This window comes from Emys orbicularis, chromosome 15, assembly GCF_028017835.1.
Source record: "Emys orbicularis isolate rEmyOrb1 chromosome 15, rEmyOrb1.hap1, whole genome shotgun sequence".
Taxonomy (NCBI): Eukaryota; Metazoa; Chordata; order Testudines; family Emydidae; genus Emys; species Emys orbicularis.
The window spans coordinates 21,838,418-21,902,429 of NC_088697.1; the positions used below are offsets into that span (position 1 = coordinate 21,838,418).

A 64,012-nucleotide genomic window follows, 5' to 3' on the forward strand; every position below is an offset into this window, starting at 1 on the left:
TTCTCAGCCCTGACCATTGTTCAGTGCAGCCAATAGTGGTTTTTTCTTACTAGTAAGATCCCTGGCTAAAGCGTCACTCACTGATATGGCATTGCATTTTTTCTTACTTCTTCTGCTCTTTGCCCAGATTTTAGGATTGAGTACTATGTGGGCTGTATATATACCATCACTCATGAATGTAACATTTCTGTTTTCTTTTCCCCGGAGTCTAACGGCATGAGTGTATGTGAAGTCACATGACATATCCTACTTTCTTCCGTCAACCCTTTGGTTGAGCAACATATGCATGCGAGGTATTTCTTAGCATGAGGGAGTCAGTGGGAGGCTGTTACCAGTGATAATAGCATGACATACTGTCTAATAAAGCACAAAAACCTCTTTCCCCCGTTTGCTGTTTTTCAGTGTGGAGATAGTGTTAATTTTTCCATCACTCCACGGATGACGTTATAGTAAAGCTTTCCTGAATTATTGCTTTGTGCATTCTAGGGAAAGCCTGTGTAGGATGTATGTGCTCAGATCCTGCAAGGCTCCTTCATTGTTCGTGAGATTAACAGAAGGCAGAAAATGCCTGCTTTTTTCCCCCTTTTCTTTTACTAGCTTGTCAGTGACGAACCAAATGCCAGAATTTATGGGAATAAATTATGACTATAATAATTTGCCTTTAAAACGTAAATCAGTGATAGCATCAGTGAGGGACCTTCTGCTTTCTTCCTGGTGCACAGGCAGGTGCTGGCATCAGATCAGCCCAACTAGCCAGCCAGTATAAAATAAAGTTAATTGGACTTGCTGAAAAATCAAATGGGCTCAGCCTCATGCTAATTCCTAAGTCTATAATTTAATATGACATTGGAGACGAAGGACTGGGAAGGTGCTGAATGACTGACTAAACCAATCAGCAGAGCTGTAAATTACACTTCTGAGATTCCCAATGGCAGCTTGAGAGGCTCCGATAAAATCGCAAGGGGTGAATAAAACCTACCATGGAAGCAATTTGTCAAAATTTCCAGGCTCACATCGATTAGAATTTAAGCTTCATTGTTCTTCTCTCTCGCTGTTTAAAAAAATGTCTAGTTTAATAATATCTGAAATGCCAGCTGCACATGGAGAGTTGCCTCTAAACTCATGATTGGTTTAGTGTTGCACTAAAAATTAAACAAATACATTGAGAAAACAGTGGCTGCCTCTGAACATAATGATTATTTTTGTGAAAGACTGAGGTTCAATTCCCAGCACTGTCTCTTGATCCCTAGGCCACTAGAGGCTGAGAAAGTTGTAGACGGAACATCTTGTTGCCAGGAAGAAACAAACCCTTTCTGACTAGTGCAGGAGCAGCAGCGATGGGCTTCAAAAGGAATCCAGTCTAACCCTAAGCTGATGGATGATCAGTGTAATGTGATGACCTTGCGGGAAGGGAAATGGATCTTTTTTAAACTCCTCTCTCTGCTCTGCAATAATTATCACATTGAGTGCTGCAGGATGTATCTGTTTCTCCCAGGCCTCCTAAAGAGCTCTGCCATTTGCAGTTGTTGGCCTGTTTCCTCATCTACTGTAGATAGAAAATACTGTACAGCAGGATTTGGGAAAGAGAACTGAGAAAAAATATGTTCATAAAATTAAGACTTCTGTCATAGAAGCACATCCCTGCATGTGGTAGATAGTAACACCTTTCAGCTGCCTTTCTGTTACAATTGAAATTGATTGCAATGTACTCGGCTATTTAATATCTTGGGTCTCTTTTCTGTCATTATAGCCATGTTACAGAAGATCACCTTGTCTTGTGTGAGTAGAGACATAGCGAACAGATGAATCTATTCAGCCAAGCACTGCTCCTGTAATTAGCTGTCACCATGGAGCACCACAGCAGGGACGAGATGGACTCGAAAGAGGAAAGTCCACAGGTGTGGTCTGAATCGGCTGAGCAGGAACAGAATACTGCTCAGGTGACTAGCAGCTCCTAGAAATTTCTCTAATTATTTCTTAGAGTCAGGGATTGAGTTGGGCTTGCTTGCAGCAGGTCAACAAGCTCATACTTTTTTTCCGGAGCCTGCCATCTTGTGCTCCAGAAGCTAAGCTTGAGAAGAAATCGAAGCCTAGCCACTATGTTTGCAAAGTAAAGCTTGAGCAATTGAACTGAGCGTAAACCAATGCTGTGAAGTCTGTCTGAGTTTGCAGACAGCCTGAAACAATAGCTCTGAGAGATATTAACTATCCCTATTCATTTTGAGGGGTGTGATCTCTGGAGCCTACCAATGGTCATTTAAATGTCAACATTGTCCACAATTTCACTGCTAGTATAAGCACACAGCGCCAGAGAACGACAATCATAAGAAGCTTTGCACAATCTGCTGGTAGTGGCATCAGAAATGGACATAGCTGGGCTTGGAAGCATGGATGGAAGTTTGGGAAAGTACCACAATTTCTTTCTTTCTAATCGGACCTCTGGTTAAAGTGTTGTGGTAGTGCAGTGACCACTACAGCCAAATCCTTCTTTTAAGTGTAAGAATTCATTGAATTAGTCCAACTGATGTCAGTAGGATTAGTCACATGACTAAGACAAGACCATAATACATATGTAGTAGATTCCTACTGCCATTTTTTCATTGTAAGCATAACAGAAAGTCACATCACACATCCACTTTTCTTTAATTTTCTAGCACCAATGTGGATCAGTTCAAAGCATTACTGTCAAGAGTAATATCATATATACAGAATTTTTTTTTAAACCATGGTTATTATTGGGCCTTAGGTTTATAAAAATCTCATTTACTTTACATTGCTTCTGTTTCACTCTTTGTATTCCACTCAGTTTGGACAGCAAAACCAAGATTCATTAGTTTCACATTAGTTTCAAATCAGTTTCATGTTTACTTCTCAAATATTAGTAAGATACTGTTGCTCAGGGTCTCAGCAGTGCAGCGGAATGATTTAAAATACACAATAAAAACAATTATTCAATTTTTGTTTAGCTGAATTTGCACAGGATTGTGAGTAAGGCCTTGAAATCCTGGCCGTCCCAATAACTTGCTCTCTGGACTTTGCAAGAAACTGCATTTGTCTGTACCTCAGCTCCTCCTGCTGTAAAATGGGAATAACAATGCTTACTTCCTCTGGCTACTGCAAAGGGGTGTTGTGAGGATTCATTAGTATTTTCACAGCATCCTGGAAATGAAAGGCACTGTATGCCTGCTATGTATTATTCTCATCATTATTATTAGTTTTAAAATGTCATTTTATTTTCAAGATCTACATTTAGTGCCTAAACTAAGATGCTTATGTTTTTTCTAAGAAAAAATATCCCAAAAGACCAAACAAAATCAATTATTTTATAACAAGTTTTAATAAAATAATATGAATTTTATTTCAAACTCTGTGAAAGTGCAGTACCTGCATATACTCTGGCTAAGATACTTTGGAAATGGATATCTAAAGTTAGGTTCCTAATTCCATATTTAGGTATCTAAATAAATGGCCCAGTTTTCAAAAATTCTGAGCACTTCAGCTCAAAGTTGTCAAGAAGAGAACACTTGCCTACTGGCAACAAGATTGAGAACAACTCATTTCAGACAGGCCAGCATGGACAACAATTTCCAGTCACTACCTGGCTAGATATGAACTGCTGGCCTGGAGGTGCAGTCTCTGTATCCCATTAGCAGCTTTAGGAGCTATCAAATAATTTTTGCAATTATATTTTTTTCCATTCAAATAGCTTTATGCATGTACATCCTACAGGGAAACAATCCCACATATCACATTCCAACATTACAGATATAGTAGTATCACTTGCAGCAGCATCAGTAAGTTAATGAACTATGTTAGCTGTTCAAATAAGAACTAAATAATTACTATCCAAATACAAAACTGAATGAATGAAATAATATAAATCCACAAAATTGTATTAAAATAAATTGAAAAAGTATATAAACAATTAACAAGGCTTGTCCTGTATCATATCGACGACTTTTTGCAAAAAGCAGAAGGGAGAAGAATGATCCAAGAACTAAATGTTAGGAATGGCTGTGTATAAATATTTATGTCTCTAGTTAAAATGCAGAGTAAAAAGGAAAAGGATGTAGTGATTTTTATGTCCAGGATTCTACCTCACTGGCATTTAGATTAGTCCAAATTATACAATGATTTTTGTGTTATGTCCATAACAATTGGCTGTGTAGAATGGACTCAGGAGGTCTTTACATGATGAATATGGCTATTATGAGTGTGTTTGTGGACACTTTCACAGAGACATTTATTTAAGGATATCATCTTCATTTCTTCTCCAGGTGCACTTTGTCCCTGAAGGTGGAACAGTGGCACAAATTGTGTACAGTGATGATCAGGACCGTCCCCCGCAGCAGGTGGTCTACACAGCAGATGGCACCTCTTACACCTCAGTGGACACCTCGGAGCACACGTTGGTTTACATCCATCCTGTGGAGGCTACGCAGGCATGTGTAGTTCCACATCTGTTCCCTTCCTGCCCCCGTGGGCTGTACAGAGTAATAATTTAATTCAGGATTAAAGCCAGCTACCTGCAAAGTTATGTGATTTGTATAATGGCCATCAGCTGTGCATAGCCACCTCTCTCTAACCGTTGGTGAAGAGGGAGTATGTACTGTTCATTCCAATCAACTCTGCATATGTGGTAATCAAGGGATGCTGGGGCTATTAACCACGACGTACTAGCTATTTCACTTCAGTTAGACTGGTCTGTAATTAAATCAAAGGTGTTTGTAATCACTGTAGAAATTCTGCCTGCACTATATTCCATAAAATGCTAAAAGCTGTAGGCTGTGAATACTTAGAAGAGGGAAGAGGTGCTGCTTAATCCATGCTTTTCTTAGAAACAGTCTCCTTATTTTGCACAGCACAGTTCTGGTAATTAATAATAATAATAATAGGTTCTGCACTTGTATAGCACTTTTTGTCATAGGATCTGAAAGCATTGGCTCTAACCCAGTAATCCTTATTTAGGCAAAACAATTGATTTGAGAGGCCTGATTTTTGTCCTGCATAATTATTAGATTAAATAAATATCTAATTGCTGTTCCTGATAGCATATATTTTATGTGATGTATATGTATGTATCTATATCTCCATGTGTATATATAATATATTTAATGGGAGAGAAACCTTGTCAAGAGCATTTAATCCCTTTGCTGATATGGCAGCATTCATATTAACATTGTAAAGGAACTGTATTTGGTATATGGGGCAACTCCAGAGTTGCCTTTTGCCCCATTTTCCACCTATGTCATACAGCTCTGATCTAGTATATACAGAGTTTATCATAATATAGTGCATAGGCTGCCAGCAATCTTCAAGTCCCATCCAGTTTGAGAACAAAGTGGTGAGGGATTGAGTTGTTGTGAGAGGAAATGGCTCACGAGTGGAAATCGCCTAGAAAGTTACTAATCACGTACCTCAGAAGGCCCTCAGACTTAGTCTTATTGTTCAAAAGATGCTGTAGTGTGTAAATAGGACACTAACTTACATTTGAGCACACTGCATTATAAAGCACTGATTGAGTTTTTACAGTATTGTGTTTATTCAGCCTGCAGCCAGACCCCTTCAAGGGGTGATATTTTTAAATCTCAGAAGCCAAGCAGAGTTGACCTTGGTCAGTACTCAGTTTTCCTAGGGTTTTCTCTTCCCAGATGCTGTGAGAAGCGGTGATCGTGGTTCACTGGGTGACACTCCTAGTTACCAAAACAATGCTGGAGGTGTCATTTCTCACATGAGATTAAAAACCAACTTCTTGACCTCTTGTAGCCATTAAAGATTGTTTAAATATAGGAGCTGTTTGATACATCTTCTTTTAAGGGGCTAGCTCCCACACTTGCAGAATGATGGAATTAGTAGTCTAACAGTCTTCCATCTCCTACTTCTTTGATCCTGGCTCAATTCCATTTTGGGTAAACATTTTACCTCTCTAAATCCCCCTGTAATTTCAATTGAATCCAATATGTCTAAATTCTTGCCCTAAATTGTTCTGTAGTGTTGCTGTGTACTGTTAAACAGCTGTTGTATTTCATCCTAGAGGTTGTTACCCTTTAGCAATGGAGAAAAATATTATTCCATATATACGATCAGTAAAGTCTGTAAACACATTTTGGGTATCTGAATGAAAGGTGCTATATTAATGTAAAAGTATTATCCTTTTATGGAGCTGCCACTAGTCTATATGGAGGCCACTAGTTTCAGTTTAATTTCTACATACATAGGGTTACTGGTATAAATTGAATACAGCTGCCACTGTAATATGCACTTTAGACTTAAATAAAATAAATAATTCTTACATAGGTTGCTTCTTAGCAGGAGAGTAATTCTCTTTGTGTGATTTGGTAGTAAACTGAGGCCTGATTGATAAGCCTTTTTCGCTTTGTTTAGACTCTGTTTACAGACCCGTCCCAAGTGGCTTATGTCCAGCAGGATGCCACAACACAGCAGGTGAGAAGCATTTTTTTTTCTACTGGATCCTGAATACCACAGTGAAGGAACTCTCAGGGAATGCAAAGGGGCACTGTCATGGATTGTGTATTCTACTGTGGTACTTTGAGTTATGTCCAGAACAAATCGTGTTCTCTTTCAGTCATTCAGTACCAGCTTCTTGGTGATCATGAGCAACCAACCTTACAATAACAAGCCAGTGCTATCTTGAACAATGTGTGTATAAATGAGTAGAAAAATTATAGCAGAATTCAATTTTAAGCTTTAAATGGGTTATATTACTACTACTCTGATTTTTTTTCCTCCTTAATATTATGAAAAATCCCTCAACAGTGTCCCTTTACATGGGAGAATAGATCTGTGTGATTTGTTTTGTTTTGTTACTTCTTTTGGTTTTTAGTGTAGTCACAGGTAGCCAGGGCTTCTAGGTTTCCTTAGACAGGGTCTGATCCAAAGACCATTGAAGTCAATGGAGTCTTTCTGCTGATATCAATGGACTATGGATCCAGTTCTTAATTTGCCAAACATTTCTCAGGTATTTCTTAGGAAAGTAATTGTAAAGGCTAAATAGTTAAATTACTTGGTCCATGTCTGATATGTGTATTCCAGGCTTTCTGCTTGATGTGCTCACCAGTTTAAAATTGACTAGGAGCAGCATGAAATTGAGGACTGTGGTTGTGAAGGCTGGATGATGCAAGATTTTTTTTTCTGGGTGGGTGGGGAAGGATTGTTTTTCATTTTATCTAATATGTATCCAAGGATTGGATAGTTCAAGGAAATGGTAATAAGATATGGATACTTTCACTTCTAGGTTATTGGTTTAAAGTCAGCCCTGGTCATTACTGATTTAAAAATCATGACCATTTGATAGCTGTTTAGTGACCTATATGAAGTGAGATGGTAGATCTCAATCATTTCCATAGTATAAAAGCTACCACTACAATTGATTCTCTCCTGCAACCTTGTTGACAGTCTCAGTAGAGACTCGAAGGAATGAACAGAGACAGAGAACAAGGTCCTTTCTCACTGCTAGAAGGAGACCCTCCAGATCAGGGTTGAGGCACATGGGTAGAATGCGACGGAAGCTCACAGTGCTGTTGTCTGTGCTCCACCTATTCTGTGGATAGAGGATTGCAGTCCGTAGTTGCCATTCTGGCATTTTTAATTAGATTGGATTCACATTTAAAAATAACAAACAACCCCCACCCTTATTATTGTCTGTTTAATCTGTGTTTTTTCAGCAGGCTGTAAATGTATGATCAAACCTAAAACCAGAAACAATGCAAGTTATACACTTAAAACACAGCGAAGATACTGACTCCCATCCCCACACACACGGTATCTCCTGATAATGACAGGATATGCCACGTGGGGACCAAGCGCTTTATTTCTATATCCCCAACCCTCCCACCAAGGTCCTGCCCCTACACCAACATCTTTTAATATCATAACTTTCCCAGGCGAGGACTTCCATTTGTTTGTGAGCCGTTATCATATCATTAGAGCAGCTGCTGCTTCTGCGGGTGTTATACACACACATTTCCTGTGGGACATCTGAACTAATCATAGCAGTTAAAATGATAAAGAAGGCTCCTCCTGTCTTTCAAAAGAACTCGATATGAAAGGGCCATTCCAAGCTTTTTTTAAAGTAATGTTGATTTCTTACAATGCGCATCATGGAGATGAGAGTAACAATGTGTTTGAAGCGTGATATATATATGGAGGTGCTAATAGGATATACGCACAGACACAAGCTTTGTGTGAACTCCTCATTGCTGGCAGGTCTGGAGGCATGCCACTGAATAATGATGCCTATTGCATTGCCATTTGGCATCAGGAAATGTCAATACCAGACAGTTAATTTCAGCTGTCTTCTTGGCTGCATCCTGGTCATTTTCACACTGCTCTCTGCAGCCCTCATTTGAAAGCAATTTTATAAATTAGACCAATTAAAACAACAACAAACTCAAAGGAACTAGGAACTTGAGTATCCATGTATTTTTGGGGTTTGGGTTTTTTTTGTCTGTTCCCTGAGAGAATACTTTGCAGCCTTTTGGGGAATTGCACTAATTTACACCTCTCTAATATACTGGCCAATGCATCCATTCTGTAGTGCCCACTCTAGCCCCTAGTGAAGCCTGGGCTGTTCTAATATTATCTCTTTTAGAGCAGAACTAGAATTAGAAAACATATACCACCTCCATATATATATCTATAAGAGGGACTTTCTCCCTCTCTGTTCTTGACTGCACACCTTTTGTTCTGGTTTTTGATCATCATTTAGTTCTCTCAAGGCCTCTCTATAGATGGACAAGGGTTTGTGTCTCAGTTGAAAGACTGCTTATATAATTATATGCAACACTAGCACCGATGCAGTGTTAAAGATTAAGAAAGGTGAAAGTTCAGACAGCACAGTGATGAACATCATGTAAAATACCTGCATAGATAAGTAGAAAGCAGCACTCAAAAGTCGGGAAACGTCATTCCTGCAATATTAATTCAGCAGTCTTACACATCTAAATTGTTCTATGGGAGAGGTAAATTAATACACTCAATAATATTGTAAATTAAGATGTGTGTTACTATAACAAGGAAAAAAATAATAGAAAAATACTGCATGTGCCGTGTGGCCAACTAAGGAGGGCAGTAGATAATGCTAACTTTTGGAATCCCGAGTTTTGAGTGCTTCATCTCTCAACTTAATCTCATTATTACTAGTTTCTTTAATGTATTGTTCCTTGGTTTGTTAAAGGAAAAGAAACAGAGAAGAAATTAGGGAGCTATAGTCTTTGGTGCAAGGGAAAGGAAAAGGGAGGGAAAAGTGTGTATGTGGGAAGAACAAAAGAAAATACAAAGTCCCTGGTGCATTAGTTCTAGCAGGAACCAGCTAGCTAAAGGGCATTTAAACACACTTGCAGCTAGCATGGTTTTAATCCCAGACTGGAAAGGACCTTAAATTAAAGCTGAAAGCCGGAGATGGAATATTCCAAAGCTGCAAATTTCAGATCTGGATTCAAAACCCTTTCCCTCCAATTCAGGAATGCTTGGGTCCAGGTGCTTGGTTCAGGCCCATCATCTCTACCAAAAACACCTTTAGAACACTGCATTTTTTTTCATCTTGTGAAGAGCTCCAAGAAGCTTTGTATGCAGGGCACTGCCCATGTGTAAGTGACTGATAGAAATGCTGCAGTGCTAAAATGAGTGCCTGTGATTTTAGGTAACTGTGCTCTTGCCTGCTGCTGCTCAGAGCATGAATTCCACCAACCTCTCCGTGCTCGGCAACGTTGCCGAATCCCCACAGCAAATGGCTCTGGAGCAGGGTCCACAAGCAGACAGAGTAAGTTGCCAGGACCCCTTTTCTTTTAACTGTAAAGGTACTCTGATTTCACTGCTCCATGGAAACAGATGATTAAATATGTCTGAGTGATGCAAGAAGCGATGCAAAAAAAAGTTTTAGTGAAGGCTTCTACAGCATTCTACTGTCTTATCATGCAATATGGGGCTTTTTTGAGGGGGCGGGGATATTTGTTTAAAGTATAGTGAAACATGCTCTAGGGACTGTTCTATCTGAAGCAATCACTTTAAAGCAGCGGTTCTCAAACTGTGGGTCGGGACCCCCTTTGAATGGGGTCTCCAGGGCTTCGGCCCTGGGCGGCAGGACTCAGATTTCAGGCCCCCTGCCTGGGACTGAAGCCCTTGAGCTTCAACTTTGGCCCCCTTGCCTGGAGCAGTGGGACTCGGACTTTGCCCCCGCTCCTCCCCCACCTGGGACAGTGGGACTTGGGCAGGCTCAGGCTTCAGTTCCACTTCCTGGGGTCAGGAAGTAATTTTTGTTGTCAGAAGTGGGTTGCGGTGCAATGAAGTTTGAGAACCCCTGCTTTAAAGTATTCTCCCAAGGCTTTGAGTATCAAATTTAGTAATCCCTGCTATTATATGTGACCAGTGTCGGTTGTTCTCTTTTTGGTAGTCTGTTAAGACAGGTTTTACAATATACAGGTCTGTCTCATCTTACGGTGGGGTTACGTTCCGCGATCAGCGCGTAAAGCGAAAACCACGTATAGTCAAAATTACATTGAGTGTAATGGCGGGCAGAATCGCCCGCACTACAGGAACAGTATTTAAATTGTTATTTTTCACTTTTGTTTTGTTTTGTTTTTGTTTTTGCCGACCGCGTAAAGCTGAATTCGCACATGTGAAATGCACGTAAGATGCGACAAACCTGTATAATCTTTCTTGTTCTCTTTCTGAGAGACCTGTTTTGGAGGTTGGATATTTTTGTACAGTGTGGAGAATTTACCTCTGCTTGTTGTGTGGATGAAGAGAAAGAAAATAACAGGAGTACTTGTGGCACCTTAGAGACTAACAAATTTATTAGTTAAATTTGTTAGTCTCTAAGGTGCCACAAGTACTCCTGTTATTTTTGAGGATACAGACTAACACGGCTGCTACTCTGAAACCTGAGAAAGAAAATCTTCATTAAAATTAGAGCTAAAACGAAACACCCGTTAGCTATTAAGAATCAGCCTCGTTGTCTTACGTTGATAGGATTTTAGATCTTAATTATCTACTGCCTTATTGAACTCTGCCTGTGTGTGCGTGTGTGTGTGGTGTGTGTGTGTGTGTGTTTGCATGCGCGCGCGTGAGAGAGAGTGTGTGTGAGAGAGAGAGTGTGAACTCTGCCTCTGTGTGTATGTAAGGGGTTGTTTTCATTTGCTTTCGTGGTAGGAGGGAGAAGATCATATGTCAGAGCATTGAATAATTGCATTTTATAAATCAAAATAAATTAAAATAGACCCAAGGTACTTTCTTCAAGCACGGATAGGGAGTGGGATTTGTTTAGTTGCTAAGACCCTCTGAAGATTCAAAATTCCTCTCATTTGGTGCATCCTCCTGATGTGTCACTGTTTTATGGGGTTGGGTAGATATTTTCACCAAGCGCCTACTTGGCAAGGTCCACAGTACTGTGAACAGTGAAGCATTACAGGGCACATAGCCTCAGCGGTGATATACTCATGATTTCACTCTCCCTCATTTTCTGTTTGGTTACCAAAGGAAACAAAGAGGTGAAGAGTAGATTAGCAATAATCTTGTTTTCTTGCCTTTGTGATAGAGGTGATGATCTAATTGTGAGCTTTGATCCCCTCTGGATAGGAGAGCCATCTAACTTGTGTTGTGAATTCTTTCTTCAGGCATCATTACCAGTGCATAACCAGGTATTACCTCCTATGGAGGCAGTGGATGGTTCTGATCCTTTAGCACCTCTGCAGAACCCAATGGGGAGGATGGAAACGAAAGAGGAAGATGATGACGACGACGAGGATGATGAAGATGAAGACGAAGACGGGGAAGACACCGACTTGGATGAATGGGACCCAGATCCACCTCGACCCTTTGACCCCCATGATCTGTGTAAGCGTAAGAGGAAGCATTTAGTTTACTGCCCTCTTCCCCCTTCCCTGGTTGGTTGTTTTTTTTGGTCAACCATTTGGTAAGTGGAGTCAAAGACCATGCAGGGCTTTAGAGATCATAGCCAACACCTTGGATTGCACCTAGAAGCATATATACTCACACCAGCCTTTATCTGACTTCGATGGTGGGCAGCTGCATTCTCCATTAGCTGGGGCCTCTGAGATGCTTTCAAGGAATGAGTGCACTGTTTGCTTATAAGTAAAACGTGAGGCTTCTCTTCTATGTTTCATTGTAAGATGACAGCCTTCTTAAAGCATAAACAGACCATTAGCTTGAGTGCTGTGGTACCTGCAGCAGTTTCTGGCAAATATTCAGGTCAGAGGCGGTTAAAGGGGGATCATATCTTGTGTGTAAGGGCCTTTCTTTATGCCAGTGCATGGGAATTCATGTCCATTATTCATTTCCTCTCTGACTGTGTTGCAGGGTGTGAAGAGTGTAATAACGCACATCCCTCGGTGTGTCCGAAACATGGACCCTTGCACCCAATCCCAAACCGGCCAGTGCTGACCAGAGCAAGAGCCAGCCTCCCCCTGGTGCTCTATATAGACAGGTTCCTGGGCGGAGTGTTCTCCAAAAGACGCATTCCCAAACGCACACAGTTTGGCCCCGTGGAGGGACCGCTGGTCAGACAAACTGAACTGAAAGACTGCTACATCCATTTAAAGGTAACACTCTGAGTGTGTGTGTGTGTGTGTGTGTGAGAGAGAGAGAGAAAGAGAGACACCTTACACCTACTTGTTTTTCGTGCCCTAGAATCTGTTGTTGTGATTTTATCAGAGGTGTTCTCCCGACACCTTCATCTTACTGCAGTGCAACTGTTACCAACCTGGTACAGCCAGAGAGCTACTTAGTCATCCAAGGTAGTTGCAGGGAGCCACAAAAGAGTCAAGGTGCACATCCTGATACTATTGTGCTGTGACATATCTGTCTCATGACACTGAGTGCTATGATTCACTGTTAGTTGACTAAAGCAGAGTGTCAACACAAACGTTGCAACTCCATCTCAGGACATTTTGCAGCCATTGCATTGTGGCATGCTGTGACTTCAGTTGGCAGAATTTCTTCTTTCTGACTCTTCCTCCCCTGACTTCTAGACGGAAGGGGGATTTTCTCCCTTTTTCAAATCTGTTTGGATGAAAGAGGAGGGATTTGAATGGCTCTGATCTATTTGCTCACTGATTTGCATGCTGGGAGTACTCCTGTATTCAGTGGAGATGAGGCCACAAAGAGCTTTGAGAATCTGTAGAGGCACAGACTGACGACCACTAGTCCACATAACCTAATACATTGGGTCAGGGATTGGCAACCTTTGGCATGCGGCCCATCAGGGAAATCCGCTGGCAGGCTGGGACGGTTTGTTTACCTGCAGCGTCCGCAGGTTCGGCCGATCGCAGCTCCCACTAGCCGCGGTTCACCATTCTAGGCCAATGGGGGCTGCGGGACATCCCTGAACCCACGCTGCTTCCGACAGCCCCCATTGGCCTGGAACGATGAACCGCGGCCAGTGGGAGCTGCTATCGGCCGAACCTGCGGACGCTGCAGATAAACAAACCTTCCCGGCCTGCCAGCGGATTTCCCTGACAGGCCGCAAACCAAAAGTTGCCAATCCCTGCATTAGGTCTTTGCCATCTCCAGTTTCCATGGCCTATTTGCAGAGGTACATCAGGTATAGATGAATGAACATACTTCTTTCACTCACCATCTGAGGGAGGGTCCACTGTCTTTGCATGTCCCTTACAATCATAGATCCCATCTGTGTCTATTTTTAAGCCCCTTCCTAGGTTCCATCTGTTATCGGAGTCCTGTGGGCAAAGTGAAAATCTCAGCTCTGGCTGCATTACCTTCCTCATGGAGAAGCTGTAGTTGTCAGAACAGATTTTTAAGGGCTCAGGTTCCTTTCTATTATGTGACCACTGTGGAATTCGACTATTCTGTGCATTTTGGTTTTTGCCTCAGGTGTCTCTTGAGAAGGGTGACAGAAAAGACAGGGATTTACAAGAGGATCTGTGGTTTGAGCTGTCCAGTGAGGCGCTTTGTAACTGGATGATGTTTGTGCGTCCAGCCCAGAACCACCTGGAGCAGAACCTGGTGGCATACCAGTATGGCCACCATATTTATTATACAACAATTAAGAATGTGGAGCCCAAACAGGAACTGAAGGTAAGAGACTGCAGTGCTCACCCATCATGATTCCCCTTTATAGTGGGAAAGAAGGTAAATTGAAATGTAGAAAATATCCCAAATACCCAACTTAAGATCCCACCTATGCTACAAATTGAAACCCTGTTATCCCTGGACTTGGTTATAACTTTAGTGTAGACCAGGGGTCGGCAACGTTTGGCACGCGGCTCGCCAGGGTAAGCACCCTGGCGGGCCGGGCCAGTTTTATTTACCTGCTGACGCGGCAGGTTCGGCCGATCGTGGCCCCCACTGGCCGCGGTTTGCCGTCCCGGGCCAATGGGGGCGGCGAGAAGCCGCGGCCAGCACATCGCTCGCCCGCGCCGCTTCCCGCCGCCCCCATTGGCCCGGGACGGCGAACCACGGCCAGTGGGGGCCACGATCGGCCGAACCTGCCGCGTCAGCAGATAAATAAAACTGGCCCGGCCCGCAGGGTGCTTACCCTGGCGAGCCGCGTGCCAAACGTTGCCGACCCCTGGTGTAGACAAAGCCTTAAACGTTAGCATTTATTGCTCTTAAATAGTCTGAGCAATTTCTTAACCTTTTCAGCTTGCTAGAGCAGATGGGGGCCTGATCCACAGCCCAGTGAAGTCAGGCGAAAGACTTTCATTGATTTCAATGGGTTTTGGATCAGATCCTAAGTGAGGAAGCTCAAAATAAATGTATACAAATGATCTCTCTCTCATAGTGTACTCCTAGCAGCCATCTTGACTTGTACTCCACTGATTATAACCTAACTAGTACTGCAACAGTGTTATGCTCTGTTTTCCTGTTCCCATTCGTCCCACCCGCACCTGAATATCATTGGCTGCTGGTGTACTAGTGCTCTGTCAACTAATGAGGTCTCTTGCTTCACTCAACTTTCCTGTGACTTTTGAAACTTATACTCCACACATAGAATCTAATTTTTAGGTTTCTGGTTAAGAACATGATGAAGTTACTTTTTGTCCCAGACTGAAAACATTTTAATTAAATTGAGCTTAGTGCGGGATGGTTGGGAGAGGTTGTTTTAATTTCAAACATCCATTTTGAAAACTAATTAGAAGGCTGATTGCTGCTGTCAGGAATTTTCTTGCTGTTATCTGTGTCCTCCTTCTCCCTCTCTCTCTCTCTTGCCTTGTCTACACACAGAAGTTTCAGTAGCTTAACATAAATCTGTTTTAAACCCAAGTAGTGAAATCAGTCCAAAACCCTGTGTAGAGAGACACTTATTTTGAAGTTAGAGTGACATTTTTTGTTTTATCTTAAATCTGTTCCAAATCATTTTAAGCTGAATCAATATAAGCCTGGTTTATATCAGTTTAAGAGTGTCAATATGGCCTTTTGTTCCTGTTTAACTAAACCAAATTGAAATCACACTGTGGATAAACCAGCGCAAATCTGTGTCTGGACAAGCCCTTAATCTTGTTTCATGTATTAGCAGTGCCATTTGGGGGTAAAAATCAGGCTGATAACAGAGAGTTCAAACGTCTCCATAGTATATTTTCCTTTCCCCAATTAGGCATTCATGAAACAGTAAGTTGTGTGTAAGAATGGAGCCAGGAGGGTCATTAAAGCAGAAGCTTACCTTGCTTGACAGACTCATGGACCTTTGTTGTTAATGAGCTGTTAGTTTCCCTTTTCCAGAAAAATTTGTCCTCTCAGTGAGGTGCCTGGGAAATAACAAATACCTGCTAATGACTCCAACAAGAGCGTCATTTAGGCTTGGCTTCTGCCATAGAAATGTACTCGGTCCTCCCAGAAGTGAAATACACAAATGTGTCCCACGTCTTTCACTCTAAAGGCTTTGTCTACACTACAGCTTATGTTGCAGAACTTATGTCACTCAGGGATGTGAATAACCCCCCCTCCCCCCCCCAACACCCCGAGAGACATAAGTTACACCAACATAAGTGCTGGTATGGACAGCGCTATGTCGGCAGGAGAGCTTCTCCCACCAACATAGCTACCGTTGCTCATTGGAGGTGGATTAATCATGTCGATGGGAGAGCACTCTCCTTTCAGCATAGAGCGGCTACACGAGAGATCTTACAGTGGCACAGCTGCGCCGCTGTAAGCTCTCTGGTGTAGACATAGCCTAAAATCCTGTTTAAGGCTCAGCTAAACAAGCCATTTGTAAGTTCAGTCTTTTTAATGAGATGGGTTGGTAACCTCTGAAACAGTACCAGAATCCTAACCTTGACCCTGCCTCTACTGAAATACTTATCCAAGCTGTAGTAATTTTCTGTCTTGCTTACTGCTCTTCCCTCTTCATTAGGCTTCCTAAATCCCTGTTCTCTAAATTACAGGGAGTCCAGGTTTTTCTGTAGGAAGCAGGAGCATGATGCTCCAATCCACTATTACCTTAGACACATTTTAAAACGAATCTCTGCATGCCACGCTGCATATTGTCTGTAAAGAGAAAAACAACCATCTCTTCTGGAAGAATCCCTGCTAAACATGTATTCCATCTTTTAAGATCATATAGTCAAGTCTAGTGAGATTAACCTCATTTCCTTTCCAAGTAGTGGTTACCATGTGTGAGATGAAGATTCATATTAGGAAACAGTACCTGAAAATCAAATGGATACACTTTGTGAGCAGTGCTGTTTTATTCCTCAGCGGGGGCACAATGAACTCAGCAGGCTTTATCGAGGGTGAGAGGAGCAATACAAGTTATTGGGTCAGATGAGAGGACTAAATGCAATGCTTAAGAAAGCCTCCAATGAATTCCCCTCACTTCGGGGTTCATCTAAGAAGATGCCTTTTTGCCTTGTGTGTCTGCTCCAGGTGTGGTATGCGGCCTCCTATGCAGAGTTTGTGAACCAGAAGATCCATGACATATCCGAGGAGGAAAGGAAAGGTAGTTTGGTCTTTTCTCTTTCCTCCTTCTCTGTGGCTGTTGTTTTAAAAAGAGGTGGCTAACGTTATGACCCATTATAATGGTCCCAATCCTTCAGGCAAAAATTCAAATAGGAATCTTACCTATGCCGGAGCTCCAATATGGGGCCCTCCATTTGCTGTTATAACGCTAAAATCAGAATAATTCAGCCTCATGCTTAAGAGCTTCAGATTATTACCAGAGGGTGGGCACAAAATTTCCCCCCATGTATATGGGTATATTACTGGGGGCTGCAAGAGTGGGGGTTGCTTTTCTCTGAAGTGTCAGGTCACTGATGGCGGTGGAGTCCTGTACTCAAAGTACCAATGGTAGGATCCAGTATGATATATCTGTGTTGCAGTTGTTTTTCTGGGAAGTTTTGTTGGACAGTGTAATAAAACCTAACCTATACTAAGGAGAACATCCTCACTTCCCTCCTGTCTTAAATAACTGCTTTAGAGTCTCAAGGAGGTTTAACCACATATACAAAGGAATTGATTTTTGCTGGTCCGATAAGCCAAGCTTAAGTTTCTGGGTATGTTGGACTGTATTTTTGTAATTATTTACTTGAAAGACTTATCTGTTGTTTAGAGAAATGCAGCTTAATGTAGGGAATTTGTTAGGTGGGCAGTGTAAATATTTAATCTCCCTCTGGCCTTCAATATAAACGTTCCTCAATCCCATTCACTACCCTCTGCCTTTTTCTGCAATCAGCTGATGTCAGCCTGTAGATCAGGGGTGCTAAGGGAGAAGCTTGCAAGCCACATAGAGCTATACAGTAGAGTGATTGCAAGACACAGTCTTCAGTATGGAAATGTGGCCCACAGAGACTACTGGGGACAAAAGGACTTGGAGGAAACTTGGGACATTTAATGCTGTCATTGATACTTCCAACTTAATATAGTTCTCCGCGACCAAGAGAAGAACTGGCCATGTTATGAATGCAATCGTCGCTTCATGAGCTCAGAACAGCTCCAACAACACCTCAACTCCCATGATGAGAAGCTGGACTTCTTTAGCAGGTATTTATGATTTTGCAGAAACTGAATTTCCCAACTCCCAGCACTTTATATCCTGTCTATTGATAGCACTAGTGATAGGTGAATCTCAAAAGGTCTGGCTTTATTATTAATTATATAGCACAGTAGCACTCCCTGCGTCCATCACGAGTACAGTAGTAGTTATTTGCAAACTTGTGACTGGGACCCAGTGGAAGTTTAGGAAGTGGTTGAGATCTCCGTGTACCGAAGCTGCAGCGGCACTTGTCGGGAACGGAGAAGACTAGTAAAAGAAAGGGCCTCTGAACCCAGGAGTTTACAGTCCCACTCAGACAAACATGGGACAATGGTTCAGGCAAAAGAATGTAGGGAGATATCACTGGGGAAGTGATTGGCATAGGTGGCTTTGTATAAGAAGTGATTTGAAGGAAAGGAAGGGCACTTGTTATGTGGGATGTCGGGGTACAGTCCTGTCCTATTAAAGTCAGTGAAAGTTTTGCCGTTAACCTCAACAGGGCCAGGATTTTAGCCGTTTGGATGCTTATCAAATTTACCCTGACCTCTTGAGTCTACAGAATTGGGCTAGAAATCTCAAGAGAACCAACTTTCTAATGACATTTCTGGTGCATCAGCTCCCTGTTGGGCCAGAAATCGAAAGTACAGAAATGTCCAAAAATTACAAGTGAAAGATTTGAATCTAGAAATGGACAGCAGGTCAGCAGGAGAGAGGGAAAATATCTCTTGTTTTTTCTGAACTTGATTGCATCTCTCTCATTAGCAAGTAAGTGGGTGCTAAAACATCCACATAAAAAATGGAACCCCTCAGATTGCTGTCTGACATCAGTAGAGAAGCATCTTTCTTGGGACAGATGTTATGCTTTCAGGTTTTAATATTTTCCAGGATGCCTAGAGGGCTGCTACTGGCTGTCACTGTGGAGGATTTGATAAGAGCCAGTAGCTCCACTGCTTGTCCCTACAGTCCCACATCAAGTTTGTTTGGCATGGGGTTTTATTTCCATTAGGGGGGTGATAGAAGTATGCACCAACCAGAGACCCGGTTTTTGCTCCCAAGGTTTCTTCACTTTTTATAATTTACTGGAGGCCATTATTACTGAACTGACTGGGTAGTTTAAGGGTGATTGCTTAGAAAAGGTGCAGAAAAAGAGTGGACTCCAAATCCATGTCCTCTTTCTCTAACTCGGAGCGCTGTATGTTCTGCAGAGCAAGAGGCAGAGGTCGCGGGCGAGGAAAGAGGAGGTTTGGGCCAGGCAGACGGCCAGGGCGCCCCCCGAAATTCATGCGCTTGGAAGTAACCAGTGAAAATGGGGAAAAGTGTGAAGAAGGAACTCAGGTATATTTGGGGGAGCGGTGGAGAAAAATGTCATCTACGATGTAATCTCTTGATTTATGCCTGTGTTACTGAGGGCAGAATGCGGCCGCTAGTTTTTATTGTTCTGGTAGTGGCACCTCAGCCTGGGGAAAGCACAGTAATTTATTTCTAACTCGCATTTCTACAGCCTTTTTATCCCAACGCAATTCACCCCTTACTGGAAAACTGCTATGGGATGGAACCTGACAGCTGTTTAACAGTGCCGCAGTAGTGACAGCATTACACAGCTGTGTAGGGTGGACAGTGGAAAAGGTCAGCTCCAGTTGAAACTGCAGGGGGAATTTGGCTGGGACACTAGGGCCAGGTCTACACTAGAAATTTGCTATATAATAATGTTGGTTAGGGGTGTGATTCTTTACAATATTTTTATACCAGCCAAAAGCCTGAGATGCAGTTATACCAGCATAAAAGGTCCTTTTTCTGGTACAGTTTATTTCATTTGGGGAACTGATATAAGCTATCCCTGCAAAAAAACCCTCTCTTTTGCCAGGATAAGGTGCACCTCACCTGGGAGGTGGGGGAGTGTTGCTGGTATAGCTATGCCAGCAAACTCTTTCTAGTGCACATCAGGCCTAGAGTTAATGCCCTTCTTTTTACGAAAAGTGTCAAAAGTGATCAATGGTTCAGTTTTATGTCTCAGATGAAAACTGACATCTGGAGCAATGATCTGCCCTTTGGCATGTTGCTGGGGCATTGGTTCAGTACTGACTCAGCGGGAAGATTGCATCCATTGCATACAAATGACTCTATTGCAGCTTTTAATGCAACACTTAGGAAGAGGCAGGTCTACGTAATTGGGGACTCCCTAACTAAGAAGAACAGATAGGCATGTCACCAGAGCTGATCCAGAGAACAGAAGGGAGCTAAGGTATGGGATGTGAACCCGAGGCTGAAGAGGATCCTAATGAAAGCAGGAAAGAATCCACTGATTATCATCCACGTGGGAACAAATGATACTGCTAGATTCTCATTGGGATGTGTTAAGGAAGACTATGTCAGGCTGGAGAAGATGCTTAAAGAAATGGAGGCTCAGGTGATCTGTAGTGGGATTCTACCTGTGCCTAGAGGAGGAGAGCAAAGGCGAGACAAGATTAAGATGACCAACAGATGGTTCAGGCAGTGGTGCTATAAGGAGGGCTTTGGGATGTTCATCCACTGGGAGGCATTCTCGAACAGAGGACTGTTCTCATGGGATGAACTCCACCTGATCAGGGAGAGTAATGGACTTCAAGGGTGGAGGTTGGCACAACTGATTAAAAGAGCTTTAAACTAGGAATTCAGGAGAGACAGCTGTAATCTCCATGCCTGATTCCAGTATTGAGTGGGAAGAAAATCAAGTAAAGGAGGATACTGCAATGGAGAATAGAACAACAGCGGGTAGGAGAATGGACATCAAGAGGAAACATAGTGCCATTCCCACTGACAGTAACAGTCAGATAGGCGATACTGGCAGAAAAATGACTGTACCTAATTTGGCAAGAAATCTGGGTGAGGCCAAGCAGAAACAACAAAGATGTCTGTACACCAATGCAAGGAGCCTAGGTAACAAAATGAAGGAACTAGAACTACTGGTGCAGGCAGTGAAACCAGACATTATAGGGATAACAGAAACATGGTGAAATAGTAGTCATGACTGGAATATAGGCATTAAAGGGTACGTGCTGTTCAGGAGAGAGAGAAATAAAGGTAAAGGTGGTGGAGTAGCATTGTATATTAATGATGAGGTAGACTGTAAAGAAATAAGTGATGGAATGGATAAAATGGAATCTATTTGGGTCAAAATCACTTTGGGGGACAATGTTAATAGAGGCTCTGCTGGGATGGTGCTTGGGGGTCTGCTGCAGACCTCCAGGATCCGAACTGGATATGGATAGAGACTTGTTTAATACTTTTATTGAAGCAAATGCTACTGGGAATTGTGTGCTTATGAGAGACTTTAATTTCCCAGCTATAGAGTGGAGGACAAATGCTACTAATAGATATTCCTGGATGTGATAGCCAACAGATTTTTTTTGCCAAATAGTCACTGAACCAATAAGAGGTAATGCCATTTCATAGTTAGTATTGGTAAGTAGTAAAGACCTCATAGGAGAACTGGTTACAGAGGACAACCTTGGTTTGAGTGATCATGAATTAATTCAATTTAAACTAAATGGAAAGATAAACAAAAATAGGTCTGCGAATAGGGTGCTTGATTTCAAAAGGGCAAACTTTAAAAAATTAAGGGAATTAGTCAGGGAAATTGAGTGGACTGCAGAACTCAAGAATGTGAATGTGGAGGAGGTTTGGAATTACTTTAAGTCAAAGTTGCAGGAGCTATTAACAGAAAGCCTACAAGGAATGGAAGAAGGAGTGGATCAGCAAGGAAAGCTCTCTCTTAGAGATCAGAAACTGTAGGGATAAAGTGAGACCTGCCAAAAGCCAGGCAGAGTTGGACCTTGCAAAGAGATTTAAAACCAATAGTAAAAGGTTCTCTAGTCATATAAATAAAAAGAAAACAAGGAAGGAAGAAGTGGACAGCTGAGCATTGAGGACAGGGTAGAGACTAAAGATAATCTAGGCCTGGGCCCACACCTAAATGAATACGTTGTCTCCGTTTTTAATAAGGGTAATGAGGAGCTTGTGGATAGTGGGAGGGTGGCTAGTGAGAGCAGTGATGTGAAAGTTGAAACTACCACGTCAGAAATGGAAGCCACACTCAAGCAATTTAGTGGGACCAAATCCAGGTCCCTGATAATCTCCATCCAAGAATATTTACGGAACTGGCATACGAAATGGCAAACCCAATAGTAAGGATTCTTAATGAATCCCTAATCTCAGGGGTTGTACTCTATGACTGGAGAGCTGCAAATAAAGTATCTATATTTATGAAAGGGAAAAAAAGTGATCTGGGAAACTATAGGCCTGTTTGTTTGACCTCCGTTGCATGCCAGATCTTAGAACATATTTTGAAAGATAGAGTAATTAAAGGTAGCAGTAAATGGCAATTGGGATAAAGTACATCATAGCTTTTAAAAAGGTAGATTGTGCTAGACCAATCTGATCTTTTTCTCTGAGAAGATAACTGATTTTCTAGACAAAGGAAATGCAGATCTAATCTGCCTGGATTTCAGTAAAGCATTTAGTACAGTTCCACAGTGGAAACTATTAGCTAAATTGGAGAAGATGGGGATTAATATGAGAATTGAAAGGTTAGTAAGGAACTGGTTAAAGGGGAGACTACAGGGTCATACTGAAAGATGAACTGTCAGCCTGGATGGAGGTTATTAGTGGAGATGAAATTTAATAAGTCAAAGTTAAAGGTCATGAATTTATGGAATAACAACAAGAATTTTTGCTATAAGCTGGGAATTTACCAGTTGGAAGCGGCGGAGGAGAAAAAAGACCAAGGTATATTGGTCGATCACAAGATGACCATGAGCTGTCAATGTGATGTAGCCATGAAAAAGGCTAATGCAATCCTAGGATGCATGAGGCGAGGTAGTTCCATTAGAGACAGGAAAGTGTTATTACCATTGTACAAGGCACTGTTGAGACTGGAATACTGTGTGCAATTCTGGTCTCCTGCATTTAAGAAAGATTAATTCAAACTGGAACAGGTGCAGAGAAGGGCTACTGGAAGATAATCAGAAAAATGGAGAACCTGCCTTACAGGAGAAGACTTAAGGAGCTTGGCTTGTTTAGCCTAACAAAATGAAGGCTTGAGGGGAGACATGATTGCTCTCTATAAATACATCAGAGGGATAAACACCAGGGAGGGAAAGTAGTTATTTAAGTTAAGGGTCAGCGTTGGCACAAGAACAAATGGATATAAACTGGCCATCAACAAGTGTAGGTTTGAAATTAAGCAAAGGTTTCTAACCATCAGAGGATTGAAGTTTGAAGAGCATTCAGAGGGGAGAGGGAGGGCAAAAAACCTAACTTTTGTCAGACTGAGTGTGATAAATTTATGGAGGGATTCGTACGATGAGGTTGCCTACAATGGCATATGGCCTATCCACAAGCGCTATTAGCACATACCGTAGAACCCTGTTTATCCGACCCTCCATTATCCAGCTCTCCGTATTAACCGAACAACCAGCGCAGACAGGTCCAGAAGCGGGCGATCTCTCCTGTGGCCACTAGATGACACTGCAGCCCTGCACTTTCCCATTATCCAGATTATCTGAATTTTTGATTATCCGATCTGGCTCTGGTTCCAATTAGATCGGATAAACCGGATTCTGCTGTATCTGCAACAGCTGGACATGGGATACTAGAAAAGGAGTGCTCTGAGTTACTACAGCGAATTCTTTCCCAGGTGTCTGGCTGGTGGGTCTTGCCCACATGCTCCAGGTCTAACTGATCACAATATTTGGGGTCGGGAAGGAATTTTCTCTTAGGTCAGATTGGCAGAGATCCTGGGGGCTTTTTGCTTTTCTCTGCAGCATGGGGCAGGGGTCCTTTGCTAGTTTGCACTAGAATAAATGGTGGACGCTCTGTAACTTGAAGTCTTTAAATCATGATTTGAGGATTTCAGTAGCTCAGCTAGAGGTTATGGGCCTATTGCAGGAGTCACTGGGTGAGGTTCTATCGCCTGCGATATTCAGGAGGGCAAATTAGATGATCATGATGGTCCCTTCTTGCCTTAAAGTCTATGAGTCTAAGTCTCTCATCTGGCACAACCCTACTTGTCGTAGCAGACAAGGCTCAAGGTGGTATGGCCACAGATAAATATAATTAAGTAGGTCCAAAGGATAGAAATGCTACTACACTCTACAACAGGCACCCTGTGAACACTACGTCATGTCAACTCTGAGTGCCATAGGAACGTACTGTGAACATCACTGCTAGGGAGGAGGGGTGGACGTGGTGTAGCACAGCATCTCATTTAGGAGGCTCTCAAACTCTGCAGCCACTATAGCTGTGGTAGGGTTGGAGAGTTCTCATTCCACTAAGGAGCACAGTGAAAGAGACCTGATGCCCTCCTGACTCACAGTGACTCAACTCAGTGCTGTGTGTTATCCACTGCTTAAACGAATGGCCTTGCCCAGCCTTTCGCAGATCTTAAAGTCAGAAGGGACTATCATCATTATCTAGTCTGACCTCCTGCGCAGAACTTCAACCAGGAATTCCTCATCAAGTTCAGCAATTTGTGGGAATTTACCAACCAAACCGGGATTTGAACCTTGGATCCTCAGATTGAAAGTCTCCCCTGACTGAGCATTCAGGGCTCGTAGCTGGATGCATTCCTCCTTGCAGCGCTCTCTTTCTTCTCCCCTTACTGCTGAGCTTTGTCAGGACATCTCTTGAGCTTAGATGCCCTTGGCTTCCCATTCCATGGCTTTCATCTTACTCAAATTTCTCTAGTTGTTTTGTAAGCAGTTAATATAACAATCAATTATTTTTCTTAAGCTATTGGAATCTTCCATCCCAGAATATTTATTGGAATTTGTCAGGGAGGAGAATGTGGGGTTTGGGGCATTCTGCTTCTCGCTCCCAACATCCCTTCCTCTTCTGAACTGGTTCAGAGAAACAGAAAAGCAGCTCTGCTGTGTAACAAATGTAAATTCAACACACAGTTTGGTTTTGCTGCTGCCTAGAGAGGTGGAGACTGGGAGTTGGATATGAAAATAAACAGGGCACAATTTTATGTCCTAGTGTCTTACTCCCAGCTTCACCACTCCCATTAGTTTGCTGGATCGGGCAAACTTTGAACATGAAAATATCATCATATTTCAATTCAGTTGACAATTAACTTGCACAAGAGAGAGACCCTCTGTATTTCCCCTGAGGCCCCATCTACACTAGGATTTTCCCTTAAAATTTCCCACTATGGCTAACAGGTTAATCTCCCTTGGTAATAGCAATGGTAGGGCACTAATGTAGCTAGGCCACCTGTGGTTTAACCCCTGTGTCATGAGCAGGCTTGGATAATATGGTGGTTAGAACATGGGCTCCCACCTGCAGCACCAGCTACACTACTGCCCCCAATGTTGCTACCACTGATGGAGCTGAACTGCTGTCAGCAATGGGAAATTTTAAAGGAAAAAGGCTAGTACAGACCAGTGTAATGAGTGTGATCATTTTAACAATATGCAGAAATCCAACCACCTGCCAATTGAGTATTATTAGAGCCTTTCTTGCTGGGTGAGGGAAATAATCACTGGCTGTGTGATTTGCGATTTCAGGACTTGCTGAATTTTTCCAGCAAGGGGCAGTTTGATGAGGCTGGACAAGCCACACTGAATGGGCTGGAACAGCAGGAGCAGACCCCAGTGCCACCAGAGACGCAGTCGCCACTGGATCAACAGCCAGAAGGCCATCCAATGCAACTCCAGCAGCAGCATGATGAGAGCCCGGTGCCTACGCAGAGCACCATGACAGCAGATGACATGCGGCGAGCAAAGCGCATTCGGGTAAGTGAAGATGATGGTGGCCCATGCCCTCTCCTGCCCTCTCACTTTGCTTTAGCCAGTGGAAGGCTTGGTTGGCCAGTCAGGCAACAGCTGGTCTTTTTCTCCAGTGTGGTGTCCGTCTTCAAATCCCAAACACAGCATCTCAAGCTCAGAAAACTCCCTCGCTCAGAAAGTAAGACAAACCTAATACAAAGAGTTAGTGTGTCATGAGATGCTAGTGTGATTTGGTCACCAGTTGGAGCTGGTTCAATTCCAGCACAATAATTCTTTCATAGAAACATAGTCCATCCAAGTTGGCAGGCAGGAGCGCTCCGGACAGCCGTCCAAATCATGGTGCTGTGGCATGGACTAATGGCCTGTTCAGAACACCATCTGCGTGTCTCGCAGATCTGTTGGCTTTAGAAGTCATTGCCAAAGAGGCATTGTGTCCATTCATTCCTATGATGATGATGATGAAGATGAAGATTTGTAATGATAAAATTATTTCTTGGAGTAGGAAACCTCCTCCCTTTATGAGGGTAAAAGCCTGTGCTGAGAACTTTACATACCAACAGCAAACACTTTGAACCTGTGCTTAGTGGCAGCTGAGAAAGCTGCTTTTTCCACCATGTGTGGGAGGGAAATGATTCAGGCAAATAATCCTCCAAGCCATGTAATTGTGAGATTGGTTTATTTAGCCTAAAATCTTTTTTTCCCTCCTCCATGTGTAAAATTTTGATTACAGAAGGAAACAGCTGCAAACAAGTTGAGACTTCATTTTTAGGGGATGAGAGAAAGAGAGAGAGGATTAAAAAAGGAGACAATGAATGATTCTTATGGGGGACACTGAGCCAGATTTTACTCTCAGTGTACACCAATGTCTATGTGACAGCATTGATGGTGTTACTTAACAGATACAGTGACTTAACTAAGAGCAGAATTTGGCCAAGTCACACTAAAAATGCATGAGTGTGAAACTTATTAAATGCTTGGCATCTACGAGTCACTGTTCTGTGAAGTGGTCTTTCTTTTGATCTTCCTCTCTGTTGAAAACACTAGACTAGTAATGGTGTGTTTATGTAAGTCCACCAGACAGCTGTAACCCAAGAACACTGGGAACATGGCTGGTAGGAGCAGACAGTGGTGGTCAAACTATTATAGAGTAAGGAGCCAGCTGCTGAAGCTCTGACAATAAATAGCATTGGACCAGTTCCCAAGTATGCAAAATGAATCATAAGATAGTACAACTTCTGTCCTAAAAAGTGCAGCCATGGGTGTGATGGGGAGAGGTGGTTTCATTGGATTTCTTTAATTACTGGATTTAAAAAGGTCTGAAGGTCTCACTCTTGGTTTGGAGGTAACGGGGAAAAGATTGACTTGGTTTGTCTCATGCATTAGCCTGTTTCCTGGAAACTTGAGTTTGGGTCACAAGTGAGATGAGTGTGGTGGTGATTTATTCCTCAGTGACATGTTTGTATCACAGATCTCCTCCCTCAGCTCTCCTTGCAGATTGGCACATTTGACAACCCTTGATTAGCAGAGCCCTAGAGATGTATGGTTCTTCAAAGCAGAGGTTCTTCAACTCAAGGGGGCATTGGAAGAACTGCATGTGGGATGGTTGCATAGAGCCTGCCTAGGTTATGTTAGACTGTGAGCAGTTCTGTCATTCAACCTTAGATTTTAACCATGAAAATTCATACCGTACTGTGACAGTTAGTCAGAACTTACTCTTCCAATGTGTGCGTGCAATCCACTGTGCCCTGTTATCACAGCGTGTGACTAGGAAATGTCATAAACCAGCAAAGGGAAGCCCAAGTTATGGTTTCAAATATGTAAAATGTCATTTATTTTTAAAGAACGGGTACAAAATTTGTGGCTACCCATTGGGACCTGGAACTAGGTAGCTGTAAGTCACCCTGATTACTTAGATAGGATTTCTTACTCAACAGCAATAACTTGGTGCTTGTCTTGACCTGACAGTTGAGAAACTATATAAGAGACATGAAAGTAATTTTATTTTCATCAATCAAGCTTTGTGAACCTCTTCTACCTTTCTAATAAAGGAATAAAGCATGAGGTGATGGTAGGACTGCCCCTCTTCAGGCAAACAATTCCAGTCAAAGATTTAAAAGAAATAATTATTATGAAGAGGCCTTGTGTGATTTTTTCCAAGCCTTTATTAGGCACAAACCTCAGTTTTACTATGTCTCCTTCTGTTGCACTCTGAAATTAAACATAAAAAGGTATCCTGGAGTATGAGTAATATTAAAAAAATAATAAAGCTTTTACATATGTTCAGACATTTGCAACCTAGATGTTACTGAGGGTCTTGTTCAATGAATTGATGTTCTTTAGAAATGACATGATTCTTTTATATCTGCAACAAAGGGGAGCAATATTCTTTGTATTTTAAATAACAAAACTTCTGCATTACAATACACAGTAATAATAAACTAGCTCTTAATGGACGTTTACACTTGTACCATTGCATTAGTGTTTATATCATCCTGTAGGATGCAGGCTCTTGAGAAAAGCATAGTAACATAAACCTATGCGTATGCAAGGCTGACAATGTGTCCAGTAGAGGGCAGTATGCATGTAGGACTTGATCCAGCCCTTGGCTTCAGTGGGGGCTGGATCAGGTCCACACTGAAGGAAGTACATAGATATATCTGTCATTCCTCTCTTGAGTTTCTTGTTTATAGCTCTGGCATTGATTTGCCTTTGCAGTTCTAGAACTTGTTGCCTGAAGTAGACATGTGGAGGGACATCACCTTTTTGAATGCATTCCATGAAGTAAATAATTCTCTAGAGACATTTTCTGTTTCATTTACTTGTGCAACATCACATGGCGAAGATACAAAGCTGTCATAACACAGTGTTATAACAATCAATATAAATATAAGGCTTGCATTTGGAAAGCACCTGTCAAAATCAGGACCATCCTACATGTTTTGGGAAGGTACAAATCTACTTACCAAGAAGGCTACTATGTTTAGGCTCTAAGTCAGAGGGAATGGCTTAATGGTTTAAATTTCTAGTTTGAAACACCGAGATTCACTGGAACAATAGGTTCAAGTCCTGGTAGGGGGAGGGATAGCTCAGTGGTTTGAGCATTGGCCTGCTAAACCCAGGGTTGTGAGTTCAATCCTTGAGGGGGCCACTTAGGGATCAGGGGCAAAAATCAGTACTTGGTCCTGCTAGTGAAGGCAGGGGGCTGGACTTGATGACCTTTCAAGGTCCCTTCCAGTTCTAGGAGATAGGATATCTCCAAAAATTTCTGTAGAGTTCATGGAGTTTACTCTGCAGGAGACTTGAGATTAGAGCTTAAACACTGAGGTCCTGCCTTGTTTTGGGTGGACACTAAAGCCCCTATGGGACACTTTTTGTAAGAGTAGGGTGTGACAGACTGACAATATACTGGACAAACCTTATGGAATTAAGATAAACTTTATTGAATGAATTTAAACCTTATTGAATTAGGTTTAATACCTTTGGGGTCCATTGTATTAAAAATGTACTTTTTTATGTGTCATTGTGGAATCGCATGTAACTCCTCGAGGAGGAAGGGGATGCAAATGTAATTCCTCCGGTTATCAGCTCTGTGAAGCTCCCCCCCGGAAAGGTTTGGCTATACTAGTTCAAACTGGATTCTTCAGGGACCAACAGACAAAGAAACGACTTTGGGATAATTAGCCTGGTTTTACACAGGCCCAGGGCTTTCTTCCTGATCCCATAACTAGACAGGACCCCTGGCCCACAGCAGGTCCCAATCCTCAGGGAAGGGCTGGAAGAACTGGGCCTAACGAGGCACCATAAGACTGGGTGCTTGTTCTGAGATGAAGCTGTGATGAACTTGAAACCTTGGTGGGATGCTGAAGGACTGCTCCTGCAAGAGACCATTTTAGAGTTGGGGTGATCTCTGGTAGCCTATTAGCACGTGAGTAGGTTCTTTTATTGTTTGTAAGGTGTTTTGTCTGTAGTGCTATTACCTTAAGAATAAAAGAGGCTTGCATAAAAAGAGCTGTGTGGTAACTATACTCGTGGGCAGTCACACTGTTAGCCGTCTCTGAAGAGAAAGCCAGCAGGCCAGCTTGAGCAGCCTGTCTCTGCTGGGAATAACAGGGTGAAGGCAGGGAACTGTTCAGCCTGGAAATAGCCTCTCAGAAGGACATGAGATGCATGTCTCCCTTCAAGAGGAGTGACGGCCAGAGGAGCCAGTGGGTGCCCTTGCTGAAACATAGGCGGAGAATACAGGTGCAGTTGCCCTGAACTGTGACATAGGGGGTTACATCATTGTCCTTGGCTAAAATAAATGTTTCCTACCCACTGTTGTGCACCATCCAATATGTTTGTTAGTTGCCACTCTCTGGATGCATTTCAAAAATGGCTGTACTTACCTAGGCTTGATCCTGAAAGTTTCTCCGTGTGGATGAAGCCCTGCACTCATGCAGAACAGCTTGCAGGACAGAGGTGCAGTTTGTAAAGCACAATGGGATCCTTCAGGCTGAAAGACACAATGGAAATGTAAGAGATTATTAAATTCTGATGAGTATCGACCAGTAGGACAGCACTTAAATAAATAAATCACTACCCATTACTTCCCAGCAATCTGATCCTGGCATCCATAACCTCTTTATCTTCCCATAGCTACCACTTCTTGCCAGGCACATTTCATTCTCACTGAGACTCTGAAGGGTTCATTATATAATTTTTAATAAACATGCTATCTGAGAAAACATGAAAACCTTTAAGACACACTGTCTTTCTGCCTATCTGTGATTTTCATCTTCACTCTTACTCACATCTTAACTCCTTCTAGGCAGTTATTAACTGAAGGGCAAATCCTGAACTCCCTGCTTAGTTCTTACTGAGGCAAAACTCTCATTGGGAGTTTTGCCTGAGTGAAGAATGAGCTAGGACTTCCAGATCTGGCCCTGACTGATAATGACCCACAGGAGACTGATTTCTGCCAAAGCCAAGTCTTCTGTTTTACGGTCCATTTCATAACATAAATATTTTTCTCTCCCCCAATGCTGCCTGCTCAGTTGGAGCTGCAGGTAGGTTTGGTTTTTATCCTGTGTCTAACCTAATGGAACGAAACAAAATTGCCTGCCATGTCATTTTGTGCAACCTCTGCTTAATGTCTCCAGATGGAATCTGCGTTGTTGATGGTCTTGTGTTTGTTCTTTTGTATACAGATCATGCACAAAACGGAGTGTCATCCCAATAACTATGTGTTTGCATAGTTTCTCTTAGTCCCCTTCAGACTGATCCACTGCAAGGAATTAATAATAATTAGCTCTTTAAAAGATGTTTAAATGAATCATCCAAAACTTTAAGCTGGGTATTTAATGGGCTGTCCCTTTGCGGCCCCTGAACCTGATTCAGGTCTGTCTGGTGCACCTCTGTGTACCTGATTTTGGTAGTTTATGTTAGACTTCAGTGGCTTTAGTAGTCTGGCAGAGTGTGGACCATAACAATATATTTTACACCTTTCTGTCTAGTGCTTTTAACAGTTCCCACTTAGGAAATACCTAATATGGAGTTGCATGCAATTTGAAAGAAACATTTTCAAGTACCTTGGGGTTGACCCGCCTTAAAACTACCTTAAATTTGGTGGTCAGTCATATAGATTCATCTAAATATCTAGTTTTCGAGTGAATTAGCATTTCTTGTAATGACTATTAACAGGTATTGTGGTAATAAGCTCCATAGTAATGCCTCTAAATAAATAGTTTTTAAAAATGCAGCACTCAGTTGTTGATAAATATATTTCAACAACTACCACCACTTGTGCTGGACTCCCAAACGTTCATTGTTGAAACTTTTGGGGGTAAAATCCTGGACCCATTCAAGTCAAATGGGAGTTTTGTCATTGAGCCAGGATTTCACCCTGGGTTCTATAGCAATAATTAAAGAGACATTGGTCAACATAAAACTAATTTATAAACAAAATATCCCTTATCTATGTTACTAATAACAACTACAGATATTACAAGCGGGATAATTTTAAAAATCAGTTATACTTTTACTATTTGCTGTTTACTTACTTTGAATGTAAATGCAAAATATTATGTATTTATTTATATTTTAAAATGTGCTTAGCAAATATCTTTAAGCATACTTACATAAATAACACATTCATTAAATAACAAAATAACATACAAAAATTATGCACATCACTCAGTTTTGGCTGAGACTAGTCTGGTCAATATCACTTAAGTTTCCAGTCAGTTTCACTTTTCTGGTTCTCATGGCACTAGCACCTTACTGCAGTGTTTGAGTTTATAACATAGTGAAAGGGGAATGTTTAAATTCAAAACTAAATGGAAAACAAACAAGCAACCGCCCCCTCCCCCCCCCCCAACCAACCACAAAACCAACAACAACTAGAGAAACATATGTACTGATAATAGGTTTTGTAAATCCCCTTACTTTTTTCAAACTCTAAAGTATGGGTTTTTAACTAGTTGACAATAGTGCTTTAATTAACAAACTATCTCCAGAGCAGATCTGGCATAGTCATGATGTAATTATACATATAGGGTAGTATACAGGAAGTGCCATGCAGGATCAGGCACAGGGTCCAGCTAATCCAGTATTCTGTCTCGAATACAATATGAGTACCAGAAGTGTCAGAAGAAGGTGTAAAAATCCCACAGATGTGAGACAATCTGCCCCTACATTAGGTCTCATCCTGATTTCTAATAATTAAAGATTGGCTTACACCCAGCTCCATTAAACCATACGAAAAGGAAACAGGATGGATCCTGGAATTGGTAGCTGGGAATCAGAACCTTTCCCTCTTCTTGATCATCTATTCAAATTTGATGACCTTGGTCATCAAACCTGATCAGAAGAAACTGGAGAAGGGACTCGTCGCCATCTTATAGCTGCTTTTTGGCCTGCGTGAAATGGGTCTCAGTCCAGTTTCCAGTGAACAGGTGTTTACATCATTATTGGCCCACATTGATTGCCTCTGCTGAGACATTCATGAATATAAGGGGAGAAAAATCTGAATCAAGATGCCGTGGGCTGCTCTGAGAGTGGAATTTTGTTCTGAAATTAAAGCCAAGCCTGACTGCTTTTCTAAAAGGCTTTGTTCATTTCAGTTCTCAGTCACATCTTACATACTATCCCATCAAGGAAGAGCCTCATTGGCAGTGGGTGAGGAATCTGAATGATGTAGCTATCTATAAAATAAAATCCAATAAAAGATATTTCCTCCCCCACCTTCTAGCTATCTATGGTTTTCTTTAACTGCGGGTAGAGCTTTTGTAACACTGACGTACAACCATGCAGAGTGTGGCTTCATTGTTTCAAATTCTGCAATTCATTACACTTAGGCCAGGTCTACACTACCGCGGTAGTTCGACAGCTGGCAATCGAACTTCCGGGTTCGATTTATCGCGTCTGGTCTGGACGCGATAAATCGATCCTGGAAGCGCTCGCCGTCGACTGCGGTACTCCAGCTCGGCGAGAGGAGTACTGCGGAGTCGACGGGGAGCCTGCCTGCCGCGTGTGGACTGCGTCTGAACCGCGGTAAGTTCGAACTAAGGTATGTCGACTTCAGCTACGTTATTCACGTAGCTGAAGTTGCGTACCTTAGTTCGAATTGGGGGGTTAGTGTAGACCAGGCCTTAGAGTTGAAAAAGGAAAAGGACAGAAGTGATAAGAAAAGAAATATGATTTTTAAACTTCTAAGAGATAAACAGAGGAGAGTATAAAAGTCTCCAAAAGCTTGTTTATAGATCCTCATCTGGGGTAATGAGCATAGCCTCTTTGACATCAATGGAGCTATGGCAGCTTATTCTGGATGAGGATCTGGCCTTCTGTTTTGCCACTGTGATAAAGTATTTGGGTTAAATACATTAAGAAACAGTATTGGAGGAGATAGAAATTTGAATTGCATCTGTCTAGATTGTTTGACTTCCTGGTAAATCCCTGTCATTAGCAGAAAATTATGCATTTTTTTATTTCAAAGCACAAGTAAATTGTTATACAAACAATAGAAACATGTAAACCCAAGATTATGGGACAGATTGTATCACTGTGTAAGTGCACATAGGGAGTTACACCTGCTTACTCTAGGAGTGAATTTGGCTCAGTATTTCTTAAGAGAAATGGTTTTTTTAGCTGTTAGAGGTGGGGACTGTGAGTCAGCACTTCTGGGTTCTGTTTCTGCCTTTGTGTGACTTTCGGCAAATCACCTCACCTTTCTTTGCCTCGGTTCCTCCATCTGTAAAGGGGAGATAACAACACCTCCCAGGGACACTGTGAGGTGTAATTTCTCATATTTGCAAAGTGCCTTGAGATCCTTGGCTAAAAAGGGGAACAAAGAGGACCCCAGGGAATTACAGACCAGTAGGCCTAAATTTGATACCTAGAAAGATACTGGAACAAATTAGTAAACATTCAGTGTCTAACCACCTGGAGAATAAGAGGGTTATAAGGAATAGCCAGCATGGATTTGTCAAGAACAAATTCCAAACCAACCTATTTTCCTTCTTTGACGGGGTTACTGGCCTAGTGGAAGCAGTGATATATCTTGATTTTTAGTAAGGCTTTTGACACAGTCCGACATGACATTCTCATAAGCAAACTAGGGAAAGTGGTGTATATGAAATTTCTAGAAGGTGGGTGCACAACTGGTTGAAAGATCATACTCAAAGAGTAGTTATCAATGGTTCGCTGACAAACTGAGAGGGTGTGTCTGATTTGGTCCCTCAGGGGTCAGTTCTGTGTCTGGTACTGTTCAATATTTTCATTAATGACTTGGATAATGGAGTGGAGAGTATCTTATAAAATTTGCAGATGACACCAAGCTGGGAGGTGTTGCAAGCACTTTGGAGGACAGGATCAGAATTCAAAATGACCGTGACAAATTGCAGAATTGATCTGAAATCAACAAGATGATGAAATTCAGTAAAAACAAGTGCAAAGTACTTCACTTAGAAAGGAAAAATCAAATGCATAATGGCAAAATGGGGAAAAACTGGCTAGGTGGTACTACTGCTGAATCGGGGGGTTATAGTGCATCACAAATTGAATATGAATCAACAACGTGATGCAGTTGCAAAAAAGGCTATTATCATTCTGGGGGGTATTTTTAGGAGTGTTGCATGTAAGGCACTGGAGGTAATTGTCCTGCTCTACTCGGCACTGGTGAGGCCTCCCCTGAAGCATTGTGTCCAGCTCTGAGTGCAACACTAGGAAAGATGTGGACAAATTGGAGAGAGTCCAGAGGACAGCAACAAAAATGATAAAAGGTTTAGAAAAGCTGACCTTTGAGGAAAATTTAAAAAAACGGGGCATGTTTAGTCTTGAGAAAAGAAGACTGAGGGAGGACCTCATAACAGTCTTCAAATATGTTAAGGGCTGTTATAAAGAGAACGGTGATCAATTGTTCTCCATGCCTACTGAAGGTAGGACAAGAGGTAATGGGCTTAATCTGCAGCAAGGGAGATTTAGGTTAGAATTAGGAAAAACTTTCTAACTACAAGGGTAGTTAAACTCTGGAATAAGGTTCCAAGGAAGGCTGTGGAATCCCCAGCACTTGAGGATTTTAAGGACAGTTTGGACAAACACCTGACAGGGATGGTCTAGGGTTATTTGGTCTCTGCCTCAGTGTAGGGGGCTGGACTTGATGACTTCTTGAGGTCCCTTCCAGCCCAATATGTCAATAATTCTATGAAAAGTGCTGTAGGATTTTGAGGTATTATTGTGTCTGAAAATAAAGACCAACCACCCCAAAATTTGACTCAGTAACAGAGTAACATGCCCCCAGTATAAGAGTATCAGAGGGGTAGCCGTGTTAGTCTGGATCTGTAAAAAGCGACAAAGAGTCCTGTGGCACCTTATAGACTAACAGACGTATTGGAGCATAAGGTGCCACAGGACTCAGTCGCTTTTTACAGTATAAGAGTGACTCCCAACTCCAGTGAAGTCCATTATAAGGCACTCGGGATTTCAGCTAAATTAATCACTGGTGTCGCTGAACATTCCAAAATCTTCTGATTGTGACTAGAAATTTTCCTTATGTCATGGGATGGTGTCTGAGATTACATGGGAAAAGGGAAATGTGTGTGTGTGTATATATATATATATATATATATATAGTGTTTTGTCATTTTCTATAAACAGTTGCTGTTACGTTTCGCTTTTACTAGAAAGAGTGGACGGTTTCCTCCTTTACAGTTTAGACAGTGGCGAGAACCATTCAGATTCTCTTCATGTGTCTGTAGCCCAGTACTCCAGAATAACTTCCGAGGTGCCTTCTAATTCTGACAGAGCAGCTTTGAGCCCTGCTTCATCAGTATCTGCTGTTTGACACTGACTCAAGAGTAGCAGCGCATGCCATGCTAATAACGAGCATGTTCAAACACAGTAACTAGCAGCATTCTAGCCTTGTTTCCCTGACTAGCATGGATGTGGATTTAAAAAAAACAAAAATCAGAGAAGCTGAGTGGAAAGGAGACAACAGTAAACACTGGAAGGGAGAGCCTGTCTTGAAAGAGTGTAAAAATTCCTTAGATTTCAATAGCACCGCGAGAGAAATGGCTGAATCCCCAGACCATTTCAGTCCTCTGCACTGTAATATGGGATTTCATATTTGTCAATGTAGTCTGCTCCCATATGCACTGCCAGCCAGCATAAAAAGTCCCTGGCCACTACTGAAATGCAGGCCCACTGGGCAACCAACTATTTCCACAGGTTGCAAGTCCAGCTGTGACTGCTCCTACAGCAGCCAGAGCAGGGATCAGGAGCTGAGCAGGTCTTCGCTGGATTTGTCTAATCTAGAAAGCAGGAGAAGGAAAGAAACAGCAGTTGTTAAATGTTATAGGAAAACTAGATCAAAGGAAAACAGACACTGAAAGGGGGCGAGAGAGAGAGAAGAAAAGATATACGGTAGAAAGAGAGAACGAAAGAAAGAAATGGAGTGAAGGAAAAGGGAAAGAGAAGGAAGAACAATAGCAGGAGATACATAGTAAGTTAATTTAAAAATATATATTTAATAGAGTTTAATGTCTAAACATTGTAATAAATAAAAATGCAATTAATGCTTGATTAGATATAATCAAATACCTTTGATTGCCCCACAAAATTCTACCAAAGCTCTTACCAGAACTCTGTATGTGTTTCTCTGTGAGTGTGTTCACTTCTCTACTTCACTCACAAACACACACACAGTGTGCGTTTAAGGGTAGAATTGTGTGGGTTCCCCACAAGATATTACGTGTTGCTCTTGAAGCTGCCTATCTGGCCCTGCTGTAATGTTTTTAAAACTCCCATTCCTCTTTTTTAATAATACTGAGAAGGTTTAGGTTAGCACAGAGATCCACTTGATCCAGCGTTATTAGTTTGGGGCCATGCTAAACCACTGCTGCAGATCTCTCTGATGCTCCTTGGTGCAGAAACCGACCCCCCAAAAGGCTGCAGATTCCCAGAGGCTCTGCTAACAGACAATGCGTATGAGTAATTGGGAGATGCCTCAATGTGGTGGCTAATCTACAAATATAAATACCCAGAACCTTGTCCTGAGAGATCAGCTACGATGTCCAACACCTCTCAGGCTCAAGCCCACCCTGGAAAGGGAAGAGTGAGTTTATGTTACAGAAAAATTATGTGTCAAAATGTGTTTAGAGCAGGGCACGGGGACTCAGGACTCCTGAGTTCTGTTCCTGGCTCTGCTACAGTCTCACTGTGTGACCTTAGGCAAGTCTTGAAACCGCTCTCTGCCTCAGTTTCTCCATCTGTAGAATGGAGATAATACATTTCTACCTCAAAGGAGTCTTTTGAGATTTAACTGCTCAATATCTTGGCTCACTTAAATTTGACAATACTTGTATGTAAAGTCTGTATGTGATAATAAACACTGAACTTCTTTTTTGGGTGTGTCTTTCAGAATGCAGCTCTTCAGCATCTGTTCATCCGAAAGTCCTTCCGTCCCTTCAAATGCCTGCAGTGTGGGAAGGCGTTCCGGGAGAAGGACAAGCTGGATCAGCACCTGCGATTCCATGGGCGGGAGGGGAACTGCCCTCTGACCTGCGACATCTGCAATAAGGGTTTTATCAACAGCGGCGCTCTGGAGAGTCACATGAAGTTCCACTTGGACCAGAAAACATATTCCTGTATTTTCTGTCCTGAGTCTTTTGACCGCTTGGACCTGCTCAAAGATCACGTGGCAATCCACGTCAATGATGGCTATTTCACCTGCCCTACCTGTAAAAAACGCTTTCCCGATTTTATCCAGGTGAGTGCCGTGCTGACCACAAGCAATGGCTTCCAGGTCTTTGGCATGTGTAATGCTTCTCAGGACTGTTTCCATTCAGGCCAGCTTATGCTGTAAGTCTGTATGCTCTTACAAGCTAAGCAGGATCGGTTTGTGGATGGGAAAACTGACAGCATTGCAGGAAGTGGTAACGTTCATTTTGTAGATGGCACTTTTCCCTTTCGGTCAGTAGTGACCCAATACCCCAGCATGGTGTAGTGTGGTTGGTGCAGTCTTTTGGACAACATGAAACAGAATTCTTGATCGTACAGGGTTGTTTGAGATGCATGGCACAACAGGTTTTTCCCTCTTGCTGGATGCAGCAGACATCAGAATGTACACTTGTCCCTAACTACTAAATTTACATATTAAAATGCGTTATATATTTAAAATCCCATGGCCTTTTTTGCAAGAGTAATGCTGTTGACTCCAGGGCAGTAATTCAGAGCATTTCAGTATGTTCTGCTTCCATAAATTCCTCCAGTAGGTTCAGTTGAGTATATTCCTCTTCATTTCCACATTCCATACAAGTAGCTGCGTTTGAGTTGTGGGTGATGTAACCCCTTTGTGCAATTTGTGGGGTCCTTCAAGATGAAAGACATTACAGAAATTTTAGAGGACTGTTTTCTTGCTTGGTGAGAAAAATGTAAACCTACCTTACATACATTCATTACACTTAACATGAATAAAGAAGATCACATATATCTCACTAAGGTACCATGACCGGAGACTAAACACGGAAATCCAGTTTCAAGTCAAGTGATACATCCAGGAACTGATAGGTATTATCCAAAAGTTCAAAGAAGAAAAGACGGGGGGGATTATTAATAAATCCCTCCACCCCAAAATAATCCAGCCTCTGTTAACATGGAGCAGAAAGGAAATAACAAGCTAATTACCTAAACTATGACCATCTCCCCCATCAATTTTCCAGTTAAACTGATCTAGTAATGGAAGGGTTCCCAAATTCTTTCCACTTTTTCATATGCTGCTGTATGAATAATTAAGTCCAGTCACTCTGGGAATTAATCATCAGAAATCATGGTCTACTTCCCTGAGTAATTATTGTTGAGCAGATACAGATACCAAGTGGCTCCATGGTGCAGGAGGAAAATAAGGATTGCCTCAAAGATCCTGTTCTTTTCAGTGCTGGGATTTGGAATTCCAAGCCTTAATAGCTGTTTTATTAAAGATCCTGCTGTGCACCTGATGAGGCAAAGACATTCTTAAAACATGCAAAGGAAACTGCATGCAGGAAGGTGTTCAAAATGAACTGCTCCCTATGTTCCATGCATACTGTAACTGCCACCTAATTCTTTCTGATCAAAAGAAATTAATCTATGTTCTCAGATTTCCTTCAAATGAAAGAAATAGAGGGAATGAGCATCAGCTAACCGTGTAACTCGAAGATGTTGGTCTAGTAAAACCATTGCCACTACATCAGCCATCCTTTTTTATTGTCTTTAAAATGCCCAATCATGCAATTGCAGGTGCCTTCAAGAATCATTCCTAGGGAGATCAGAGTGTCCATGCAGATCTGTAACAAAGATTACGAGGATTCATTCATTATGCTGTTAGCATCTGTTAAGCTATTATCAGGACCCCAAGTATTCTGGTAAACCACGGCTTTCACACTGAAGAATTGAGATTTCCCTAGAACAGACTAGAGAACTCTTAAAAACTCTTCCCATCTCCACATCTCCCAGATATGCAAGAGAATAGGATTCCAAAGCACCACTAGGGAATTGTTTTGTCTAATGTGTTCTTGGAAACTGTTATTCAAGGCTGTTCAGTTTCTTGTGCTGATAGATTCTATCCAAAGAACAGAGCTTCAGTAGTAACCAAGTCTCCCCCTAGTGTTGCTAAGAGCTGCTGCGATGGTTCCGTGGTCTGTTTGCTCCATATCTTGAGTGCCCTGAGTTTTCTCTGTGGTCTTCACTGCCAGGTGAAGAAGCATGTGCGCAGCTTCCACTCGGAAAAGATTTACCAGTGTACGGAATGTGACAAGGCTTTCTGCCGTCCCGACAAGCTGCGGCTCCACATGCTGCGACACTCGGACCGCAAGGACTTCCTGTGCTCCACCTGTGGCAAGCAGTTCAAGGTAACATATCTAATGGGCTGTGGTGTTCCCAAAGTGATACCGGAACAGCATTTTCTCCCTCCTTTGTCAGCAAGATTGTCCTCCCAGAAACAGAAGCAATCAGCACCTGTAGACATGCTAGGTTTGCATGCAGATTGCATGCACCGATCCATGCAGTGTGTGTGCTGCAGCATATGTTTTTGAATTACTCTCTCTGTCCTGAGCAAACAATTCAGCTCTTGCTTATAATAAGCTTGTTAACACCAACGGGCAGGTCCATCCTCCTTCCATCCACTTGTAGAGTCAGTTTGTTGCATAGCGTTAGTGCAAAGTGCCACCAACATTGTGCTTCCCATTACTTGGTTTAGGAAATCTTTTTTACTGAGCTCAATGGACTAATATCCCAGACAAGCCACGAGAAATAAGTTATAAGAAGTGGCTATGGACATCTGATCCTAAAATTACAACTCTAAGTACAGAATAGACGGAATTAAACTGCTGTAGAGAATTTTAAAGGGACAGTATGAAACTGAACTGGACCAAAGGGGAGCAAAAATCTAATAAACACGTGTGAGAGATTTCTGGTAAGATCCACACTACAATAATGTTGTAAGTTTGGTCACCACAGCATGAAACTATAAGATGCTTCAGCCTCTGAAAAGTTAAGAAGAGTAGCAAAATGTGATCATAGCATCAAACTAGAAGGACAAATGAAACAATGGCATTCATGCTGCCTAGGGAAAGGGTTATTTTAGAGGAAAAGTGACGGAAATACTCTGTTTATGGGAGGAAGTATTGTGTAATGGGCTGTGCCCAAGAGTTTAGACTCCAGGCTTCCATTACCAGCTGTGATCTTGGCTTATTGTGCGGCGTTGGGCAGGTCACTTTAATCTCTCTAGGCTTCAGTTTCCCCATCTGTAAAATGGGTGTAATAATATAAATCCTATGATACCTCAGAATGCAGGCAGATAACAATGCCTGTAAAGCATTTTGAGATGACAGTTGCTGCAAAAGTGCAAAATGTTACTACATTGTTATAATTATAAAGCCTTTCACAGCATGGATAACATCAGCCCTAGTAGCTATTGTTACCATAATGCAGAATGCAGGACAAAGGTGCATAAATGGAAACGGTTGGGTGGAAAAAATGTACAACAGTGGGCCACCTAGTGAGATCATTTTTAAGTAGGACTCCCACTGAAGTCAGGAAGATAAGTAAAAATGGATACATGTGCATCTTTGCATTGAACAGAGCGAACTGCAGCTGCCCTGTGTATTTTCCCCTTATGTTTTGCATGTGTTTGTGAAAAGTGCCATAATTCAGCCCTGAGACCTCTACCCAGATACAGCCGGTGGAGGTGCAAGCCTCGTCTCTGCCTTTGAGGGACTATTTCTAGAGGTTGGGGGGGAGTGGGGTAGGCTTGGTCTCTGCAGCTTAGTCAGCAGTTGGGCTCTGCCATCAAGGGTTACATTTCGTGCCAACTTGTAGTCATGGGAACCCTTTGCCACTGAGAACTAGACTGAGACCCACCAGCTCATCTCTCAGAGACCAATGAACTAGCATTAGACAGGTAACAGCTTTCAGTGCCTGCCAACCATAAACTTAGAAATGAAAGGTGTTCTGTAGCTTCTTACTGATCCAGTTCTCCAGTCAGCTTCTTTAATAATGAAGGTGCAGCCCACAGAAGCAAAAGTTCCCAGCATACCATGCTCCATCCATATCTTAGCAGCCTGCTCCACATTGGAGATGACAGTTCCAAGAATGGACCTCTCTATGGTATGTTTTGGCCACCCCTTTAACAAACAAGTGCTATAAAATTGATTTTTCTTCCTCTCTGACTGTTGTCCTAAACAGAGGAAAGACAAGCTCCGGGAGCACATGCAAAGGATGCATAATCCAGAAAGAGAAGCTAAGAAAGCTGATCGAATCAGCCGCTCTAAAACCTTCAAGCCTCGGATAGCTTCCACCGACTACGAGAGCTTCATGTTCAAGTGCCGACTGTGCATGATGGGCTTCCGGAGGAGAGGCATGTTGGTTAGTGTCCTGATGCTCTTGCGATCTCTGCCTATGAACTTTTGTCAATTAGGAATGATTTACTACATAAGTATTTAGCTTTAGTGAATAATAAAGAAATGCCTGCAGATTTCAGGTGATTAGAACAGAGGAATGCTGAGAAAGAACTGCAGGAATTGTAGTTCTTACAAAGGATCCTCTTTTTGTTTCTTTCCTTTCTTTTTGGCCTATCCCCATGGTATATAAGCATTGTGATGTATAATACATCCATCATAGTGCTATCTGGGCACCAAGTTTGAGATTAGTAACACAATTGCATAGTCCAGATGGGACAGGGAGGCTCCACCGCTCAGTTTCCAGACGTTCCTCTATTATTTACTAGGAAGTTTGTTTTATTCCTCTGTCCCCACTACTATTTCTTGGAGAGTTTGACCCTCTTCTCATCTTATGTGGATCAGGCATGCACATTCTAGTATCTGCCCCACAAGAAATAAAATGCCACTTCGGGAAACAGTCCTTGTGAGATTAGTGGGGAAGGATGCTCAGTGCATTGGGAACCTTGTTACACACACAAACTGTAGTGCTGCCTGGAGCCAGCAAATTCTGGAGTAATGCGAAAAATCAGTCTGAATCAGACCCCCGCCTGGGTTTTTCATGGCACTGGCTCAAACAAAATTAAACTAGTGTGTATCAGGACCATTCACCAAAGGAAATTTGTGTGAGTATATTTTTGCTTTTTCCAATAGCAAGTCTTTCAGCCATAGAAACTGGAAATGGGATGCAGGTGACTAGGTTCACCTTCAGTAACTGACCACAAATGAATGTGAACCCCAGTGCCATCAGATGGGTGGGGGTGCTGCTGGTTAGCAACGTTTTGGTGGGGCACTGCACTGGGGAATCCATACTCCCCGTGACCAAGAGAAGAGTCCATTGTTTAGCTTCCAGCTGTAATATATTCTCTTATTCTGATTTGCTTCTTTCTCTTAGGTGAATCATTTATCAAAGAGACATCCAGACATGAAAATAGAGGAGGTGCCAGAGCTAACATTGCCCATCATCAAACCCAACAGAGATTACTTCTGTCAGTACTGTGATAAGGTATGTAAGGAAGTCACCAATCAAAGCAACGAGGAGTCCGGTGGCACTTTAAAGACTAACAAATTTATTTGGGCATCAGCTTTCGTGGGTAAAAACCCACTTCTTCAGATGCGTGGAGTGAAAATTACAGATACAGGCATAGATATACTGGCACATGAAGAGAAGGGAGTTATCTTACAAGTGGAGAACCAGTGTTGACAAGGCCAATTCAGTCAGGGTGGATGTGGTCCACTCCCAATAATTGATGAGGAGGTGTCAATACCAAGAGAGGGAAAATTGCTTTTGTAGTGGGCCAGCCACTCCCAGTCCCTAATCGATCCCAAATTAATGGTGTTAAGTTTGCAAATGAATTGTAGCTCTGCAATTTCTAATTAGGGGGTTGCACACTTTGTAGCTTCTGTAGGCTCAGCTTGTTTCACACACCACAAGCTCCTTGCACTGTTGGAGCCCACGGGACTAAAGGTCTGGTTTTTAGAGGTGCCACGAACCCGCAGTTTCTTTTGACTTCAGCTGGAGCTGTGGGTGCTCAGCACTTGTAAAAGGGAATTAGGCACCTATTTACCTTGAAGGATCTGGACCTAAGACTTTTTATTGTGTGCTATCCACTTCTTAGCCACATTCCAGTGATTCCCAGTGTTCTGTGTAGCCTGCAGCTTCTTCTCCTTTACCTTTGGTGGGTGCCTGCTTTTTCTGAGTATGACCCACTCATTGACCTCTGTTTCTGATATGAACTTTTATTTATTCTGGAAAAGTTGCACCAACTTTTCTTGCCTCCATCATGTGATTCACTGATGCCTCCTATCTGTGGTTTAGAAGAGCATCCCACTCCTTGCTGAATGTTTCTTTAGTTTTGTTTCGCTTGCTTCCTTTTTAGATTATTATAAAAGGTTACTTTGTTGTTTTTCTCTAACTGTAGCTTCTATGATGTGTCTAAAGAAACTAGACTCAAAACAGACTTGCTGATCCCTTATAGTTTATTAAAGACACAGTGATGCTTGAGCAACAGTAGAGATGTTAATCCTAGTAGCCTAGGCAAATTCCAATTCCAGTGATTACATTCTGCCTCCCATGACATTTCCCCTTTGAATGTCAGTTGAACAGGGGTTTCCTCCTCAATTCCTGACCTAAGTAGTTGTGTAGTGCTGGGTTTCTGTGCAGTGTGAAGTAGTTATTACATGCCATCCTGGAGATAGTTGTCTCACTAGCTGGTAAAGTGATACGTGTGTGTGTGTGAGAGAGAGAGAGAGAGAAACAACTATCATATAAAATTGTTGTACAAATTCCTGTGAAAAGAGGCATGTGAACTTTCTGGATGGAGACACACAAACTCTGTCTGTTTTGGGTACTGCCATTGGTGTTAGGCTGCTTTCATTCAAAAATTTTGACCCACAGGTGTACAAGAGTGCCAGCAAACGCAAAGCCCATATTCTGAAGAACCATCCCGGTGCTGAGCTACCTCCGAGTATCCGGAAACTGCGCCCAGCGGGACCGGGAGAGCCAGACCCCATGCTGAGTACTCACACCCAGCTCACGGGCACAATAGCCACTCCACCAGTCTGTTGTCCTCACTGTTCCAAACAGTACAGCAGTAAGGTACTGTGAGTGTCTCCTTGCCTCAGAACAGAGCCCCTCCCTAGTGACGTTGTTCCACCACAGCTCTTGCATTGGTCAATCGAGGGGTTCAGCCCTTTCATCATGAATCAGACAACAGATTTCAAGCTAACTGAGTACTCACAATGTGAACACAGTTTACTTGATTTACAAAGAAAGGAAGTGTTTAGTGGTTAGATTGGGGAACTGGTTGTCAGGATTCCTGGGTTCTATTCCAAGCTCTGCCATTGATTTGCTGTGTGATGTTGGGTAAGTTGCTTTATCTGCCTGGGTGTCAGGGCTTGTCTATATGTGGAAATTGACCAGAATAGCTATTGTGGAATAAGCTCTTATAGAATACCTTCCCATGTAGACACTTTTATTACAGAATAAAAGTGTTTACACAGAGTGTTATTCCAGAATAGTTATAGCACTTTAAATTCAGACCCTCCCATATTCCAGAAACACATCCCTAAGCCAAAGGAGATAATACTTATGCCCTTCCTGGGTACATGAGTTTAAAAGAGTGGTTTTTTTCCTTTTCCAGGGTTGAGGTACCCAAATTCAGGGCCACTTCTGTGAATTTTGTCCATAGATTTTTCAAAACTGTCCCCTTAGGTTTCTTTTGATGGTCTTTTTTTATGAGATGGGTAGTAAAGAGAGGAAGGAGGGAGTCAGAAACAGAAGAGACTTTCTGCTCTCTTCTGAATGAATACTCAAAACATTTGACTGTGCGGGGGAGATTGGTCCATGGGGCCATGAAGTTTGAGAGGCAAAAGCTCATCGTCAGGCAAGTCTAATTAATATGAACTCCATGGTCTTTGTGTTTTCTCACTGGTGACCTGAGCATCGCATGGTCTGAGGAATCTCACTGGCCAACTCCCTAACCCTCTTCTCTGCACCCCTCCACAGACCAAGATGGTACAACACATTCGCAAGAAGCACCCTGAGTTTGCTCAGCTCCCTAACACGATACACACGCCCTTGGCAGCAGCCGTCATCAGTTCCACCCCTGCAGTTTTAACCACTGACAGCACTACTGGAGAGACTGTTGTGGTAAGAATGCAAAGGATGGTAAATCAGGCCATCTGAGTGAAACAGTCAAGATATCCTAGATTATAATTATTATTAGCATTTGCTTGGCTCCCATCACTTTGGTATTACAAGGCTTATGTTGAGACATTCCCATAGATCACTTCTATATATGAATCTATGCACTTTACTGTTGTTCCTCTAGAGGTTCTGTATTTCCCTGTTTGAAGATCTAAAGATTTGCCCATTAGCCTTACCCCATCCTCTCCTGTCCTCACTCCCCATATGTTATGGACGCCAGATGGTATTTTCAAAAGCACCTAAGTGATTTAGGAGCACACGTGCCAGTGAAAGTTGATGGCACTTGTGCTCCTAAATCACTTTAGCGCCTTGGAAAATCTCATGTTCCATCCTAATGGCCGAGGACTGGATTAAACTCCCTTTAGTGCTAGTCAAAGCCACCCCTTAGTCATTTGGGTGGGGTATTATTTGAGTGATCTGAGCTCCCTCCATCACCACTGGTGAAGCGTGCTGCCTCCACAACACTCCCAACTCCCAAGGCAGCGATTGGCAGAGACCAGAAAATTGTTCTTGTCTCCCCTGAATGGCAAAGGACCAAACTCCTGCAAAATTTAAAAAATGTCATCCACACTTTAAACTTTATTTCAAGACTGTTCACTGAAACTGTAAATAACCATGACCAGAGTGTGCTTGAGAGAGGGCAAACTCATCCATAATTATTATTATTATTTATATTACCATAGCACTTAGGGGCCATAGTCAGAGACCCAGAACCCTATTGTGCTAGGCACTGAGCGTACAGAAAATGTCCCTGATGCTTCTGGCTTGATACATCGGATTAGCCAAGTGTTAATTGTTTCTTCATGTTTAGTAAATACAATAGCACAGAGCAGCACTGCTTCACTTAGATAGGTAGGATAGCTGGAATATATTTGGAGAAAAGATTATTCAACCTGGAAACACAGACCAGGCTCCTGAAAGGACAAAATTTCTACTTCTATAAAGAATAATTCTGAGCTTGTGGATACAATTTTTTGTTTATTTATTTATTTATTCTATTATGATAACACCTAAGAATACCAAACAGGATCTGGGCCTGTTGTGCTCAATGGCTGTATAAACACAAAGCAAAGAGCAGTTTTCAGCTTCGTTACAATGTCACATTCTAGTATTTGGGCATTTAAATCTGTGTTAAGATGTGTAAATTGTGCACTTATGTGCCTAACTGAAGTGCCCATATGCTGGAATAGGACTTTCTAGATAGAGCTCTTGATGCACGCGTTTGCTCCAATACTTGAATAAAAATGCTACAACCACAAGGAGCAGAACTTCCTCTTTATTTTTGTGTCACCTTAAAATACTATTGTAGAAATCATTTTCTGGTTGACAGGGCTGGTACAAGCAGAGAAAAACGAACAGCCACTTTGCATCCTGCTCTTTGGGGGAATATGAATCCCAGGCAAGATCTGTAACTCATGCAGCAGCCTTATCTGCTTCTTCAGCAGCTGGACCAGATGGGGAATAAACTCATCTCTGGCTGCCTAGGACCCTCTCTTGCTTGGCAGTCCTGTAGATCATAAGGATGGCACTTACCATTCAGTTCAGTTATACCAACAGGAAGGTTTTCAGAATGTTCCAAAGACAAACGGTTACATTTCCCAGCTGCGAATCCAGATCTCTTTTTGGCTTGTGAATGAAGATAGTAACAGTGTGATGTTGGCATGTGGGTTTCTCTGCACGTGGCTGAGTGAGGCTAAGGCTGAATTAAGCGGGGCGCTGAGGATCGCCAAACATAGGTCATGTAGCTGGGACTGGCTGGCACCCACTAGCTTTGGAACCCACTAGCACAGGTAGCAAGAGTCAGTGTAGAGCTTCAGCCTTTGATTCCTGAGCCAGAGGCTGTTTAGATTCTGCACACGTGATCAGCATTACTTGATCTAAAGCAGAATGGGCACAATGCCAGTCACAGAGGCACTCTCCACAGTGCCAGGCAGCATGAGGAATATTGACCACCGCGTTGGAAGTTTCTGAATTCCCCTGCTTCCCTTCCATGCAGAGGGAAGAATGAAACTCTTGGGTCCCTCGGCCTATTGCAAGGCAAGAATTAAATCCTTGCACTCCAACAGCTAGGAAGAGAGACGGGAGATGGAACCCTTGTTCCCAGGAGCCGGGGGGCAGAAAAGTGTGGAGATGTGATGACAGTCTTGTGAAACTACATCTGTACAAAATAGCAAGACTACTGGCAAACACTAAATGGATTAAAAACTGGCTAACTGATAGGTCTCAAAATGTAACTGTAAATGGAGAATTGTCATTGATCAGGTCTGTTTCCAGTGGTGTCCCACAGGGATTGGTTCTTGGCCCTACACTATTTAACATCTTTATCAATGACCTGAAAAAAAAACAAAATCATCACTGATAAAGTTTGCAGATGACACTAAAATTGAGGCAGTGGTAAATAATGAAGAGGATAGGTCAATGTTTCAGCGTGACCTAGATGCTTGGTAAACAGGGCACAAGCACACAATATGTGTTTTAATTTGGCTAAGTGTACATGGATACATCTGGGAACAAAGAATATAGTGCAGGCCGTTTTAACGGGATGGGGGACTCTGACTTGGGAAGCAGTGTCTCTAAAAAGATTTGAGGGATAAATTAGCTGAACATGAGCTCCCAGTGTGATACTGTGGCCAAAAGAGCTCATGCAAACCTGGGATGCATAAACAGGGGACTCTTGAATAGGAGTAGAGATGTTATTTTGCCTCCGTATTTGGCACTGATGTGACTGCTGCTGGAATCCTGTGTCCAGTTCTGGTGCCCACAATTGAAGAAGGATGTTGATAAATTGGAGAGGGTTCAGAGGAGAGCCAAGAGAATGATTAAAGGACTGAGAAATATGCATTATAATGATAGACTCCAAGAGCTCGTATGCAGCGTTGCTGTAGCCGTGTTGGTCCCAAGATATTAGAGAGAGACAAGGTGAGTGAGGTAATATCTTTAATTGGACACTTCTGTTGCTCAGAGAGACAAGCTTTCGAGTTACACAGAGCTCTTCTTCAGCTCTGTATAAGCTTGAAAGCTTGTCTCTCTCACCAATAGAAGTTGGCCCAATAAAAGATATTACCTCACCCACCTTGTCTCTCAAAGAGTTCTATTTAGCTTAACAAAGAGAAGGTTAAGGGGTGACTTGATCACAGTCTGTAAGTAGCTGCATGGGGAATAATAGTTAATAACGGGCTGTTCAATCTAGCAGGGAAAGGCATAACACAATCCAGTGGCTGGGGGTTGAAGCTAGACAAATTCAGACTGGAAATAAGGCATAAACAGTGAGAATAATTAACCATTTGAACAATGTATCAAGGGTCATGGTGGATTCTCCATCATGGGAAATTTTTAAATCAACACTGGATGTTTTTCTAAGAGAGCTGCTCTAAGAATTATTCTGGGGCAGGTCTCTGGCCTGTGTTAGACGGGAGATCAGACTAGATGATCCCAGTGGTCCCTTCTGGCCTTAGACTCTATGAACCTATGAACTGTTCTCTCACATTTACTCACCAGCATGACACAGCCATTGCAGCCCCATCACAAGATGTGATTATTTTGTGGTTGTCTGAAATGTCAGTCTTTGGCAAGGTGGCCCACCAGCAATTAAAAGCTGAGCACAGCTGCATCGAGTAACAGGAGAGTAACTCTAAACCTGGGAGAGAATGCAGTTCCTTCCTGTATGCCTTGTCCCTGCCAGTGGTAAGGAAAGAGAGTGAGCATGAAAATATGGGTCCCCCACGATGCAGAACAGAGCATTCCCACTGGCCTGATTGCTGACAGAATCTCATTAAGTAGAGCTCCATACACAGTAAACTCTTCTAAATTACTGACTAAGCTTCAGTGATTTAGGTTAGGTTAAGTACAAACGTGCACATTATTCAGTCCAAGAGATAATATTGCATGATGCACTGTGTGCCTGTCTTCCTCAGACAACAGATCTGCTGACGCAAGCAATGACAGAACTGTCCCAGACCCTGACGACAGACTATCGAACCCCACAGGGAGATTATCAGCGAATCCAGTACATCCCTGTATCACAATCTACAGCTGGCCTGCAGCAGCCCCAGCACATACAGCTGCAGGTTGTGCAAGTGGCCCAGGTAGGTAATCTACTGAGGCTGTATCTTATATCTCTCCCCAAGCTTAAGTGGCACCAGTTTTGAAGACTTTAAAAAAAATGTTGTGATGGTGAAAGGTTTTGGGTAGGTATCACCTGGAGACTGAAGCTCAAGCTAAATTGCTGGTGCTGCTCCAGGGGCTGCCCCTCAGGAATTGACAAAGTGGGTCAGTGGGCGACCCACTTCTGCAGTTGGGAGGAGCAATTTGAACCCCCCCCCCCTCCCCCCGAGACCTGGAGCCAAAATCTGAACGTTTGGAAAGTGTTTGCTTTCCCCATGTATTAACTCTTAGGGTATTCGTCCTCTGTGACATTCAGTAACCCCCTTAAAAATAAATATAGAGAGTAATGGGATTAGTGGAGCTGGGGAAATGTATTTCAGGCAGCTTTGCACAACCAGAGCAGCTCCTTTAAACCCTTCAGCCTCTGATTGCTTGGGTGGATCTGAAAGTGTCAAACAGCTTATATTTGAGCCTGAAATGGGGAGCTGTTTCCTGTCCCTTTGTTGCTCATTTTTAGCAATGCTGCACCCCTTGTTAACGCTGGCCTAAATACTGGAACCATTTGACATGAATGAAGTTTTAATGATTCAGCTGCTGAGATTCTGGTGCCTGCAGCTTTGAACTGATTTTAACAAGGTGTGATGTCTCTAATTAAATTACTATAATTAAGCAGAAGTTGGTGCCTCTAAGGGCTTGGCTACACTTGCGAGTTACAGCGCAATAAAGGACCCCTGGGTGCCCTAGCTCACTACCCGTCCACACTGGCAAGGCATGTAGAGCGCTCTGACTCCGCGGCTACAGCGGTCCTGGTACTCCACCTCGGCAAGTGGAATAACGTTTGCTGCGCCCCCATTGGAGCGCCGCAGTGCCAGCGTGGACAAGTTGTTGCATTACTGCGCTCTGATCAGCCTGCGGAAACATCCCATAATCCCCGTAAGTCAAGTGGCCACTCTTCTCATTGTTTTGAACTCGCTGTAGGAATGCGGATATGCTGTTTGAAAGCTCCGTTTCTGACAGCCGGCTGCTTATCTACTCCAAGACAGATAAGTGTGCTCTGAGACAGATTAGTGTGGAATGCTGTGTGTGAGAGAGAGAGGCGAGGGGGAGGGGAGGTCTGCTGCTGTCTGAACTCACAAGACAGCATGCTGACATGCTCTCAGCCCCCCCACATACACACAACACACTCCCTGTCACACTCCACACCACCACCCCCCATTTGAAAAGCACGTTGCAGTCACTTGCATGCTGGGATAGCTGCCCATAATGCACTGCTCCCAATGCCGCTGCAAGTGCCGCAAATGTGGCCACACCAGTGTGCAAGCAGCTGTGAGTGTGGACAGACTGCAGCGCTTTCCTACTGCGCTCTCCGAAGGCGGGTTTAACTCACAGTGCTCTACATCTGCAAGTGTAGCCATGCCCTAAGAGTCTTTAATAGGTAAGACACTTCTGTATCTAATCAGAGCATGGATATGCAGTTCTGGAATGTATGAACACAAACATTTACAGAGAGGAAGGATGGTCCAGTAGTTAGGGCACTAGTCTAGGACTTGGGAGACCAAGTCCCTGATCTGCCACGGACTCCTGTGTAATCTTGGGCAGATCACTTAGCCCTGGTCTACACTACAGAGCTAGGTTGACGTAAGGCAGCTTATGTCTACCTAACTCTGTAAGCATCTACACTAAAATGTAGCTCCCACCCATGTAACTTGCCCACTACACTGACTGGATAACTCCACGTCCACGAGAGGTGTAGCGCTTAGGCGTAGTTAAATCGACATAGTGTCAGTGTAGACACTGCGCTGCTTACATTGACTGGCGCTGCCTGTCAGAAGCCGTCCCACAATGCCCACACTGACAGTTAAATCTGTGCAAGTGCTCCTGGTGAGAATGCGCACCGCCAGCATAAGGAGCGTAGTGTAGACATGCAAAAGCAATTGAATTACTGTGGTGGCTGTACGTTGACCTAACTTAGGTCGACTTAATTTTGAAATGTTGACTTGCCCTTAGTCTCTCTGTGCCTGGGATCCCCATCTGTACAGTGAACTTCCCTACCTCACAGGGGTGTTGTGAGAATAAATACATTAAAGATTGTGAGGCACTCAGATGCTATGGTAATTGGCACCATATAAATCGATAGATTTAATAATTAGAGAATTGTCTCTTTGTGCCACTAAATTGCTCATTTACCTTCCATTATGATGCAATTTTTTAGCCCTGTTTACAAGTTAGCAACAACCCTGTTGTAATGCAGGCTACTGATCACTCCAAGTGTTGCTTATTGTTTAATATTTGTATTATGATAGTGCCCAGAGGTCCCCATCAGGATCATGGCCCCATTGCTCTAGGTACTATGCAGACAGAAAGGTGGACACAGTCCCTGCCCTAGGGAGTTTACAGTTCACAGCTCTGCTTTGATTTTCCCAGGCTACCTCACCTCACCAGTCCCAGCATTCCACGGTGGACGTTGGACAGCTGCATGACCCCCAGACGTACACCCAGCATGCCATCCAGGTGCAGCATATCCAGGTCACAGAGCCAGCCCCAACAACTCAATCGTCATCACAGGTATCCCATGCTTCCAATGCAAAGAGCATTCTCCGCTGGAGTTTTATACAGCCCTATGTAGCTGATGCTCTGTCCGTAGGACTCCCATTGTTTCCTATTATTCACATAGCTGAAGTTGCGTAACTTACATCGACCCCCCCCAGTGTAGACCAGGCCTAAGAGGAATGTACCTCCAGCAGTACAAATGCGTGTAATCCATATCCTGCTGGCAGATAAATAATTATGTCTATTTTCATGGTGTTGTTCTAGGTGGGAGCTCAGCCATTGAGTCCCTCATCACAACAGTCTCAGCAGGAACTCAGCCCCTCCCAAATGCAAACGACGACATCAGCACCAAGCCAAACTCTCCAGCAACAGCAAGGATCCTCAGTCCAGCACACGTATCTACCCAGCACATGGAACTCATTTCGTAGCTACCGTAAGTATCAGAAATGGGAGAAGGTCAGCAATCCCATTAACTCCCTTTGGGACTGGATTCAAGTCTCTTAGCCCCTTTTCCTCCATTTCCCCAGCTGTAAAATGGGAAGTGAAACACTTCCCTACTTCACAGAGGATTGGGAGGATTCATTAGTTAATGTTCATTAAGCACTTTGAAGGGGAACAGGGCTATATAAATACAAACTATTATTATTGGACTTTCCCCTTTCCAGGCTGGAGTCACATCCTTGTGTTTTAAGTGGTCTATTTTAGCAGGCTGGTTTCTCTTTTCCAAGGGGAGTGCATTTGGCAAGAATAAGTCTGCCTTGGAGAATGGATTGTTTAAATTCAGAGGAAAGCCCTAACGCATTCTGAAAAGGCTCATTTAAGAGAGGGTGACACAAAATGGACTTTTCACAACTGATGTCAAGTACCTTCCTGTGCAACTCTGGCCAACAACCCTCTATGAATCCTGGAGCAACACATCCTTGAGGAATACTTCCATATATGGCAACAACGGGATATGATGGCTGTGGACTAAAGAGATCCTGAGATGATGTCAGTTGGTGTAGCTCCACTGAAGTCAATAGGGCTATGCTGATTTTCACCACCTGAGGATCCGGCCCTAAGTATCTGATTCTTTTTTCCACGCGAGCTCAAACTTTGCCCAGATGAAGGCTGTGTTGATAACTCACCAGAAGCCCAACACTTAAATTGTACGACCTGGCGTCAGCTGCTGCCTAATCTTACAGCCCTTGGAGACTGGGTGCCAGCATGCAACTTCCATCTTCATTTAAGCAGCCGCACTGCATTTCATGCTGAAACTTGTACTCTTTGCCAGTCAGCCTTACCTCTGCATTAAAATGGGGATAGTCACAGGCCCCATTGTAGCACTCCTGGGCTTTATCCATACTAACCTCTGAGAGTCTTTAACTGTATTTCTCGATCCTCTCTTCTAGCATCAGAAATTCAGATGATGACCATCCCACAGGGTCAGTATGTGATCGCAGAGACCGCGGTAGGCACTCCTGTCACCACAGTGAACACAGGGCAAGTGAAAGCGGTCACCCAGGTAAGCAGAAGGATGGCAGTCTTTGTTCTGGGAGGATGAATTAGACATAAAGCTCTCGGTCTGAACACATTAAAGAAACACCAAAAGAAATGTCAGGGGGACACAAAGTAGGAAACATGGTGGTGTCATACCAAGGATACGTGTAAAGGTGTTTTCTGAAGTTACGTGCCTTACAACTGATAAAAACTGAATGTGTGTGTAAGTGACAGAGAGATAGAACTGTATGATCTAAAAGATCACAGGCCTTCTGCAACACTTGTACCAAGTACCATACTGGGGCAGTGTCCATAGCTACGCTTGCAGCCCTTAGTTACATAACATGCTGGGACTCAGGAGGCCCAAGGCTGAGGAGCAATGTGGCATTGTTCTTTAGGGTCCAGGAGGCAAGAAAGGATCTATTTGGTGGGAAGGTGTCAGTCATCTACTTCAAGGGAAAACACAGTTAATTATTTATGCAGTACCACAATCCCTATGAGGTGGGGTAGCAGGGTGATCTGCTGCAGAGCTAGGGAGCAGCAAGCCCTGGCCTAAGGAGAAGCCCAGCAGGTAGGAGCTGGGAATCAAAGCCAATCATTAGCTGCTGCTTAGTTGGATATGCTGATCACCCTGCTACACACAAGTGAAAATGAAGAACCCTGTACTAAAGCATTTACAGTCTGATGCCACCGTGTGGCTGACATTTACTCGTATGAGTGGCTTTACATGAGCAAATAGTTCCATTTAGCTCATCAAACTGAGTCCAGTAGGACTGTTCCCTTGCATAAATGATTGCAGGATCAGGGCCCAAATTAGTAGTATTGATTAGTTATAACACTTCAGATAGGTAAATATTTATTAAGGCCGGCTACAGATAGAAATGAATTTTCAAAACAGTTTTTAGAAACTTTTGTCATTGTTAAACTCTTTGCATAACTGAATGGTGTGAACGAACTCAGTGAAAGCTGCCATGATGCTCATATTGTCTAGCAGGAGATCGAACATACTGATCTAGGATACAGAAAATGCAGCTCCCACTGGAATGTATGGCAAAATAGGAGACTTTCAGAGTTATTGTAAAGTGAGTTAGTTATTTTAATTTTTTGCATGGGTGGGTTAATTATACAGTTGGTTTTAGCCAATGTTAAATTAACCCTTTTTTTATAAAAAGAACAGGAGTACTTGTGGCACGTTAGAGACTAACACATTTATTTGACCATAAGCTTTCGTGGGCTACAGCCCACTTCATCGGATGCATGCAGTGGAAAATACAGTAGGAAGATATATATATACACAGAGAACATAAAACAATGGGTGTTACCATACACACTATAAGGAGACAAGTATCAGAGAGGTAGCCATGTTAGTCTGGATCTGTAAAAAGCAACAGAGAGTCCTGTGGCACCTTTAAGACTAACAGATGTATTGGAGCATAAGCTTTCGTGGGTGCGTGCGTCTGACGAAGTGGGTATTCACCCACGAAAGCTTATGCTCCAATACATCTGTTAGTCTTAAAGGTGCCACAGGACTCTCTGTTACTATAAGGAGAGTGATCAGTTAAGGTGAGCTATTATCAGCAGGAGAGAAAAAGAACTGTTTGTAGTGGTAATGAAAATGGCCCATCTCCAGCAATTGACACAAAGTAAAACTATTTCCCCATGCTTCTCCCTCCCCCCTCCCCCCCTTACAGTTCCTCACATCTTCTTATCAATTGCTGGAAATGGGCCATTTTCATTACCACTACAAACAGTTCTTTTTCTCTCCTGCGGATAATAGCTCACCTTAACTGATCACTCTCCTTATAGTGTGTATGGTAACTCCCATTGTTTCATGTTCTCTGTGTATATATACATCTTCCTACTGTATTTTCCACTGCATGCATCCGATGAAGTGGGCTGTAGCCCATGAAAGATTATGCTCAAATAAATTTGTTAGTCTCTCAGGTGCCACAAGTACTCCTGTTCTTTTTGAGAATACAGACTAACACGGCTGCAACTCTGAAACCTTTTTTTATAGTAGTTAAATGAGCCTTACAACTTTGAAAGTATCCTGTTTGTGGTTTTATTCTGTAAATGTTTGACTGCAATACAGTTTAATTTTACAATCGCTCATTCATATAGACAATATCCCCCAGTGCTGAGACAGAAAAGTTGTAATAAGAAGGTGTGAGAGAAAGATGGCTATTCAGGTGGTCTGAAACATCACTGTAACTTGTGCTTCTACTCTCTGTGCAGACCCATTATGTGATATCTGAAGGTCAACCCGATCTGGATGTAAAACAGAACTCTTCACTCTCCAGTGGGGTGCAGGTGGGTGTGTCTCAGCCATCAGCGCACTGTGACCCCTTGGAATCACAAACAACCAATCAACAGCAAACCACGCAATACATCATCACTACAACCACCAATGGCAATGGGGGCAGTGAAGTGCACATCACTAAACCAAGAACTTTCTCCGCAGAGCATGAATGAAGAAATCCCATTGTGTCACCTGACTTTAAGGACAACCTCTCCCCCAAAACATCTGAGTGTCCTGGAGCTCATTATGTTTTAAAGTATTCATTCACATAACTTCAGCTAGAAGCTTGGAGCTCTTGCTGATGCTTTATAAGGGGGTTTAGGTCACAGCAACAACTAAAAAAATACCCTCAAAACCCTTTGGGAATGGTGCCATCTTATGCAAATCTTTAAGGAAAAGGAAAAAATGAGAAACGGAAACTGTGCTTGCCCAGAACTTTACTTTTTGGCATGTCTGATGACCCTTATTTTTCCTTTGTGAAAGTATCACAGTATACAACATTTATTATAAAGGTGGGGGAAAATACTTGCCAAACAAATAGCTAACGGCAGATTATGCCCCATTTACATTTCTACCATCTACAGTTAAACAAAAAGACATCATATAAATTGCCTGTGGTATTCGCTGTATGTCAGAACTGCTCCCTGTGTCTTTATTTTTAAATGGCCAAGGAAGAGGGGAATATACCAGCTAGATAAAGAGCAGACCGCCTGGAAAGAAGGAGCAGCAGCAAATCGGTGATTCCTTGTGTGCGCGTGAGTGTGAGAGGGACAGATGTAACAATGAAGCTGTGAAACTGTGCAGAAGCAGTCAATTAAATTATTATTTTAGTAACCTTTTAGAACTGTTTACATACTGTCTGCGCTGCCCTGCCAAGAAGTTCTGGGGAGAAGGAAAGATGCAGTCTTGAAACCTCAGTGTTTGGAATTGAAATCCTAATAGCACATGACGGTAACACTGAGCCTATACTGTGTTTCCCCTACATTCACAGGGAACTCTTCTTTTCCCTTGTAAACCAATAAAAGGCTCAGTAATGTTTGAACCTCTATAGTAGCTTTGTGCTGTGACCCCTAATGATGGTTGTATGAAGAGAGAATGGGGGGAGGGAGTTTAAAGAAATTGATTTTTTTTTTAAAACTTTTCGTTGGTAGTTTTAAAGTAAAAAGGCACTCCGAACTCTGTGCCTTACAATTGCTGTTTGAAACTCACTTTAACCTGCAATGTCAGAAGAGAACCTTTGTAACCTGCTCCCTGTGTACACACTTTTTGCAGATGTGGTATACTTATCTCTAGGGCTGCCTCAAAATTTAATTTCTTTTCCCCGTGAAGGTTGAATGGAAAGTTGGTTGCTCTGATAAAGTTGGTTGCTCTGATTTTCCATGTACCTTGTGCTGCAATTCCTATGGACTGTTTCATAAAATGACCAGCCTTGGACTCAGGAAACACAAAAAAAGAATGCTAGTGGACCACTATTATAGGACAATGAAAGCTATCTCAAAGGATTGCTTGATCTGGCAGACCTGGTCTTTTATAGAGCTTGTATTATAGTTTGGGACCAGGAGAAAGGGAAGCTGTGTCTTTAAAGCAGTTTATTTTTTCTTACATTGCTCCCCTTTAAGGGTCTGTTTGTTTGTTTTTAAACCAAGGGGAAGGAGGTAATTTTTACTCCGGTACTTAGGAGAATATCACCACAGCTCCACTGACGGTTGATGGGAGATACTAAATATGCCTAAATCTCCACTGACTCTGCTTGAAAAGCTACCCCAGAGTGTCAGTGTCTAATAGGATACATTGTAAACTTTGGTCTCAATGGCCTTTTGGGACATAATAATTAACAGATGAAATCTCTATTTTGAATAACTTTCCTTTGGTGCTGCACTGAAGATCCCTTGCTTACACAAGTGTCCCCGTTGGTTTTGGTGGGGCTACTTGTGAGTGTGTGTAAGAGTTGCAGTAGCAGGCTCGATGATAAACTTTAAACTGAAGTCACAATTTAAAACCGTAACTGGACAACTACTTGATGGCAAAGCCTGGTGACGCATATTGCTGTGGTAAATAACATATCCGTTCACATGGACTGGAAACAATGACTGCATGATGAGATAAACCCTGTTTAAATATTGGCCGGCTCAGCACTGCTTTAGGGTAGTCTTGAAGTGATTGGCCAAAATGTGGACTAAATTTGTACCTGGGATCTTCCTGTTTTGACTGTCCTGAAATGCTGGGGGCATTAACAAGTTAGGGGCTTGGGTTCTGCTCCAAAGCCCATTGAAGTGAATGAGCGTCTTTCCATTGACTGCATTGTGCTTTGGATCAAGCCCTTTCTTTGCAGCGGTGCTGAGCAACGGTCATTCCTATTGATTTCAACTGGAGTTGTACATGCTGAGCACTTCTGGAAATCAGGCCCTTGGTATGTTGTTTGTGTAGGAGAAAAGAAGGAAGCTCGCTGCCCTGACTTTGCCTCACAGCTTCTTATTAAAAAAAAGGCTTTTCTCAGATTGCCAGATGATCTACTGACTAAAAATGAAGGTATACACGTTCCTCTACACGGTCCTACAAATTTAAAGTCAGGTATGTGGTACTACAGATAATGAGAAGTAGGGGATTTGAAAATGTCACATGGTAAATAGTTACTGTTTTACAGGAGTCTTTTAAAGTCTTTAAAGGTCCAGATTCCAGATATGAAGAATAAGCCTTTAAAGCATTGCAAATGTAGGCTTTACAAAGTAATGTTTTCTTCAACTCTGTTTAGAAAACATCACTTAGTGGGGACACTTGTTCTTGTACCAGTTATTTCAAGTTAAAAACTAGCCCGTTGTTATGGAATGCAGTTTGAAAATGGCCTTTTTGAGTTTGTATCTTGTTTATCGAGGATTTTTGTCCTGTGTCTCACAGAGGCACCACGTACAAAACCACCAGCCAGAAACCAAAGCGGTGGTTCACTTTGTGTCTCAAATTAATGGATGGATGAGAATACAATATATACAAAGAGAGACCTAATCTTCCCTGGGAATTAAGCATCATGCATATTCATTCCAAAGTAATGAATTATAATGATTACACAGATCTGGGGAGAGAACAGAAATTTGGTAGTGAAAAATAGTCCTACAGTTGGGTCTGTAGTGCAGGACCCCTCTTAAAAATGAAAATCTGTTTCTATGGCTGTGCGCAGACCTGCAGTGCAGAAAACATATGAATTTCTTTTCTTTTGCTGGAGCCAGCCCAAAGATCTCTGTCTCCTAAATAATGTCCCATCAGAGCTTAATTTTGGAGTACCCTTCATTGTCACTGAGAGCTAAAGGCTGCCCTAAGAATTACATGCTGGGTGCTCCCTTTGGCTTCCATTGGGTACCCCTGCTCATGCATCTGAGCACAGAAGTTGGCCCTGATTCTCTGCTCTCCAAAAGAATCTTACTTGCTTCTTTCCAAGAACTGTTAAAACACCTGGGACTAAATCTGGATGTTTCGTGAGACACTGAAGCTGACTGACTAGTTGCATCATTCTGACCCTGTTCTGTTATTTAAATGTGTATGTTTATTGTACATTCAGTGACTGTTATAGTGTTAATAGTATTGTGCTACCTGGCAGGTGTAAAAACAAAATTAATAAATTTTTCTTCTTTTTTAAATACTGAACATGATTTGTGCATTCATGATGGTTGCAGCAGCAGCTGCTGTAGTCAAATATGATTCAGCTTACACCTGTAAGTTACTTGTCTTAAGCTTCCAGGCCCCTAATTTCCAGTTTTTGCATTCAAGGTGCTGCATAATTCTGCCCCTCCATACTTCTTTTCTTGGGTCTTTTTGTATTATCCTCCACTTTCCCATATACTAATTGTATAATTCTCCAATAAATACCTCCTCATCTTCTTCCATGCTGCCTCCCACCCATGCATGAAATGTCCACCCATAGCTCACATGCAAGGCCACTATCTTTGCCTTGATCAAATCCTTCCTCAAGACCCAATTTATCATCATGCTAGCTGTGTAATTTGGTATTGTCTTTATTCTATAGATAGCCACTAAATGTCATAAAAATTTTGGTAGCATCCTAATCATACACCTAGACCATGTCTACACTAGAGACCTTATAGCGGCATAACTACCGCTGCAGCTGCACCGCTGTAAGATCTCCCGTGTAGCCGCTCTATGCTGATGGGAGAGAGCTCTCCCATCAATGTAATTAAATCACCCCCAACAAGCAGTAATAGCCATAGTATTGTGTGGTGGCTACTGGAAATCAGTAGATGAGCAGTTCAAATCCATCCTAGTCACTAGTGGCTAACGGCTGATACCATGGGATGATTGTTTGGTGACCTTTGTGAAAATGTCAGTCCAGTTCTTCATGACAGATGTCTCCAACACATGGGGAAAAAACATGTCCAACCCTTGTTGGCAGTCTCAGCAGTATGAATGGAATGGGCCATGGAGACACCTATCCACTCCTCCCCAGATCTCTCTAAGTTAGGGTTCAAGCACACTGACCAGATAGTGTGGAAAAGCTTGCACTGCTGCTACCCAAGTTGCATCTGTGCTGTGGAGAATCTGAAGACATGAGGTTCCTGGGCTGTCAATCTGGTACCTTTTCACCAAAACTAAATTGATAGGAAAGAAAATAAAAGTTACTTTGTTTTTTCTTGCTCCCCAGCCTGGCAGTGGCTGTGAGTACTACATACTCCTCATCAGCAGCCCTGCCAGCAAGAATGGGGCAGATTCTGAAGGTACTGCTACTTGGGCCTTTGGAACAGGAGAGAGATGGTAGCTATGATACAGGCTATGAAGAGTGGGGATGGGGAGCGGGAAAGAGATCCTCATGGTTCTGTAAGACATGCTGGAGATGGGAACCCCATAACTGAAGTGTTTACAAAACTGTTTGAGGCCTAGACAAAAAAAATGAAATACAGACTATGCTGGTATAACCAAAGATTACACTCAGTGAGCTAAAAAGAAATGAAAGGATCCCTTTGTCTCACTCAGAGTCACATAGGGCATACTAGCCTCTTGATGGTATCTTTTCTGCAGAAGGATGTACCGATCCAATGATGTAATTATTAATGTAGTCCTTCAGAAAAATAATAGATAGGACTTCATATCTGAAAAATCAGAGGGGCTTTAATCTCATCATTGCTGTTAATGTCTGACCTGGCCATGCAAACAGTGGTTAATTCCAAGGAGAGGAGTGTTACCTAATGATGTAGCATCACATCAGCACCACATGACTTTCCTCTGTGTATTCTTGATGAAGTTTCATTTTGACATTTTAGGCAATGATCTTTCAGAGTAGTATTTGAGGAGCAGAGCTGGCTGCATGGGAGCTGCAGACCCAGGGTCTAGGAGGACAAGAGGAGTCGGGGAGAAGGGTCTTGGGGGACTCAGAGGATTGAGCACTGAGGAAGGGAAATAAAATGAGCTTAAACTTGGGCACTGTAAAAAGTGGTCTGATTGTGTGTTTTAATGATGGGAGCTAGTAAGGAACCTCCCCTAACGTCATGCTATTGCATAATTGTCTACTATAGAGACAATTCCTTTCTCCAAAGCACTTGGCAACAGACATTGTAAGTAAGGCTACAAACCTGTCATGGATTCTGTGATTTTATGAGACCTCTGTGATTTCTTGAAAATACCAGTAATTCAGCCACGGGCAGCAGGGCTCTGGCTTCGGCTTCAATAAATCTATGATTTATTGTCCACATCTTGTCTGTGACTTTTAATAAAAATACCTGTGCTAAAATCATAGCCTTCATTATAAGAGAAAGGATGCTGGATTAAATGGATCTGAGCTAGTGTGGCAACTCCTATGTTCTTAAAGGGTGTAATTGGGAACTAAGGTGGGGAAAAGGGAATGAAATGGATTCCAGGGGAGGAGAGTGGGGAACCACCTACATAACTGTTGCAGCCAAACTGATTCCCAACGAAAAGCTGCCCTCATTAAAGAGCCTCGGACATGTTTCTAAAGACAGGTTTAACCTGGTCTGGCAGCTATCCAGGCCGCTCAGCCACAGCATGTGATAAACCAGTTTTGGCTGCAGAAATGCACCTCCCCCCACATCTGTACACCCCCCTCCGCACCAATGCACCTCCCCATCACATCTGTACACCCCCCTCCGCACCAATGCACCTCCCCCCACATCTGTACACCCCCCTCCGCACCAATGCACCTCCCCCCACATCTGTACACCCCCCTCCGCACCAATGCACCTCCCCATCACATCTGTACACCCCCCTCCGCACCAATGCACCTCCCCCCACATCTGTAAACCCCCCTCCGCACCAATGCACCTCCCCCCACATCTGTACACCCCCCTCCGCACCAATGCACCTCCCCCACATCTATACACCCCCCTCCGCACCAATGCACCTCCCCCACATCTATACACCCCCCTCCGCACCAATGCACCTCCCCATCACATCTGTACACCCCCCTCCGCACCAATGCACCTACTCACATCTATACACCCCCCTCCGCACCAATGCACCTCCCCATCACATCTGTACACCCCCCTCCGCACCAATGCACCTCCCCCACATCTATACACCCCCCTCCGCACCAATGCACCTCCCCCACATCTATACACACCCCTCCGCACCAATGCACCTCCCCATCACATCTGTACACCCCCCTCCGCACCAATGCACCTACTCACATCTATACACCCCCCTCCGCACCAATGCACCTCCCCATCACATCTGTACACCCCCCTCCGCACCAATGCACCTACTCACATCTATACACCCCCCTCCGCACCAATGCACCTACCCATCACATCTGTACACCCCCCTCCACACCAATGCACCTCCCCCCACATCTGTACACCCCCCTCCGCACCAATGCACCTCCCCCCACATCTGTACAGCCCCCTCCGCACCAATGCACCTCCCCCCACATCTGTACACCCCCCTCCGCACCAATGCACCTCCCCATCACATCTGTACACCCCCCTCCGTACCAATGCACCTCCCCTCACATCTGTACACCTCCCTCCGCACCAATGCACCTCCCCCCACATCTGTACACCCCCCTCCGCACCAATGCACCTCCCCCCACATCTGTACACCCCCCTCCGCACCAATGCACCTCCCCCATCACATCTGTACACCCCCCTCCGCACCAATGCACCTCCCCCCACATCTGTACACCCCGCTCCACACCAATGCACCTACTCACATCTATACACCCCCCTCCGCACCAATGCACCTCCCCATCACATCTGTACACCCCCCTCCGCACCAATGCACCTCCCCCCACATCTGTACACCCCCCTCCGCACCAATGCACCTCCCCCACATCTATACACCCCCCTCCGCACCAATGCACCTCCCCCCACATCTGTACACCCCCCTCCGCACCAATGCACCTCCCCATCACATCTGTACACCCCCCTCCGCACCAATGCACCTCCCCCCACATCTGTACACCCCCCTCCGCACCAATGCACCTCCCCATCACATCTGTACACCCCCTCCGCACCAATGCACCTCCCCCCACATCTGTACACCCCCCTCCGCACCAATGCACCTCCCCCACATCTATACATCCCCCTCCGCACCAATGCACCTCCCCATCACATCTGTACACCCCCCTCCGCACCAATGCACCTCCCCCCACATCTGTACACCCCCCTCCGCACCAATGCACCTCCCCCACATCTATACATCCCCCTCCGCACCAATGCACCTCCCCATCACATCTGTACA

General features: G+C 43.1%; 1 protein-coding gene across 9 annotated transcripts; it reads left to right on the top strand.

Annotated features, from left to right (window-relative positions):
* The first annotated feature begins 1,784 nt into the window (after positions 1-1,784).
* Positions 1,785-57,345, top strand: PRDM10 (PR/SET domain 10). Of its 9 annotated transcripts, none has more exons than XM_065416990.1 (22): positions 1,785-1,940; positions 4,278-4,442; positions 6,385-6,444; positions 9,662-9,781; positions 11,634-11,853; positions 12,337-12,578; positions 13,870-14,073; positions 16,861-16,933; positions 17,856-17,973; positions 19,171-19,300; positions 25,510-25,737; positions 37,625-37,972; positions 39,936-40,091; positions 41,926-42,105; positions 43,072-43,182; positions 44,575-44,775; positions 45,685-45,828; positions 49,800-49,970; positions 52,414-52,554; positions 52,804-52,972; positions 53,931-54,043; positions 56,254-57,345. In XM_065416990.1, the coding sequence occupies exons 1-22, from the start codon at positions 1,848-1,850 to the stop codon at positions 56,488-56,490; spliced, it is 3,624 nt and encodes a 1,207-aa protein (XP_065273062.1). In that variant the 5' UTR covers positions 1,785-1,847; the 3' UTR covers positions 56,491-57,345. The 9 variants fall into 9 exon arrangements, with proteins under 9 accessions (XP_065273062.1, XP_065273064.1, XP_065273066.1 ...); XM_065416992.1 differs by lacking the exon at positions 9,662-9,781 and adding an exon at positions 30,765-30,776; XM_065416994.1 differs by lacking the exon at positions 9,662-9,781 and adding an exon at positions 30,765-30,776 and having other exon boundaries at positions 52,414-52,515.
* Positions 57,346-64,012: the final 6,667 nt, after the last annotated feature.

Coding starts and splice junctions, on each gene's coding strand:
- PRDM10 (XM_065416990.1), top strand. CDS start 1,848: ATGGAGCACCACAGCAGGGACGAGATGGACTCGAAAGAGGAAAGTCCA. Junction 37,973..39,935: donor GCTTTCCCGATTTTATCCAG/GTGAGTGCCGTG, acceptor CTTCACTGCCAG/GTGAAGAAGCATGTGCGCAG. Junction 52,973..53,930: donor GAACTCATTTCGTAGCTACC/GTAAGTATCAGA, acceptor CCTCTCTTCTAG/CATCAGAAATTCAGATGATG.